Genomic DNA, 72,089 nt, shown 5'->3' on the forward strand with positions numbered 1-72,089 from the left:
GTATAAGTACAAACTCTATTCATTTATATATGCAAATTCTAATAAATATAAATGCATATTATATATTTTGTGTGTGTAAATTTTTGAAAATATAAATACAAAATATTACTAGCCAAGTATTGACTTAAATGATAATATTTATTTACTATGCAACATTAATAGCTCAATTAATACAAGAAAATGATAATATATGTTATTTAATTTATTTTTAATTTTATATTTTATAATTTAACATATATTTTATACTGATAACTAATTTGATGATATATTTGTAGATCGTAGTCTTAAAAAAGCATATATAGAGAAGAGTGTAGATACCTTAATAGTGAAAGAGTATAGCATGGTTTCATCAGAAGTGGTAATGGTGAGATGAAGAATCTCAAGAGCAAGGTGTTGAAGCGCTGATACTATCCTCATGGCTTGCCCAGGAATTCTTGGTGACACAGTTTTCACTAATACATGCGGACCGCAAAACTTAACCTCCACGTCAGCAATCTCCGACTTTGAATTCGCAACAAGCTCATTCATATTATCAGATCCAGAAGAAGAAGGAGAAGGCTCAATGGAGGAAGAGTTGTTGGAAATGTAACCGCCACTACATGCTTGTTGGTGGTGGTGCAACCATGGGCTTCCAGGTTGTGGAGTTCTTGGACTAATAGGCGGCAGGGTTAGTATTCTTGGGCTTAATTTTGGGCTTGGAATAATTAGTCTTGGGCTTAGTACGTTATCTGTGTAAAATACCTTTCTGTGTTTCTTGGCCTCTAGGCATTGTAGAACTTGTTGCAATTCGTTGATGTAATCAACTACACCTCCAATTATTGATGCTTGATCTCCCTACACATTGTAGGAAGAATAGGTTAGAATAAAATATTAATTAAAATATGAATTGAGATTATGGAGACTTACTCGTTTGACATAAAAGGAGGGCATAAGTGACCTCAAGACAGACAAATGGTGATTCATTTGCTTTCTCCGGTTGCGCTCAACAGTTATATGTGACGATAATACCCTTTCTTCTCCATCTTCGGATGCTGATGCACTAACCTTCTGTCTCTTCCTTGGAGGAGGAGGAGGAGGACTATTCAAGTCTTCAAGGCTCTCTAAAATGGAAAACAGATCCTCTCCACCAAACTCTCTTGTGTTATTCAACAAACTTTCACAAAGTAAGCTGTTATTATCCATTGCTGGAAGCTTCTCTGTTTCCATCTTCACCTCCCGGATTATTGGACTTAGCTTGCTATCTGCTGGAATATCTAGCAAAAGGTCTGCACTATTTTTCTATTTAGACAAGGACTATATATATATATATAGAGAGAGAGAGAGAGAGAGAGAGTATCTCTTTTAGTGCGTAGGTAAAAATATCATTAAAACGATCTATCTTTGGTTAATTAATTTTGAGTTAAAAAAATTAAAAAGGATGTTTTAATTAGTAAATCAATTTTTTATTACATTAACAATTAATAAATAAAAAATTTAACAAATTATGTTAAGTGTACACACAAAAAAAATCATCAAACTAATTATTTGTATGAAATATATGTTAAATATAAAATATATATTAAAAATATATAAAATAATATTTATAAACAAATAAATAATAATTAATTTAGTAATTAAGTTTTAGTTTGTAAATAATATTTATTTTACCATTAAAAAACAGAGGACAAAGAAAATAAAATAAAAAAATTAAAAATAAATGGCCAAAATTAGCCTATCATTAATTAAAGGAAAAGTTGGCGTAGGGTTTTTCCTAATTGAAAGGAGCAATGGCGGCTAAAAAATTTGCAAAGGACTATAAGGGGGTTGAAATAGAAAATATTATTTTAATTTTTAATTTTTAATATTTAAGTTAAGTTTTACTTTTGTCGTTAATGTTTGAAATGCTTTATTTTTAGCTTAAATATATTATTTTATCTTATTTTAATTTTTTTAGTAAAAATTAAATTTATTTTTTAAAATATTTTTTTATTATGATTTTTTTAAATAGTGACAAAAAAGTATAATTATAGTAGTTATCATAATTGTTATAGTAATTTGAGAGCACAAATAATAAAATAATAAAAAATATATTTAGAAAAAAAAGTTTAGTTTTATTCAAATAATTAAAATAAAAAAAACGTTTTTTAAAAAATAAAATTATAATTTAATTTAAACGATAAAGGATAAAACAGCACTTTATTTCGAAAAAGTTTTAGTATATTAAAAATGTGATGTGATATATGCATGGTAGTAGCGACAAAAGGATCAGTGGTGTCTCTGATAGTTGCATGAATTTCTACGCTGATGATGATGATGATGAAACCGCAAGATGATAGTTGCATGGAAGAGGAATTAGAAGCAGTGTTTGATATCATTTTGCACTGAATCCCACGAATGCTGAGAGCCTGAGAGGCAGCAGATCAGACAATAGTGGCAGTTTCCGACCGACACACTCTTCTGCAAACTTCAACTTAACAACTATGAACCACAGTAGCTATAATAATGACAACAGATACAACAATTTTGTTTATAATTTTAGGTCTTTTATATCATGAAATCCTAAATATTTAAAACACCAGTTAAAAGAATTATTTTAATTAAATGTGAAATCCACTCATGAACTTTAATTTTTAAGTATAAGAAAAAGAATTCTTATAAACATTATTTCTAGCTAATTAAATTAAGCAATGTTTTTTCCAATGTTTAGAAACTGAGCTAAACAAAGAAGAATGAGTACAATCTATTTCTTTAATGTATACTGAGTAATAATAAATATATAAATAGAAAAACAAAATAATATATTCTTGGATGAGTTTTTTTTTATTTTATTTGTCTTATATTATAACCAATAATCGAATTCTAAATTTTTTAGATGTAGAGTTTTGATATTATATCATGAAATTATTCATTCTAAAAATTTTAATTTATAAAAAAAAATTACATGAATGATTATACTATTATATAGTTTTATCCAATAATTTTTATAAAGTTCTAATTAAAATTTTATTTTCGAATAAAAAAATATAAAAAATTGTGAGTGAATGGAATCTATATCTCTTGTGTGATATTTATTTGGTGTAGCAGGTTGATATAGTTGGTGTGTTAATGCAATGCAGCCATGCAGGTATATTTATTTTTTTATGATGAGTTAGTTATTTTTGCCTCCTTACACAAACTGCAAGTGGAAGAGGAATTGTTTTGTAATTAGCAAAAGAACATAGAGAGGATCAATTCAGCATCTACATACATTAAAATTTCCATTCATAATAAATACATCTGCCTGCCCTTCATAATTATTACTTCACTCAAACAATATTTAAACTATTTTCAAAATATTCCTGGAATTTTAAACTTGAATTTCAACAATATTTGGCCTCATCATGAATAAAGACCAAGTTTTAGGGTGATGTTTTGTGGTTTATAAGAAATTCAATCACAGAAATTTAAGATTTAGGTTTAAACAAGTGATTAAAATTGGAAGTTAAAACTACTACTTCTAAAAGAGCCAAATTAATTTGAATATTCTCAACTCATTTCATGTTGTGTTACGTATTAAAATTTTATTAATCATATCATGTGTATATAAAAATTAATCACAGCGTAAAAAAATACGTATTTGAGGTTTCATAAAAAAAATTATTATATTATCATAAACAAGTTCAATTATTCATCTATTGGAAGTCTATTATCATTTTGACCTTTAATTAACATGTATAAATATATATATAAATATATAATAGTTAATTTAGGGATTGATTTTTAACCCTAAACCATATTTTTTGCAACAGTATCGAAATAAGTTGAAAATTTATATTGCACCTTCTTTCTAAATGATGATTTTATTGCACTAAAAATTAAGTAATACCCAAAGTCTAACATAGGCATGTTCTAGAAGTTCTGAATTATAAATAAGTAAAAATTCAAGTGCAGTCGACTTCACGTGAAGTTAATACTTGAGAGGCGTTAGATGATTTGACTGATTTGACTAAATTTTCATTTAACGACTCTTAAATATTAACTTCGCGTGAAGTTGACTTTACCCGAGTTTTCACCTTATAAATAATGTTCACACTTCATATACTATTAATTGGACTACTACTACAACTAAATGAAGTAATTAAGCATACTATTACTAATAATTAGACTATTCGGCCTAATTATTGAGATTTTAAATTCTAGAATCACAACACAAAGATGCTATATATGGTACGGTTAAATTATTACATAGATATCTGACATTAATGGTACCCTCAGATATATGGTTAGTTTAAGTCTATAAAGAACATCATCATGAATATAAATAGGTATGTAGAAGAGGGCCAGAGAGATAGAGAGAGGAAAGGACAATAATGCATTGGAACATAACAATTTTAAAGAGAAATAATAAAGAGGGTTACCGTGTTAATGGGGGCAAAAGAAACAAAAATGAAAACTTGGTGTTATTAAATGTAGAGAATGTTGTGCTTCAATTCTACATGCATCAAATGAAATAATACAGATACCTTCCCACTGAAGGAACTGCGATAATTGTCGATTTATTTTATGTCTTGTGTTAATTTAGTTTTGAAAAATATTATAGGGTGATTAGAATTTATTGTTTTTAATTATTAATTAGTCATTAATGTTTAAAAATATGGATTTAATTATAATATACATCTTTCTCAATATATAATTATAATCTTTATTCTTTACCAATTTTTTTTCTATTTTTCTTCTTTTCTATATCTTCAATGTCAATTCCAAACATTTAGTTTAATTTAGATATATTATATTTTGGGATTATTGTTAGAGCGTTGATATTTTGTTAGGAATATTATTATAAATAGATAAAAAAAATTAACTACATTTTTAACTTTTATAAAATTTGGATATTTTAGTTTTAATTTCAATAAAATTTTTATTGTAATGTTAACTTTATCATTTTCAAAAGTTTTGGGCTTTATCATTATATTTTTAGGTAATAAGGGATTAGATGAATTGAGTTGTATACAAATAACAGCCAGGTTCATAATCTCATTTGAACACATAATTCAAAATTTTTATATCTAAGTTACGAACTTGTTACATATAGATAGGGGTGATCAAAACAAGTCAAACGTGTTAATTAGGTCTATCAAACTAAGTTCAACAAAAGGCAAGTCGAGCTAAAATTTTAAATTTATTAAACGAAAAAAATTGTCAAATCTGCAAATTTTAGTGCCGTAAGGCAAGTTGGCCCGTTGGACTAGTTTTTTTTTTTTTTTTGTTTTAACACAAAAGGGTACTACAAGAATATATATAGATTTTCTTTATTTTAATTTTTTCTGCTTTCTTATTTATTTTAGTTTGAACTCTCTCCCTCACGACAAGATATATATATGCACCAAGTTTTATGGCATACCTTATTTTTTAAAATAAAAATAATTCTTTTATTTTTTTTCACAAAATTTTGTTTCTATTTTCATGTTGTACTGTATTATAAATGTTGTTATTATTTTAAAATTATTCGTTATTTAAAAATTAAGTTGAAATTGTTATATTTTTTATTGTTTATAGTAAATTAAAAATGTATATTATGATGGACTATTGTTAAGAATGTAAAAAAAACGGTGAAAAAAATATGCTATAATTTTATTTTTTTATATATTTTTAAATTATAATTAAATTTTCACCTTTTATTTTTATTATATTAATTTTAATTTATTTTACTATTAAAAAAACAAAAAAGTTAAACGGACTAATTCATGAACTATCAAAATATCATAAATTAAGATGGACTAGCATTTTAGGCTCTATGGACTTATATTTCATATCCGTACATCTTTCAACTATTTTTATAGGAAGGTTATCAGGTGTACCGAGAACACCGGTGTTCTAGTTGTTTTAACTGTTGATCTGAATTAAAAAAATATATATATAATATATATTAATTAAAATCAACGGTTAAAATAACTGAAACACCGATGTTTTCGGATACACCTGATAATTTTCCATTTTTATAATCTTATTCTCACTTGATGTTGCATTTTTCATCAAATGTTGAGACAAACTGAGCAGCCTTCGTGTTTGAGAGGAAACGTAAGAGTCAAAATAATAATTGCAAGTGAAAGATTAGTTAGTCTACCAATGTTGACTATTTTGCTAAACATGATAAGTAGTTCCAGAAGGTGTTGTAATATAAGATAAAAATTGGTGAGGAGTGACAAGTAATGCTGACGAGGAGTAATTGCCTGTTTCAGAATGCATGCGAGTGCGTTTATTTCATATTGACTAAACATACCTTTTTTTTTATGGATATAATGGTTGAAAATGGTTAGATAGATTGATATGTTTAATTAAAGTGTTTAATATAATATTTATGTATATATTAATTATTATCTTTATATAAATAAATTTTTCCGTAAGTAGTCATTTTATTTAATTTTATGCGTTTAAAAGTTACTAAATTTTTAAAAATTATATTTGTCATTACAAGAAAAATATGATTTAGCAGAAAAGGAGAAGAAGAAAGAAATAAAAAGAACTTGTGAAAATTTAAAAGAAAAAGAAAAAATATAAGAAGAAGGAAAAGAAAAAAATCAAACAAAAAAGAAAAAAAAGTGCGTGATTTAAAAATTTGGATAGATTTTATTTTTATTATTTAATCATTGTTAAAGTTTGAATCCGAATACAATACTACATATAATCGACATGTTTCAATAAGAGAATGAGAGAATAGACGGGATAAATTTTTAGAAAGGGAACACTCAAATAAAGATGCTTATATCATCTTTTGTTAAAGATGTTTTAGTGTTACATTTTAATTGATTTTTGTATAATTTATTTGGTGTTTCTCGTCACACATTATTAAATTTTTTAAAAGATTTTCTTTTCAAAAATAATAAAAAAATATTTAAATTGGACTAAAACAAAAAAGTAATAAATTAACTATTAAATTTTTTTCTGAAATTGTTCATATAAAAAAATATGCCACAATCAATATTATACACACATATATATATATATATATATATATATATATATATATATATATATATATATATATTTTTAAAATAAAATTTATCATACGAGTTATATCGATAGGTCAAATCTCTTAAAATTTTTGTAAATAAAAAAATAACTAATTTATATTCGTACGATATATAAAACAATTACTATATTATTATTATATTATAGATTAAAATTCACTAATTTAAATTTATTTTCATTTTTAATATAAGCATTAGAAATAAATAAAATTTTTATAACTAGATATAGTGTAACAAAATATATATAATATTAATTAATTTTTTAAAAATTATAAAAAAATAAATTTTTTCTAATAAAGTATTATTAGAAAATTAACATTATAAAAACTAATTTCAACCAATATGATATAATAGGTTATTAAATATATTTAATACAAAACATATTGAATATAAACTTTTGTTGAGTTTAAATTTTTAATAATTTTTAATTGAATTTCGAATATTCTTATTTTAAAGAGTTAGAATATTTTAACATCATCTTTTTTGTATCTTTTTAATTGAGTCTTTGATTTTTTAAATTATAAACCTTATTTATAATTAAGGGTAATATTTTAACACTATCAATTAGCTACACATACAAAAATACAGAAACAATTCTATAATCGTAATTATAATCTAACTTTATAAGTAATACAATGAAACTATATATAAGCCTGCCAAACAAATTGGACACATCGAACCAGTCAGATGATTACACAACAATTGATTCACTGAACAAGCTACATTCGGTACTTGTATTTTACAACATACCTGTCCTTCTTGTAGATCATCCAACAACCTCCTGTAGTGCGCAAGCGAATTATATCGGTAGGCATAATTTTTACGGTCCCAGTTACGCCACATGCCGTCGGACAACCCATTAGTTAACTTATTTTATGGAAAACAAAATACAATTTCTAGAATTTCTTTCAATGCATACTTTAATCAAAATTACCTGTTTGCAATTGGAAACACTCGGGGATTGTCGGGAATCGGCGCTAGAAATGGTAGCTGGATCCAAGCCCAAGTAAGCAACAGTGTCAGCGGACCGTCCATCTCCTTGCAGTCGACACGAGTAGCCCTACACAATGATCTATATAAGTGTGCTAGGTATGCCGAACCCCAACTAAACTGTATGATCCCACCGAAGTGACGGAGCAAAGGCAAAAATTTTCAATGCATCGCTGCACCCGACTTATCTCCAAACAGAATTGTCCCAAATAACAACATTATTTGACACTTTACATGCATCTGAATGTGAACATCATCATTCAACACTATACAATCTTTCAAACTCCTAAACCACATTAATTTTATAAAGCTCCCTCTACAGTCCGTCTTCTTCGATGCATCTCCAAATTGGTGCAAGCACTCGCCCTCCAATGCCTCAAAACTACTCATGGTTGGTCCTGTAACCGAAAGACTATTTGTCGATAGACTGAGAATTATCGCCACATCCTCCAAGGTCACGACACACTCACCAACCGAAAAATAAAATGTGTGAGTCTCAGGCCGCCATCTCTCAATCAAAGCATTAATCATTGCTGACTGACATTGGATAACTCCAATCTGAGAAACATAATAAAATTCAGTCTCGCATAAGTGTGACTCAATAATTTGGTTGTATGGATGCGGCGGCTTTAAATGATCACACATCAACATCCGTGAACCCTACAATATCACATTTTCGTTATAAGTACCAGTATAATATAACTATATTATCAAAAACACAATTATCCTTACATGTCCATTATAACTAATTTCTAGTATAATTGCATTTCAAACATACACAGTAAATCTATTATACAAAAATCCTTCAATCATATTCATTACCTTATAACAAAAATTAATTAACCTTAACTAACTAACCAGAATAATTTCACGACTGATAAATTATTTATTTGTAGAACAAATATTTTTTTTCTTTCAACCTCTATTATTATTATTATTATTATTATTATTATTATTATTATATTATTATTATTATTATTATTATTATTATTATTATTATTATTATTCATAACACAGCATACTAATTTCCTAATCTAAGTTTAGTTATTACTAATTTATTGTCTAAATTTTACTGAATTAAAATTCAATTACTAATGATCATAAATAAAATAATTTATTAAATTTTTATTATTAATTATAATAATTTATTAAACTCAATTACTAATACTAATAACAACAACAATATTAATATCTACTCTAATCTAATATGTACAGATCTCATTCTCCTTCCTCTTTCATTCTTTACATTCATCACATTCATTCATTCTTTCATTTTATTTTAACCAATAACTATAAAAAAAATCCAATTCAACGGTAGAACTTACCATATCATACATACATACATACATGATTAATTTCTATTTTAATTTCTATTTCTAACCACCTAACAATAAAATCATACACACATACTTGATTAATCTCTACTTAGCGCTATTATAATATATATTGCTAATAAAATTTAATATTATCACTATTATTATTATTAAATCAGATTATTAAAAAATAAAAACTTACATAATTTGAATGCCCAAGATAATTAACAATATAAAACTCTGGTTGATTTACTTCTTTAATTTTTTGTCTTCTTGGCATTTTCTTTAAATTTTTTTGAAGGTTTGTCGTAGTCCAACAATGGTGAATAATGAGAAAAGTGGTGGGGTTGGGAGCATGAAGAGAGGGATACGAGAGTGAAAGAGATACTGCTGAGAGGGGGAAAACAATCATCTTTTGGATATAGAGTCACGAGCCAACCAAAAAAGCCATCTGCGTGCGTGATGCGTAGACAGGGTACTCAAATCGGACCCACCAATTTGTGCATCTTCCGTGTCGTGAAATCGGTCCGTCCGATTTCCGTCCTCCTAATTGGTCCGTCCGATTTCCGTCTTCCTAATCGGTCCGTCCGATTACTTCTACACAGCCGTCACATCTCCGTCAAAATTAAAAATCTCGTATGTATAGGAGTAGTTTTTTATTTTATTTTGAATTCATAATAACTTTAACTTGAAGTAGTAAAACTGAAAAGGCAGTAAATAGAGACAAAGTTTAAAGACGAATGAATTATTAGGAAGTTCTGATATTTTGGAGAATTTGGAATTTTGGTTGCAGTATTTGTCATGATTTGTGTTCTTTAAAGAGAGTAGTAGTGTGGTAAATATGAAATAGAATAGTGCTACCCCTGTACCAAATAAAGCCATTAATATGAAGTCAGCAAAAAGCTGAGCTACTGCAAAAGTTATAATACTGTTTATGCAATATGCATATACAGTACCGTACATTACAACCACCCAAATCAAATTAATTAAACAAACGAACCAAACATGTTATTTGGTTAGGGCTAACTAGTTGGTTCCTTTATGTGTTAATTTATGTGGAAATTTTTAATATTTTTAATATTTATCAGCAGTATCAAGTAAATCAAAATTAACACACAAATAAATTAACGAGTTAAATTAACATACAAAATATTAATCCTCACATGTGGGAATTTTTAATATTTTTTACATTTAAATTCCTGAAGAGGCTTTTGTACCAATAGATATGCTAGATATAACATAATATATATGACTAGAATTTTTTTAATAAATCAAGTTTTTTTGTGTAACCTAAAATAATGGACGGAGGCTTATAAAGATAATTCTAAAATATTTTTTAAATTTCTTTTTATCCACTTCACATCTCGAAACGCACCGTTTTTATAGAAAAAGAGAGGTTCTTTCACATCTTCTTAAATTTGAATTTTTAGAAAAAAATAAAAAAAAATTATACAAAGATTTTTTTAATTATCTTAATTAGACTTTTGTCAAAATTGTAGTTTTTTAGGGTTTCAAAATGCCTGCTAAATAAAAATAATAAGATACTATTAAATTTTTTTAATAACAGATATATTATGATTGTAGAACATAAACTGATTATGAATTTGTACGGTTAAAAATGTTTAAGGGGTTTAGAGTTGTATTAGTTTGTTACTTTTTGATATGATTGTTGTGATAGTGATCCTAATTATTAATGGCATATTCTTGATGATAATGTCGAAGGAAGTGGATTAATAATTATGAGAGTCGTCTTTGTATTTTTTTTTTTTTATTGATGGATTGAATTGTAACGGAAGATCTAAAAAATGTTTAAGCGGTCATTTGCGTATTTAATTTCTAGCTATATGTAAATGTAATGAGAAACTATTTAATTTATCTCAAAAATTTTAAGTTACTAGAAAGGTATACACAAATTATAATATCTATCATGTCTTTTTACACAAGAGTTTTTTTAGTTTGTAATGTAAACTATTTGTATAGACTTTTTTATTTATTTATTTTACGCTTAAATTCTTTTATGTTAGATAACAATAATTGAACTTTAAGTCTCTTGATTATAGGCATTTTGATATATTTTTTTTGGTAACTATAAACATTTTGATAATATATCATAATTAAAAATAGAGACACAAACAATTATATATATATATATATATATATATATATATATATATATATATATATATATATAGTAAAAATATTCTATTATTAAAACCTCGTTTAAGAAAAAATCGTTCAGCTTGATATTTCAACTTTTAGGGGTTTGAGCATCTATCTTCATCCTTTAAACAAAAAAAAAAAAAAAAACTAAGCATCTTTATAGATGGTAAAAAATCTTAAAGAAAAATATATAATTATTTTATATAAGTAGAGTTAGATGTGAATTGAGTTAAGTCGAGCCAAATTAAGTTTAAATTTGGCTCACAAAAATTGAACTCGACTCACAGCTTGACTCATTAATAATAACGCCTATTTTTAAAATTTAAGTTCAAACGAAAAACTCACGAACTAATTTAAATAACTTGAATATAAACTATAATTTTATATAAAATAATTACAATTTATCTTTAAAAAAGTCAATTGTACGTATTGTTTATTTATCAAATATAATTATGTCTTTTATCATAATTATATATAAAAATTATATACGTATATATAATTATATATCATTATTATAAAGTAAAAGTATAAAATGTTTAATATATGTATTAATATTCATAATTATAATATGTATGTATGTATATAAGTGATCAACTTAACTAATGAGTTGAATTTATTTAATTTTAAATTCGACTTATTTAATATATAAGTTCAAATTCAAACTTAAACTTAGTTTACAAACTCATAAATTCAGCTTATCAAATTGTTAATAAGAATCCGTTTGAGAAGTTTTAAAAGTAATTTTTTTGAGATTTTTACTTATAAATAGTATTAATGTTTGGTATAATTTTCAAAATCAAGTTAAAGCTTTCTAAGAAGCTATTTAGGAGCTTATTATAGTAATACTATTACTTTTTATCACATTTCTATAAAATAAGCACTTTTTATAATTAAAAATTTAAATACAAAATAAATTATTTATAAACTACTTTTAATATCATCATTTATTATTTAATTTATTTTTTTAAAAGAATTTAATTAAATTATTTACCTAAATTGGCCTAAGTCAAATTCAAACTAAATTAGCGAGTTGGCTTAATTTGCTTCTAGTGCTATAGATAGGTCAAACAAAACCAAGTTCCAAATCTGTTTTGGCGTAAAGAATATAATAAAAAGTAAAGTGGGAGAAAATTTAAAAAGAAAGAAGCAATAAAGTATAAAAAAGAAAAGAAATAAATAGGGCCTCCTCATAATCTGAAAAGACATTCATTACGACCCACGAAATGTATGAGCAAAACATTACTGCTAGGCAAAGGCCATTGTTGTTGCATTGCATCGGTAATTGCGCATTCGGAAGAGAGTGATGATGATGGTGAGAAGCATAGTGAGTCCGGCCAATTCACTTGATTCTCTCTTAGATTTCTGTGGCCCCATTTCATGTCTTGTCTCCATCTTCCTCTCTTTATTTTCATCACCGTTGGATATATATTCCACACTAAATACACTGCACCTTTCCATCCATTATTATTATTATTATTATTATTATTATTATTATTATTATTAATGTTAATCCAAACATGATGTTCTCCAAACATATATGTAGCTATCCAGCCTATCCTAACCTAATCACATCCAGAAATTAATGCCCTTTAGGTCACATTGATTTCATAATCAGCAATCTGAATCTCTTTTATATCTACATGCACTACACGTATATTTCAACACTAACTTGTTCACATTAGAAACTGGAAATAATTATGGAAGTTGCATATTTGCATATATTACAATTCAAAAACCAATTTTGAGTTGGTCAAATAGTCAACTCGTCCGCTTAAGTAAATGTTGGAGATTAGAATCTTATCTTGTGCATGCAACAATTCATTGGTCAGCCATAGATTCTTTAAATAGAATTTTAATCTACGACAAATTAGTCTTTTAGCCAGTCAAGTTAAAAAATACCGTCGACAACCAAAATATATTACAATTCAAATTAATATGTATATACAAAAATTAGTTACTAAATTAATTATTAATATAAAATACTTATTAAAATATAAAATATATATTAAATTTTTTTAAATAATATGTATTTATATACAAATATAAATATAATGACTGATTGGATAATTATTTTCTATATGCATAACATTTTTATTAAAATTAGATTACAATTACATTAATTATTTCAACTACATAATCCATTTAATTTGACAGGGAGTTAATTGTTTTTTAATTAACAATCAGCCAACAAAAGATAGAATGTATAAGAGGTGATGGTTTAAACTATTATTGTAGGAAGAGAGACAAATTTTAACGAAAGAGAAATGTTAGCAATGATTGATTGTTGAATAAAAAAATTTTTTTTCAATCTTTTTTCCATCGTGATATATCTAGCCGCTATATGTATTTACTATATTTACTTTATGTAATGGGAATATTATTGAAAGGTACGGTGCACAAATTTTTGTTTCTAAATAAATATCATTCTTTATATATACCCAATCCATAAAAAATACTTTTTTTTATTTCTAAGATTTAAACTCAAGAACCTTTAATTATAGTGTATGGAGTTTAATTATATTTTACTAATCAAATATTTAATAAATAAAAAAATAGTTTAAAAAAACGCTAATAAATATAATAAGACAAACACAACAGACATGGTACAAAGTAGTATTAATATGTATAGATATTATATTTGGTAAAATTAATAGACAAGACATAACATACATATAAAGCCTAGAAAGTCTAATCAATCTAATGTTAAAAAAGAAAGAGCGAAAAAAATCATATCATCAATCCACCACTACCACTATTATCGCTACATATCAACCACCACCATAGATATTCATCACTACAAAAACAGAAATAATAAAAATCAATAATCAACATCATTAGGATTTGAGCACCTACACTCAATGAAACTACCGTCACTTATGGAGGTATAATTATTTATGTGTTTTTTTTTAGTATTAGTTGATTTTTTTTTTAATAAAAGTGTTTTTATCACATAGTATTAAAGTCTTTATACTTAAAAATCTAAAATTTATGTCTAAAAATAAAAAATATTAGACAAATAAAAAAAATTATGCAAAAAATTTACACAAATTTAAAAGAGTTCTTTATATGTAAAGACATGTTAAAAATATAATTATTTAAATACATTTTTTAGAGTTGTTTATAGACTGAGCCGGGTTAAATAACGACGAACCCGGCCTAATATAAAAAATAACCCGGTTGAATCAGAATTGACCCGATATAAAATTAATATATACAAATTTGTAAATTTTATATATTAAAGTAATAAAATTTTACTTTTAAAAATTAAATTTAAACAATTATCATATTTATACAGAAATAAATTATTTTTAAACAAAAATAATTGAAGTATAAAAATATAATACGACATTACTGATTTCATTATAATATATATATATATATATATATATTAAAAAATAACTTCAAACTCGATCTAGTGATCCGAAACATAGTTTAAATCTTACTTAAAAATAACATCAGATAAAAATAAAAAATTCAAACCCAGAAAAATATTATGTTTTTTGGGACTGATCTTAAACACCTCTACTTTCTCTTATCGATTTAAAGTTTTTGAAATAAGTTATTTTATAAATGTTCAAAAAAATACACTAGATCAACAATTTTAAAGTTAAATATATTGATAATATTTGTTAAATTTTTTATGCGCATTATTGAGTGTATATTGAAAAAACTAAAATAGAAAAGAAGAAAAGTAAAATCATAGAATTTACACAAGAAATAATTAATAATTCAACATATAGGTTATTAATCGTAAATAAGAGATTATTAGTAGTATCATAAGCATGCAGTAACATGCATAAAGAACACCGAATTGAAGAATAGAGGACCTTAAGTTGGTCCCATATTAAAAGAGAGTGTACAAAAAAGTGAAACAATTATGTAATAAATTATGTAGCAACAAAAATACACTGAACATAGGCCATGGTAGTTTATGGCTCGTCAGCAATAATGAAACTATAGCAATGGCTGCACTCAGAGTTAATTCACAATCAAATGGGTACACAGAACACCCTAGAAAGCCCAGAGAAAATGATTCATCAATATGTTCCATTTTGTCTTTATACTCGTAGATCTTAATTGCATCCCTTTAATTATTGATGGATAACTAATATATTTAGAGTGAATATGAACTCTCTGTTTTTAACTAAAATAAAATAACAATTTATTTGATCATCTACCACAAAAAATATGAGATAATCTAGTTTTTATTTTTATTTTTTATGGTTAAAGATAGTAATAATAATTTATTTTAGTTAAAGACCGAGTTGTCTATTTTTTATCCTTAATAAATTTTTATTCTTTTATAAGTCCCAAAAATTATTCTCTTTAGATAAATTGATCTTTCTATTATTTCTATTATTTTCAATCAACTTTTTAATAATTTGTGTTGAACAAGTAAATTTTCATCAAATTTTATGGTAAGGCCATTAGATCTCAAAAAATATTATTATAAAATAAATTAGTCTCTTTAATTTTAAAATAACAAAAGATTTATCCGACGAGAATAACTTTTAAAAATTTATAGAATAATAAAAATTTATTAGAGATTAATTTAAGTGTTCGCTATAAAAAAATAGTGCAACTAGTTATCTTTTAAATATTATCTTTTATTCAATTTTTAGAAAAAAATAAAAATAAAAAATAATTAACTTTCTTGATGTTTTGAATAACTAATACGTAAAAGTCAATATTTAAATTAATTAAATAATAATAAATTCTTACAAGGATCGACCAAAAACTGAATTTTAAAGGATAAGTAGTAGTATTTTTTTTTTAAATAGAGATTGGATTGTATATGTTCAGGGTTTACACTAATATTGATGCAATTACAATGTTAGTCAACAAAATTATAAGAAAATGTCAAGTCAGAATCTGTTATAATAACTATTTACGTTGATGATTTATTTTCGGCTCATTCTTAAACGCTCCTTGCTAAGTATGGAGTGCTGCACACCTTCTAAATTCGTTAAATTTAAATTCTTCATTTGTTATATTTTATTTGAATGGTCTGGATTTAAAAAGATAACCTATTAATCAGATTAATCATTTTTTATAAATTTTAGAATTTTTTTATAAGTCTCAGATATTGGGCTGAAATTCAAAATAAAAAAATAGTATATAAATATTAAAAATAGCATGTCTGTAAAAAAATTGTTGGACTTTAGAATTAAAATAAATATGTATATAATATTAAAATTTAAATAAATTTTGTTTTATGTGAAATAAAATTAAAATATATATATATAAACACAATAATAAAAATTTTTGTGTTATATATATATATATATATATATATATAATATAATATTTTATTTTGTGAGAAACAAAATTAAAACATTAAATATGAATAGAATAATAAAAAATTTTGTATTATATTAATTTAATTAAAAAAACCATATATATAACATAAAAAGCAAACAAACATATAATAATTTTATTTTGTGCGAAACAAAAATTCATATAATTTTTTATTAACAATTTTTTTATTGAAATATGTTATTTTACTATATTTATAATATATTATTTGGGATAATTATATTATTTTAGTTAATATATATTATTTAAAAAATATTTAAAATTTATTATTTTGTATTAAGAATATTATTAAAAATATATTGTTAGTTTTTCTTAAAATAATACTTTCTTTTCTTTGATTCAAATACTATGACAATAAAATTTTTTTACGTATCTACTCAATAAATATTATATTTATTTATTTCTATATAGTATGTAAAATAAATAATTAATGTTTAAAAAAGTTAATAAAAAAAAGAACTATTCTTTTTTTTTTACTAACTTTTAGGTGAATATAGAGACTATGTCATTTGAATTATAACTCGTTGACAAAGAAAGAAATACTTTTAATTATATTTAAATAGAATAATTATTTATTAGGCTCATTCTTATACAAATAAAATTTTTTCTTAGTTTTATATCTGTAATATTTTATACTAATTAGCTTCAAAATTTAATTACTTTTTGAATAAATTAATAAAAAATAATACAAATAATTGTTTAAATAAAATTATATTTTAATTTTGCATTCTATTACGTACAAGTTGAGGATAATTTGAAATAAAAGATAATGGACTTGTTATAACTATCATGTATTTTGTGCTTTGATTGTGTCATCATCTGAGAATCATGGCGCCTTCATGGAGACCGGTTCTTCTACAGAATCAGTTTGGAGTTAGCCAACTAGCAGCAGCGACAGACAGCGTCTTCCTTTTCTATGGCAATGAAAATGCTTAAAGACATCACATCAGCAATAACAGAGTAACGGAATAATTCGATTAAATTTTTCTGAGTATTTTTTAGTGTAAAGATAGTCCTTTGTTAAATGAGCGGATTAGTTTTTTTTGTTAGTGTCAGTTTGTTTGTTCACCCCATAACAAAAAAAATAATAACAATAATAAATAAATTTAATTAACCTGATCACTTTTGATAGTAGACTAATTTTTAAAGAGTACTGCACTCCCTACTTTACCTGGAGTGCACTAGCTTTCGCCTTTATTTTCAGTGTAATGGTTAGGATTTAGGAAATTATTGTCCTAATTATTCTTCTAATACTTAAAAGAGTAAAAATTAATATATATTATTTTTTAAATATCAAAAAATGAAAAAACACAAAACCTTATTTATTTGAAATTAAGAGGATAAGTTAGGACTCCTAATAAATTTTTTAATTTTATTTCGATAGACATGGTATAAAATTAGTTTACATTGTTTTTAATAACAAAAATAATAATCTCCATCTAAGAGGAACATGATGACATAGTCTTTGCGAGCTCGAGTCTTTTTATTTTTGGTAAAACAATAAAAAAAATAAAAAAATAATAATAATCTCCATCTGTATTATATATGTTGTAAAGGAACAAGAAACAATCATTCCGCCATTTCATGTTTGGAGTTAAGAAAATGGTACATGCATGGTGGCGTCGAGTGTCGACCACCTCTGCACCCTGATGAGTGATGAGATGGCACAAAAATGTGGCCTACTTAGAGTTTTCATTTTTATTTTTTTAAATAATGGTGTACCTTCCGAGCATATTAACTATGAATACTATTGTTGGCATGATATTGCCGGAGCCATCATAATAAAAAGACAAAAAAGTAAATAAATAAATAAATGTTTTTTTTTTCATATGCAATTAAATCCCTTTTTGGTGACAGTGACTAGTATATTATGATATGTGAGAGAGTATGGTTTGGTTTGGTGTTTTGCGCGTTTGAATTAGCCCCACATTCATTTTTAGGTATCCGAATGTTTGAAACCAAATGGGGACTTTCACTATCCTCATCTCCCTTCTCCTATTCTTTTCTCGATGCCCTCTTTTATACGTTTCTTGATTTTCTAGTACTAATCTATGCCTTTGAACTTCGCCAAATCAATGTCACAGGTACGAAGTTGTTCATGAATTATGTTGCATATATGACACTCCTAAAAATCAAGCCAGATTCATAATGTTTAATCAGTCCAACAATTTTACTACATGCTCTAGCTCTCAGGGTTACGAAATTTTATCGCTTATTTGGATGGATCAGCACACAGCACAAGTTTTTTTTTGGTCATTTGACAACTCTTTAACATGAAATTGTGGAGTAGTTATATATATATATGGGCTTCTATATCTTGGCCCAATGGTGCTGAGCTAGGCCTGATAACAAAAAGTTCAATTAGTACCAAATTCAATTAGAGATTTTCTTCATGACACCCCCCCCCCCCAAAAAAAAGGAATTAGAGATCTTCTTCATCATCACAGGATCGTTCAACTAATACTAGTCTGGTTTTTTCGTTCTTTACTTTCTCTATTTCATCTCTTTATGTTAAAATCTCTATTTATCTTTACGTTGATTTGTGCAAAGTCAAGTGGATAATACCTAGTAGAAAATATTAATATTTGTGCACTAAATATCATCAATAATTAACCACTTACTATATGAATAGGGACTCATTCCATGATTCAACTAATGTAGAACAAAAAGAGAAGAAAAAAACGGGACACAATACTCTGTACAGTACAGTATAAGTAACTAATTAGTTACCGAAATTGATTGTAACAACAGTTTTAGAAAAACTTTTAACCAGCAAGTTAAGATCATCTTTCTAGAGAACTCATCCACTCCAAACTATTAACCAGCAAGAGAAGTTAAGACGGAAGATACAATATGCAGAGATCCGGTAATGACAATAATGCCCTTTTGATCCCCTTTACTGGTGAGAATCTTATTTGCAGTTATCAGACTACCCTTTAAAGAGGACTCTGTAGCCAAAACGATCTTCCTGCCATCTACCAAATTTCTATCAGATCTTACTGGAAGACGATGATGATCCTTTAATCTTTCGTTGTATTCTGCCATTCCATCATGAACTACCCCAATGCCAAGCTCTTCAGAAGCTTGAATCCAAGACTGCCTCAATGACGAAGCCGGAGTAATTCGAGTCACACCTCCAGCAATAGCAGCTTCAGTCAAAATAACTGCTTCCACCTGTACCCCTGCACAATTTGAGTACCGCCGTATTAACATCTGTAGTACTCCCATCTTCTCAATAATCGTCGCTTTCACTTTTTAGATTCATTGGCAAATTAATATGAATGGACTTTTATTGATTCTAGAGACACTAAAGCAAGTAAAAAAGGCAGTTAACAAATGGGGACTTATTTCACACCAATTTTATTTTTATATACACTACATTTTGAAATTTAGAATACTATAAACACAAGACGAACATCAATAACCAGCATGTCATTAACAATGATATGCACTTAAAGAATACTAAAGCATTTTTTTTAATCGACAACACTGTAGGCATGCACAATAATTTAGAAGTCTGATGGACGCAAAATTATGCCGCCAATATGTTACAATTCAATCCAGTTTGACACTTTCATGACTAAAAGAGATTTTTCACATTCTCATGGCGCCAACTTCATGTAACTCTGACGCAACTGATATGACTTTGAACTAAATTAACATAAAATTAACAGTTTACCAGAGAGAATATATTTAGCGAAACCAATATGATCTTTGTCACTTGCCATTGCAACAATAAATGTCAATGGAGCCTCTGGAAATGCCATCTGTAATGTGCTCATCAGTGCTTCAGCAGATTCTTTTGTGTGGGCTACAGCATATGCATATACACCAAAACATCAATGACAACTGCTCTTCTTGCATGTTTGTTATAACAATAAAAAAAAATCTTACTGGTCCCACTAAACATGTTATATAGCATAAGCATTTTCTAGGAAACTCATTTATCACAACGATATGAAATATAAGGGTGAGTCCAGTCTATAAAATGCAAGAAAAGCATCCAAAATGTTTAAACTTCTTCCAGAAAATCTTACACGACTTCTACATTTTCCAGACAAAACGCACCCAATTTTTTTAACAATTCAAGTTAACAGTTAATCGCATGCTAATCAAATGAGAACTGAAGTCAGAGAAATCAACCTCCATCAAGCAGTATTGTTGCTCCAGTAAGTCCTAATGCCTCAGCTTCTTGAGATGTTAGGAATTGACTCCTTCCAAGGAGGTATGTACTTTCCAACCCCAACCTAATAGATTCATCTGAAATTCGCCACCCTAATCAACCAAGAAAAATGGAAAAAAGTGAAGGAGAAATCAAATTACCAGCACAGGTAAATAACACTAAGAAGGGGGGTGTTTCAATATGAGAAAAAATGAACTGAGGAAAACTAAAAAACAATTATATTAGACAACTGCACATATATATAATGATGTGCTCGTAAAACAAGCTAATAGCAATATTAGCACAATCAAAAAAGGGACATTGTGGCTTGGATTATTATTAAGTTAAAAAAAAGCATTTTAACTTTTGACAAAATCCTTAGAAAAGGTAACCCAAATACTAAACTCTAAATTAGAGTAGTAATATATTCTATTCAACCGATAAAAGAATGTATATGCATGTTGATAAGGACATGAAGATGGTATAGAAGTTATACCTAAATTACGAAGACACAATACCACACAAGTGGCAGTAGCTGCATTTTGAAGTTGGTGGCTTCCTAGCATTTGCAGCTTTACATCATGCAACTTACAGGACTACATGAATAGCTATACTCATAAGAAACGAGATTAAAAAAAATTACTAGACAGAAGAACCTGATAAGAAAACATACCATGATTGTAGAGTACAGATTATTTGCAACATTCTTAAGTTGCAACACAATAAGAAATGAGGTAACTGACTCGGTAAAATTGCAGACACATGAGAGCTCAAACGAAGTTATGATAAAAGGCTTGCATAGAAATAATGTAAGAAAAGAAAGCCTGAAATACAGAGTTATTTCGTAGGTTATACTGTATCCTTTCAAACTTCAATTCACAAATCAGAGTAAAAGCCTGCTATGCTAACCAGGAGCAAGGCATTATCAATATATGTCATAGATGATTGCAAAAGTCAGTCTGTTCAAAAGTACGTTAATAATTCCAAAACTGCACCCCATGTCTATAAGATGCATCCTAAGCAATCAGATACTTAATTCTTTAAATAAATAATGAATTAGTAAAAGCTAAAGAATTCAAATTCATACCAGATTCAAGTCTTTTGCAACTTCTATCACTATATCACAAATTTGGCAAGGCTTGTCATTGAGAACACTGAATTTTTTTATAGTACAGCGATTCCCACTGTCAGATGCTGACACTACAGGTGAACCCATGGACACTGCTTTATCTCGAATAATACTCTCAATATGAGGAAGAAATGGTCCACCAAGCACCAACTGAAATGCATTTCTTTGGTTAGCAAATGAGAAAGAAAAACAATGTTGTCCATAATGGTAACAAAATTGTAAAAGATAAACATCTCTGTACCAAGAATATAAAGAAAAGTTTTATTTCGCTCTGGTGTTTATGTATGAAGAATAAAATTTTAAAATTTATACATCAACACAAATCTAAGTCAATAGAAGATAGGTCCAATCCATCCGAGAAAAAGGAAATCCTATTTAGCTGTCACAGCAACATAAGATCCCTGTTTTGCCGCTTTGCAGACATTTTAGGGTATTTTTCTCTCAAAAAATGTTATTATGCTTTAAATTAAGACATAATTGAAAGGATATTTCATATCAATAACTATTTCTGGTCTATTTTAACTATAGAATGCAAGGATTAAACAAACGACAGTTCCTAAAGGCAAAGATGGAAAGCTCTCTAGCTAATTTAAATATGCTTCTTTTTAATGAGCATTGAGTAATTGGAGTAGGACAAAATAATCTCAATGCAGCTACTATTGCATTTAGTCATGTACATAAGAATTGGATTGTATCCTTGTCAATAGTCCTCAATTTAGTATCTATGCAGTTGTAGCGTGTTTTGTCTCCAAGAAAAACGTCATTTCATTTCAAGTTTAGATATCTCATTAATGAGAAAATAAGATCATGGGGAGAAACACCTAACTGGGCGGTTTTGTTTTATGATTCCTGCCTTTGCCACTGCAATAGTTTCCAATGAACCACCAAGAGCTGCTAAATGTTCCTCCCCAACGGTGGTTATAACTGAGGTAGCAAGTCCAGAGCTGGATATAACATTCGTTGCATCCCGAGCACCCCCTAAACCAGCCTGTAGAATTAAATGAAGATACAGTATTATGACTTTGGCCATCTCACAGTTTTAGGTTTAAATTTTTTGAAATAAAGACAATATTAACAATAAAACACTATCAAGAACCATCCATTATGTTGGCTTAGACAAAGCCAATATTATATCAAGACTTTTTTGGGGGGCAACATAGAAACAACAAAATCAGAACAATAACTTAATAGCAGGTTTTTGCCTGAAGCAATTGCCAGTGAAGAAAATAGATAATTTACCTCAACAACAGCAATGTCAACATTCTCTTCAGCGAACAGGATGAATGCCATAGTAGTGAACACCTGAAACAACAGAGTAAACAAGTTAGCAAATACAAAATATCCAGCTCAATTGTATTAGAATGCTATATAACATACACAGAAACATCAGCTTAAAGAATCATTAATTTGAGGCAATATTTCATTGCAAAACCAAATAATTGAACATTAAACTATTGCAATAGAAGTGATAATTTAGAAGATGCAATCCATCTTGAAAAGAACAGACAGAGGAGCAAACAATGACCAAGAGAATTGAATATACTGTTCCAAATGCCCAATTGGTCACATGGAATCTAATGGGAAAAAAACCTCTAGTTAAAGTATTGAAACGTTGATGATATTATGAATACCTCAAAATGGCTTATGCAACCATTTTCCTCTATAATTGCTTGGTCAAGATCCTGCTTGATCCTATCAAAAAGATTACTCAACAATTTTGGCGAGACAGGATCGCCAAATCTTCCTAGTAAAATCCTCTCTCTGATTGTCTTGATATGTGGACTGCTTCAGAAAAATAAAACCTGCCCGTCAATGACATACAAATTGTAAAACACTATTGTCAAAATTGGAATCGCAAGCATTTGCATATATATCGAGGTAATGTCGTTTTGAAGGATAAAGAAACATAACCTAGTATAACAACCAACAGAATAACCTTCTGCCCTCAGAATATTAGATATGAATGCGGCTGTTGACCCCTTTCCCTTTGTCCCAGCAATATGAACAGCCTATAATTGGAGTGAAATTGAAGCATATGATACATGTGAAAATGAAGAGATAACTCTACAAGAAAAAAAAAAGTATGAAAAAGTCATCCATAACTTTTCCAAACCCATATTTAAGTACTAAGTATACCTAACAAAGAGGAGAATTTCAGCATACTCAGAATATAAAATTTTCAACCAATTAAAGAAAAAAACAGGCATGACCCTTGATTACAAAATTTCCACTATCCAAAGTTGTGAAATAAGAAGTCATCCAAGAACTTCAACCTCTGAATAAATATTTCATTTCTTGCCCCATCTAATTTACATATGCGTGATTTAGTTGTTGCTAAAATATATATTTACCAATTAAAAAAGGGGAAGAAAAAAAAGGAGGAAAATTGCACCTTGAATTTGAAATGAGGGTTACCAAAACGTTCAAGCAGGCGTCTCATTCTTCCAAGATCAAACCCATCACGCGAATCAGTGCCTGCTCCTTTGGGAACCCCTGATTTCTCATAGTTTTTAAGCGAATCAATGTAATCCAGTAGGTTTTTCATTTCAGGCTCTTCTGCTTTCAAACATAAGGTTCGTATGGCACCTATTTGCCTTTTGATGCCTCTATTTATATGGCAAAGAAAGTTACTATTGCCGAGAAGTGTGAGGTTTCCAGTGGGAACTGCAAGCATAGTTCAGTCTCACCACAAACAGGCCTGCCACAGCTGAAGCCTGAAGAAAATGTATGCTAACAAAATCAATTTCAAAGTTTCACGTATTTGAGAACCAAAAAGATATCAAAAGAACATGCATATGAAATCTAGAATAAACTACTGGTCCATGTCATGAAATTACTTCTCCCAAAAACCTAAACTTATAGAAGGAGGCACATGAATAATTGTATCTCTAACCATCTGTCCATAACACTTAAAAGCAAGGTTGCAAGAACCGAACCAGTTATTGAATCGGTCAAGTGACTGGTTCAATGGTCCAACCGATTTAGTTAAATATTCAATAAAATTATTACAAATTCAATAAACAATTTCAAACATCCAAATTCAATGATTTATAAACTAATAAAATTCAAAATTTTGTAATTTCACATAATAACTTGTCCATATTTTATCATTAAAAATTCACAGAATAAAAAATTTCCAAAAGGATTAAGATCTCTCCTTGCTGGGAAATGGGGAATAATGCATAAAAAACCAATTGCATCGATCTCTTCTTTGATTCCCAGTGTAAAGCAAAATAATCCTTAAAGAACTTCACTCTACTCCCAGCTTCCCCAAACTCCTCCTCAAACTTCTTCTTCCAGAGGTCATTATTCCCAGACAGGTACCGCAGTTCTGTACACAAGCAAGCCATCCTAGCCAGAACAACACTAGGAAGACGCTCCAATCATCATCTTAAGTTCTGTGGGGACATGAAACACGGCGGAGGGTCCAATCCAGCTTTGTCACAAGGATCAATCAATAATGGCAATGCAAGCCTATCCTTAACCATCTTCCACAACTCAAAAATCTCACTTTGTTGATCAACAACAGCATCATTATCAAAATTATCCTTGGATTCAAAATTTTCCAGCATCAACTTCAAGGGCTTGGCAAATTTATCCATAGTATTCAAAGAAAACTCAGCATCCAAAGTCGAGAATCCAAAAACAGAAAAACTAAGCAAAAAATCCAAACCCAGAATCATAAAACCCAGCAACTCAGAATCACACAATCAGAATTATTGACAAATTGAATCATGGAATCAACTCAAAACAAGCAAAAATAAATTGAAGCAGAAGTGTTTACCGACGGCGAGGGAAGAAGGAAGTGACGGCGACGACGGAGAAGGGAAGTGAGCTTGGACAGAGAGAGTGAGAGAGCGCTCTAACAGGGAAGTGAGCTTGGACAGAGAGAGCGAGAGAGCGCTCGAACAGGGAAACGAGCTCGGAGAGAGACGACCGACAAACCCAGCAACCCTTCGCGAGGGCGAGGAGAAGACGAACGATGAGAAGAGGTTCGGCGACCTCCCTGACTGTTTGGGTGATGAGTTTGGGTAGTTGGGTTTTCTGTGAGCGAGAGAGAGTTAAAACTTTTTTGGCCACCCAACGCAACCGCCTAACAGGAAAAAAAAAAGCTTTAATAAATCAAATATTAATTGCACAAAAATAACAGCTAAAATTTTATACTCATGGACTCCCAAATCCAGAAGCCTTTCAAAGTATACCTAGTTTCCTCCCCCGAGTCGCCCGAGTTCACCCTCCTCACTCGATCCCTGACTCAGTCCTCGCTCGTCGGGCTCGACGCCGAATGGAAGCCTGTCCGAACACACCAGTCTTCGTTCCCCGACGTGTCGCTGCTCCAGATCGCCTGCCAACTCGGCGGCGACTCGGAACCTGACTCGGCCGTGTTCCTCCTCGACCTTCTTTCCATCCCTCTCTCCTCGCTATGGAAGCCACTCCGAGAAATGCTGGAATCCCCCGAGACCTTGAAACTTGGTTTCAGATTCAAGCAAGATTTGATATATCTGTCTTCTACTTTCTGTTCCCATGGCTGCGACCCTGGTTTCGATAAGGTTAGAGGATCACAATCGCATTGTTTCTTTGGTTGAATTTACAGTTTTCAATCTAGTTCTTGAGATTCTGAAATGAACTGTTTAGATTCTCATTTTGTAAAACATTATTTATTTGAGTTTACTTTCAATTCGTATAACATTTTATCAGTTAGGATTAGAATTTAATTTTGATTGAATTATTACGGATCAAAATTAAACTTGATGCACTAGCCATATGTATTCGTTTTATAATTGAATAAATTGAATTATATTGTATAATTAATACTCAAATTGTGTATAATTAATACTCAAATTGGTTCCAGAACTAACACGCACCTCAATTAATGGGAATCAAAACTACTAAGTTGTGTTATCAATTGAGTAAATCAAAATTTTGGACCAAATTGAGGCGCAAGTGTAACTTCAGGACCAATATGAGTATTAACTTTCACTCGGAAGACTTACTTGAATAATAATTTACAACTTCAGGTAGTAAATTAACTAAAATGGGGCTTCACTTGAGTAGAAAATTAAGCTATTTTTTAATTATGATAGGTTGTGTTGAATTGTGGATAGGTGGAGCCGTATTTGGATATCACGAGTCTGTATAATCTTCTGTATCATAAGAAGCATGGACGGAATGCACCGAAACAGACTAAAAGTTTGTCGAATATATGCATGGAAGTCCTGGGTTTTCCTCTCTCAAAGGTTTGTTTACATATGCTATTCAACTTTTATTGCATATAAATGTGTCAATTTAGAAGATTACCACTTACCAGTGGGGTTTTAGCATTTGTTTGTGTGAACTGGATGTTTAAATAAACTACATGAACCATAGTGTGAAGTTCTTCATTGTATTGTATTTTCTACATGCATTTGGGAAGTCATATTCACGTTACCATTATAGTAGCTAAACTCTTACATTGTTGCTGTTATATTTTTCCGAATTTTCCTCTAGAAAGGAAGGGGAAGAAAAGGTAACACAAAAGGGAAAATACAAATTTGCACTGCCAGAAGCTTTTATTGTTCTGTCTGATTTTTATGTGTTGATTTGAAGAGAGAATGAGATTATGAGGGCTCATTCTTTGTCATTTTGTAAGATGTATATTTAAGTTTGTTTTTAAAGTTTACGTATTGCATGCATGGCCGCCAAAAAAAATGTTTAGCTTTACCAAATAACGAGCTTTATTTTAATTATGAAGAGTGATTTAGCAAATTCCTGAGTTATTGATCACTGGGTTATAGAGATACTTGTCAAGAATGGACAAAAATGGAATAATAGAAAATAGAACTATAAATTATCCCAGAAGACTTCCTTGCCTGAAAACTTCTTGATAGAGATGTATGAATCACACTAACAAAAAACATCAAACAGTGGCACAGCGTTTATCTTATCAAAAAAAAAAAAAAAAAAAAGCAAGATTACAGAACACGGAATTGATCCAACAATGTAGCTCAATATGACCAAAATTGCGCAACGGATTGCACACATATTTGGGAAAACACGTTTGCCATTTAATAATAAAACATACTTGCTCTCCTATTTGCAGGATTATATTGATCAGAATATCTTAGCTATGCAAAGTGATTTCTGAAAAATCATTTTGTTTCATCACAAAACAAATATTACAAATTATGGATAGTAATGTTCATTGACTATTATTGCCATCTATATTTGTGTGTTTTAACGGAATTTAGATTTTCATAATATGAAAGGGAATGGGGAATCTCTTGTTTGTATAAGGATCTGGTTTGGTTATCCCCTGGAATTCCATGTTTAAGGACTTGGTCCTTGGCATTTTTCAATTACGTACGTTGTTAACCAAACTTATAACTACTTTAGGAACTCCAATGTAGTGATTGGTCATGTCGTCCTCTTACAGAAGAGCAGATAACATATGCAGCTATGGATGCTCATTGCTTGGTTGAAATATTTAACGTCTTCAATTCAAAAGTTGCCAATACAGGTTTGTATGCTTGAAAATTTTATACCACTAAATCTGCACCTGTGTATAATGTCTAGCATGTCATCGTGTTGCATTTCTTTTTGTTGTCATAGTATTTAAAATTTCTTGGTTATTGATTGAGCATTTGCTCACTAGAGTTTTGAAAATGTTTCGAAAATGTTTCTCTTATGTGTTTGTGGTTTTTTGTGTAGTGCTATTTTGAATCTATCTTCTTGCATCCTCCTTTTTTCATTTGATCCCTCTAGTTTTTTGTTACTTAATAGCTAAAGATTTATCACATGTTCAATATTAGGCTTAATATACTTGATAAAGCTTTCATGTGGGTAGTCAATTAGGAATGCTTGACTTGCCCTGGTCCCGCAAATAAGTATTATTGCATGAAATATTCAGGATTTGTATAGCATCCCTGGAATCAACGGTTCACGGTATAATCAACTTGACCATCATTTTCCACTATAGAACAAAGCAAATTCTTGCAAAGCACAATCATCTATCAAATTTTTAATTGTGAAAGAGTTGTTGAAGTTAGATGGCAGAGGAATACAAAGATATATTGAAGATTCCTTGATTTATAATGATAAATACTAATAAGAAATTGTTAGGGATAGTATGGGATGCTTGATGTTGTATTTAAAGAGAGTGGTTCTTCCACTTAGCAGCTGATTTTTAAGGTGTGAGTTCCCACTTTCCTTAAGTATTTAACAGAAATCAAATTAATATTCTAATTTGGCCACATATATTTTGCTCAAATATGGATCTTTCATATGACTGTTTTTGTTTCTTATATCCATCCACTTTATATGTATAGAAACCTTTTTCATTATATTGCTCTGGATACATTCATTTATAATATTTTTATTCTAGAAATATGAACTGTTCTCCATCCATGAGGCTTATACATATAATTTTTTTAATCACGTTTTTTAAATTGTCACTACAGGAGATTTTCTTCTCAAGACAACCACATTGTCTAATTCAAAGGAAAATGTTGGGCTGAAAGAGCTTTTTGCAAAGCATGATTCGAATGATAATGTCCTGGGAATGCAATTTTGTGAAGCCTTATCAATTGTTCGAGAGACTATTGGTTCTGATGCTGGTCAGGTGATACCTTCAGCTGAAAGAACAATTCAAAGGTTATCATGTTCGGTTAATGTACCTTCAGATGAATTTTTGAAGATTGTGAAAAAATATGGTGACAGAATTTTGTTAAAGGAGTCTGACAGAAGACCCAAAACCTCAAAAAAGAAAGCAAAAAAGCGGTCATCAACTAATGGCATTAGCAATGTAAAGCATTTGGAAAATTTTGACGACTGGCAAGGTATCCCACCTTGGGATCCATCAGTAGGAGGGGATGGATATCCAAAGTTCCTTTGTGATGTTATGGTAAGCATTTTAACTTTAAATATTTGATGCCTCCTTCAATATGGATATAATAAAATTCCAATTGCTTGTGGAATAAAGAACATATGATGAGGTTTATCTGTTGACTTGTATTATTTGTCTTTTGATGTTTTATTGTAACCTTTTACCCGAAAAAAAAAATGGGTTGCTGTTGTAATTTTAGAATTAATTATTGGTATTTATAAGTTGAACATAATTCTGGCAAGGAAAATTACTCAGGTTGAAGGCTTGGCTAAACATTTACGATGTGTTGGGATGGATGCTGCAATTCCTTATTCAAAGAAGCCTGAACAAAGGTTGTAAATACAGTATGCTTTGCTCTTTCTATTCTTTAGTTGTTGATTTTACCTTAGGAGTTCTGACAGTTGGTCTGATCCTATATCATTTTTACTGATGAAACTTTAATTATATTCAGGGAGTTGATAGAGCAAGCCCGCAGAGAGAAGAGAGTACTTTTGACTCGAGATGCGAAGTTGCTAAGATATGAATATCTAATAAATAACCAAATATATAAAGTGAAGAGTCTTCTGAAAAATGAACAGCTACTTGAGGTATGTGTATTTTAAATATGAAGTCTTAAAGATTTTGATAATATACATATTTTAATGTAGAATAAATATTAATTATTAATTTTAGTACGTGAACTTTTAGCGTTATGATATGCAAGAGTGCTCATTTTAGGATCGAGGTTATACCATATTTTGAAGTTGTATTCTTAGCTCAACATTATTGCTATCAGATAGAAACTTTTCCCATATATTCCTGGAGAAACTGATTGTATGCTGTGGAGCACGCTGAAATCGAAGTTTGTTTCAGGTCATTGAAGCCTTTCAGCTAAAAATTAGTGAGGATCAGCTGATGTCAAGATGTACAAAATGCAATGGGAGATTTATACAAAAGCCACTGTCTACTGAAGAGGCTATTGAAGCTGCAAAGGGTTTTCAAAAAATTCCAAATTGCTTATTTAACAAGAATATAGAGTTCTGGCAGTGCATGGACTGTCACCAACTTTATTGGGAGGTACTTTTTACCAGTAAAGTTTGTTTCCCATGGTGAATGGTGCTATTGAACATTGCATAACTATTCATCTTTGATTCGCATTATTACACAGCATTCCTCTCTTTGACACATGAGATATATGCTTTCCTGTCATGGAACATTGGCAACATACCTTGATTTATCATTTGCTTGTGCACTTCTTTTTGCATTGAACCCTTTTCTTATGAAATCGTAGCCTCCGTGCTTGATTTTGAGATACTGGGAATTAATTCCATGAGACCCATATAGGGTATATCATTGGAAAGCATTATGATGTGTTCTTCAATTGTTTGTTTGACAATGAAAAATAACGGAAGCAGAATTTCTTCCACACTTGCTATTGTTATGCCATTAGACTAGAACAATGTGGCACCAGCTAATTATTTATTTATTTATTTTTTAATTTAATTTTCATATACCGATAATGCAAAATAGTTTTACACAAATATTTAATCGTATATTGTCACATCATCAAAATAACTAATTTTCAAAATCACTATTTAAAAAGTCATCTTAACATATAAATTTGATTTGATGATCATGTAAAGACTGTGTATTAAAATTAAACTTTATTTTTTTTTTTTGAGTTTTTTACATATCTCCTAGTGCAGTGTTAATGTGTAAGCGTGTTTCTTCTAGATATGTGCATTTATATGATGATATAGTGAGCTACCTTCCTAAGTTGAATATTATGTGCTTTGCCCCCTATGCAGGGAACCCAATACCACAATGCAATACAGAAGTTCATTGATGTCTGCAAGCTGAGTGATTAATTTGCACTCTACTGTGAATGTGCATTTGAACGATAGTGATATCGATTCTGAGAGCTATTATCCATGATAATGAAAATGTCATTTTCTCTTGAACATGTATTGTTCTAATGCAATCTATACATGTAATGTATCTCATAATTTATACATCAAGTTTGCTACTATGCATTCTCTCTTGTAGTTTATTCTGTCCAATCAACTTCGATTTCAACATGATTGATAGAAATATAACTATTCATGTTGTCTTTTTCTATCAACTTAATTTTTTGTGATAAATGGTATCATGACAAACGTAACAACTATCTCTGATAAAATAATAAAAATTGAAAAAAAAAAATAAACTTTCTAAATTTTACTTAACTAGTTTTCCCTCAAGGATACATTTGTTGAGGTATAATATAGAACAAATATTAGTATATTATTCAATTATTGTAACTTTATTGTTTGTGTGTATATATATTATCATTTTTGCAAATTTATGTTGAATATTTAATATTTATTGCCTTGCATGATAATTTATTATGGTATTTAGATAGTAACTTTGTAATTTACTAAACAACTAAATTAATTATTAAATTAGAGAAATCATGTATAGAATATAAGAAGAATTTTGATAAGATATTTTAGATTTTTCAAATAACATAAATGAAAATTATCTGGGAAGTAAGAGCTAGGTAAGAGTTTTTTATTTTACAAACTTTGATAAAAATAAAGAGAGTATAATAATCGCGTAGCAAGATAGATGTCTTTAAATTTTGGATTTAGAAATAAAAAGAAAAACGATTGTAGACTTGTATTATTTTTTTCTATAAGACTTCAATTAATTTTAAGTATTAAAAAAATTATGTGTAATAATCTATTGTAGGGTCCAGCATTATTGTTTTAAATAATAACATGGAAAATTAAAAGCAGCAGGGTCTTTTGGTGGTTTCTTCCAATTTGGTATTTTGAAATAATCTCAGTGCCTCGGCCGGCCAGTTAGACCATCTGCGATAACTTTCATTTCTTGTAGCAACAACAGTAAACAACTTATTTACGATTACTGCAATGGAATTAGAATATACCCGTGCTTCAACTCTCATATTTCAATTATTTTTTAGTATTGAAAATAAAAAAAATCACCTAACAAGTAATGATATATTTTTTTTTGGTTTACAATAATTATAATTTTCGAAATATTTTATGCAATTTTCTTCTATATATATATATCTGTGCAAGTACATTGTATTATCATTTAAGATTTATTCATAATCATTATAGCAATGGCTTCTTCTATTCCTCGTAAAATGTTGAGCATATTTTATTTTCTCTGCATTGGGATTCTCCTTTCTTCCTCATCATGTGGTACAACAACACAAACCCACCATTACATGCATCTTTGTTCACATATATAGAATTACTGAATATTAATTTTTTTATATTTTTATTTTTGACAGTTCAATTTGCGGATGCAAACGTGTGTCCAAAGCCCAGTAAAACATGGTCAGGACCTTGTTTGAACACCGGAGGCTGCAAAGATCAGTGCATAAGGCTTGAAAGTGCCGTCTTCGGAGCCTGCCACAGCTTGACTTGTTATTGCTACTACAACTGTCCCTAACTATAACATTTCTACCTTTAATAATTACTATTTCTAATTAAAATAAATTTTGAGAGACAATAATGACATGCATGTTTAATTTGGTTCTTTTGCTTTCATTTCATTTCACTCTTATATTTATAGGTTCGTTTTAGTATTTATGTTATGGTGACTATAGTAATTATAATATTTTAAAAAATATTGCTAAAATTAAAATAATATTTTTTTATTGTTAAACACCACTTTTCAAAAAATAGCGTTGTTGCTTAAAAAAAGTACTATCAAAATATAAAAAAAATTTAATTTTAACAATTTTTATATAATTATTGTACTCACCATATAGTCATATTAAAATTTACCTATTATATATTGTCTTTTATTTTAATTTTACTGTATCTTTAATTTCTCGCAAAATATTGATTACAATAAGAACATGAAATGAAAACAAAATCCAAAACTTACTCTACAATAAGTCAATAATTTATTTGTTTCTCTCATTGTATGATCTCTTATATATCTGGAGATTTGTATTTTAGTTTGAGTTTCTAAAGGAGACCTTGAAATGGTTTCATTTCTTGTACTCATGAAAAAAAAGTTATTTAATTTGCAAGAATAATAATATTCTACCACAAATGATTGATCTTGAGTAGGAGTATTTATGTTTCAGTGTTTTTATAAATTGAATTAAAATTGCAACAAATTATTTTAAATGATTTAAAAATTGAATTATACTTTATGAAATCTGATCTCCAATACTCAAATAAAATATAATATAAGAATTTCACTGTATATGTATATGCCATATGGGTGTGGTGTATTATACCTGCTAGCCTTGTGAGAATTACCAACAGGTGATGGGATCATCATGAAATCGGAAAAAGTTACTAGAAAATCCAACAATCCTTCTTCTAAAGTAATACCAATCAGAGACGGAGTTAAATAAAATATTAGAAAAGAGCTAAAAATTAATTTTATCATAAAATAAAACTAAAAAAATAATTTAAGAGAGATTAAACTAAATTGTGTATAATTTTATAAGAAATCATCAAAATTTAGAGGGGACATTGCGAGGGATCCTTTAAGTCAATCAATTTGTTCAGCAGACACGAGTAATATCTTAAGAACTTCAAAAACGATATACAATAATCATTTGAAAAAACCATTCAAATTAGAACTCAATTTTTTTTGTTTTAATCTAAACCAAATCATAAAAAAAATATTTTTTTAATAAGCTAGTTTCTATAAAAACTATAGTTTTAGTTTAGTTATTTTATTTAAAAAATTAGTTTCCTTAAAACAATTTCAGTTTAGTTTAGTTAAACCAATTTTTTTAGCTGCCCTAATCTTGAAAGTTCGAATGTACACTCCCGAGTCTCGACCCTCGGTCCAGATCCTATAAGAAGAAGTTTTGATCAATATTTTGACAAGACGTTCTTTATATTGTATCAAGGAAGTCCTTTCTTCTCTTATTTAATTTGTCCTTAACCCTAAAAATTAATCTGAAAAACTTGGAGCTATAATTTATGGATTGTATAGGTATATATGTGTTTGATTGTTTATACTTTAATTTTCAGGTGCAACTACAATAATATAATGGTACTAATTGATCATTTAAGTTGCATTTGTTTTTAAATACTGAGATACTGAAATAAGAATATAAAGACATAAAATTATATTTAACATATAAGATATGGATTATAGACAGAAATATTGTATCTATCCTGACAAGAAGGATACAGAAACATTAATAAAAGACACATTTTATTTTTTATATTTCTTATTATTCTTGTTAATTTTTTATAGTTATATGTTTTATTATTATATTTTTCTTTTTAAGTTTTTTTAATAAAAAAATAAAAATAAATTAAATTTTTATAATTTATTTTAATTTATCACTAAATTAAATAAAAAACATTAATTTTTGTATCTTTATCCTTTAATTTCTAACTTATTTTCAGTGTTTTGTTTTGTCTTATTATAAAAACCAAACGCTACCTTACTAAATGTACAATGGGGCTTCAAGAACATGAAAATATAGATGCTTTAAATATTGACGATGAACTAATATGACTCCAGTTGTTGGAATGGAGTTTGAGTCCCTTAAAAAGGTTTGAGAATTTTATACAACACAAAGTGAAGAGTTTAGAAGCTGAAGAAAACAAGAGTCATCAAACTAGAAAAAGATGCTCATCAGTTATATTATTTGAACTGGTAGTGAATTGAAGCTGCATTTACCATTATTTCAAGAGGTCAGGATATCTAGTAATTGAATTTTTAAATTCTTTAATGATATCATATTCATGTTTTGAATAGCCTTAAAAGTGATAGATTAGAAAATGTGTAATAGGATTTGTAATGAATTTGTATAATTGGGAAGAAAGTATACTGAATTAGTGTTGTATTACTAGTGAATAGTATGAATGAAAAAGAGTACGAATACAAACGTTTCCCTGCTTCAAGTGAGGGTTATACTCCAGAGCCAACTCTCTAATGGCCAAATGATAATTCTCTACTCTCTCTTGATGCTACTTTTACCCTATATCAATCATTCTCATACTCAAATGTAACTAACTTTGCCACGTAGTCATTCTAGAAGCAATTTTTTATATCATATAATCTTGGTGCCATGTTGGGCGTTTCTTTCTTCTAGGATCCAACATCTCTGGCCCATTACTCTCTTCTTTTTCATCTTCAATTGGTTCCTCTTCAGCTGGGCCTTGTTGGTTTGGATTTGGATTCGCATCAATTATCCTCCTCTCCGTTATGACCTTGTCCTCAAGGTCCACATCTGGAAACTCCCTGCTAATTTCAACTATATCTACCCATGTGGTCTCATGGCGAGGAACTCCTTCCCAATCAACAAGGAGTTCAGTTCGAGGTCCTGTTGGAGTGGAGACAACACGACTTGCTATGATGGTGGTTGGGCGTGGCTGCAGGGAAGACGGTAATTCAGCTGCAGATGGCACTGGTGGAGGACCGTGGAAGGGTTTCAGCACTGACACATGGAAGACCGGGTGAAGGACACACGATTTCGGCAACTCCAACTGGTAAGTCACTTTCTCTACCTTCTGAATGACTTTGTAGGGACCATAATATCTCTTCTGTCGTTTATTATGTGACTCCAAGGTTAGGGAGCGCTGCCTATAGAGTTTAATCTTGAGTAAAACCCAATCCCCAAGATTAAATTCCATGTCCCTTCTATGTGAATCAGCTTGCTTCTTCATTTTATCTTGAGCCCTTTGAATAAAGTAAGTCAGTTTCTTATTCAGAACTTCCCTCACCTTTAACATCTCATCCACCTCTATAACACTCGTAGTACCTGAGGAGTACATTCATGGGAAATCCAAATAAAGCTTCGTGTGGAGTCATGTTAATAGCAGAGTGGTAGGAGCCATTATAACAGAACTCTGCCCATGATAAATAGGAGGTCCACTGTTTCGGATAGGTGTGTGTGAATACGCGTAGGTACTGCTCAAGTGTTCAATTAACCACCTCTGTTTGGCCATCACTCTAAGGGTGATATGCAGCGCTATAAAGAAACTTAGTCCCACTTAATTCAAACAAACTCTTCCAAAATCGACTCAAGAAAAATAATAGAAACAGTAAAGCCATGTAACCGTACTACTAAAGTAATGAATACCTGTGCCACATCCTTGGCTGTAAACCCAGGTTTCAGAGCACTGAAATGACCCACTTTACTGAAACGGTCCACCACGACTAAGATCCCTGTAAACCCAGCCGACTTAGGAAGTTGCACAATAAAATCCATGGAAATATCGGCCCATGGTCTAACCGGAATTGGTAATGGCTGTAGCAAACCTTGGGACTTGGCAGGAATGTACTTAGTGACTTGGCACTCTTGACAATGCTCAACAAACCTGTGGACTTGGCTTTGCATTTCAGGCCAAAAAATGACTCCCCAAGGGCCTTGTAAATCTTGAGAATTCCCCTGTGACCGCCCCTAAGTGACGAGTGAAACTCTTGCAACAATAATTCCCTCAACCCTTTGAAATCGGGAACCCAAACTCGCCCTTGATACATCAAAAGACCCTTCTTGACTGTATAATTTGGCCCCAATTCCCCTGTTTTCAACTTATCATGGAGGCGCAGCATGGCTGGATCAGTCTGATTCCCTTCCAATAAATCCTCCATCAGTGTGAGATGGATTGAGGTGAAGGCCCTGAATTCATGAGTCATAGTTGTCTCTGGATGCTTGGACAGTGCGTCTGCCACCTGGTTTTATTTTCCCAGTCGGTATTCTATGTCAAAATCATATCCCAGTAATTTGTGCAAATAAAATTGTTGTTCAGGGGTCAACACCACCTGTGTCAGCAGCTCTTTTAAACCCTGATGATAAGTTTTTATGGTGAATTTTCTGCCAAGTAGATAATGACGCCATTTGGCAACCGCCTGAGTAATGGCATACAACTCTCGAATATAGGCAGAAGACATATCCAACTTCGGATTTAGTTTCTTGCTAAATTAGGCTAAAGGGTGCCCATTCTGGGATAGGACAGCACCTATCCCAGTGTTAGATGCATCGGTCTCAACAGTAAACCTCTGAGAAAAATCCGAAAGGGATAGCACAGGTGTGTGAGTCATGGCTGTCTTCAATTTGTCGAATGCCATGTCCGCTTCAGCACCCCAATGAAAATTATTTTTCTTCAGTAATTCAGTGAGTGGATGAGCTAGCTAGGCATAGCCCAAAACAAATTTTTTATAATAGCCTGTTAACCCAAGGAGACCCCTCAATTATTGCTTAAGGGAAGTTGGCTTCGGCCGAGCTTGTATTGCCTCAATTTTAGAAGGGTCAACTTTGATTCCCATAGAGCATACAACATGTCCCAAATAATCAACCTGATTTTGACCTAAAGAACATTTAGAAGCTTTAGCATATAGATCATGAGTACGTAGGACAACAAGAGTAGTTTTGAGAAGCTCCAAATGATCCGCCCATATATGGCTGTAGATGAGAATGTCATCAAAGAAAACTGCGATGAATTTTCGTAGGTAAGGTTGAAAAATCCAATTCATGGTAGCTTGGAATGTAGAAGGGGCATTAGTAAGGCCGAATGGCATTACCACAAACTCATAGTGACCCAAATGAGTTCGAAAGGCTGTCATGTGCACTGAATTTTCATTCATTCTGATTTGGTGGTAGCCCGACCGCAGATCAATCTTAGAAAAATATTCGGCACCAAAGAGTTCATCAAGTATCTCTTCTATAGTTGGTATAGGAAATTTTTCCTTAACCGTAATTGCGTTGAGAGCCCTATAATCAACGCAAAAGCGCCATCCACCATCCTTCTTTCTTACCAAAAGCACCGGGCTAGAGAATGCACTATGGCTTTCTCTAATCACACCAGTTTCAAGCATCTCCGCAATTAAACGCTCCATCTCCTCTTTCTAAAATTGAGGATATTTGTAGGGTCGTACCTTAACCGGCTGGGCACCCGGTATGAGCTCAATTTTGTGGTCAATCTTCCTAGTGAGAGGGAGCCGTGTAGGTTCCTCAAAAACCTGTTGAAATTCTTCTAAAAGCTGCTGAATATCTACCGGGGCTGTTGGTTTGCTGTTGGTCTCTCCTTCAATCATTCTCAGGTGATAGAATGTAGTAATGACCTCATTTGTCACCAATTTCTGCAGCATTCTACTACTGAGCCCTTCTGATTGCAATAGCCTTTTCCCTTGTAACTTCACTTTCAAATCATGCACTACAAATTCCATAGTCAACAACCCATAAAGAGTAGTGACATAACCAAGACCCATAAGCCATTGGACACCTAGAACCAAATCTGCACCTTGCAAGTCCAACACATACGTGCTGATGTTAAACTTGTAGCCTTGGAGAATCAAGGCAATTTCTTCACACTATGCCTGACAGCCAATACTATCTCTATTTTCCACTAGTACTTGTAAAGGAGTCACATCACGCATAGGAATTGCAAGTCTCTGAGCCAAACTGGTTTTAACAAAATTATGGGTATTGCCCCCATCAATCAACACCATTAGGGGCTAGCCATTATATGTTCCCTTCAACTTGAAGGTAGTGGGCTGGTACTGCCCCACCATATCATTGAAGCTAATCTTAGGTTGCACCGGTTTAATAATTACCGGTTGTTCTGGTCCTTCAGTAATTACCTCCTCTGCTGGTGGTTCCCTCAACAATTCCTGCATTGCATCCTCTCCAATTAATAGATGCAGTGTGGTTTTGCAGTAATGGGAAGGTGACCATTTATCCTCACAATAATAACATAATCCTTTAGACCTCTTTAGCTTAGCCTCCTCTGCTGATAAGTGTTTGTAAGGGGTGTTTGGGATGTGCTTAGGTTGTGTTTGGGGTGTGGTTGGGCTGGGTGCTGCTAGGGTTGTTGTAGGATTGTGTGTGTGTTTTGTTGTTGGGATTCAGTTAGGTGGTCAAGTTGGGGTACTGAAGTATGTGGTGGTGTTTCGACTGTTAGGGTTTGTGTATGGTTTCAGGCTTTTAATTGAGTGTGTAGGGTTCGCAGCATGCTTTTGTTCATGCAATTTGGCTAAGGCTACTGCGATATCATACTCTTGAGGTTTAGCTATCATCAACTCGTATTTGAGATACTCCTGCTAGCCAGCAATAAACAAGGATACCAACCAATCCTCACTCAACCCAGTTACTTGGGTTGATAATTCCTCAAACTGGGTGTGATATTCTGCCACAGAATCAGTTTATTTTAGCTCCTTAAGAGTTGCTTTTGGGTCATAGAAATAATTCTGGCCAAAACGAATTAACAATGCATTCAAGAATGAGTCACAAGTATGTCGAATATCATTTTTTACTAACCAACGATACCAGAAATAGGCAGGACCAGTTAAATGGAAAGAAAGCATCCTGATTCTCATTTCCTCAGACACACTAAACCATTCAAAATATTCTTGTACCTTGAAAACCCACTCCTCAACCCTTTTACCATCAAAAATAGGTAGTTCAACACGCATACCTCTATTTCCCGAGTGGAAGTGATTAGAATGATGATGCTGCTGCTTGTTGTTGTTCTCAACGTCAGAATCAGAGTCCTCTTCTCTAATTATTTTCTTTTTCTTTTTGGAATCCGCTAACATTCCTTTGATTTCTTTCAGGAATTCCTCCATGGAATGTAAGCAATCATTAGTGTCAGAGACCTTGCTGTTAATCTCAATCTAACCCCGCTGTAAGGCTGCAATTTCCGCTTGGGATCGTCGGAGTTCATCGGTATCGACCATCTCTCAATGAAAGCACCAATGATAGATTAGAAAATATGTAATAGGATTTGTAATGAATTTGTATAATGGGAAGAAAGTATACTGAATTAGTGTTGTATTACTAGTGAATAGTATGAATGAAAAGGAGTACGAACACAAACATTTCCCTGCTTCGAGTGAGGGTTATACTCCAGAGCCAACTCTCTAATGGCCAAATGAAAATTGTCTACTCTCTCTTGATGCTACTTTTACCCTATATCAATCATTCTCATACTCAAATGTAACTAACTTTGCCACGTAGGCATTCTAGAAGCAATTTGTTACATCACATAATCTTGGTGCCAAGTTGGGCGTTTCTTTCTTCTAAGACCCAACATCTCTGGCCCATTACTCTCTTCTTTTTCATCTTCAATTGGTTCCTCTTCAGCTAGGCCTTGTTGGTTTGGATTTGGGTTCGCATCAAATATCTTGGTGCCAAGTTGGGCGTTTCTTTCTTCTAGGACCCAACATCTCTGGCCCATTACTCTCTTCTTTTTCATCTTCAATTGGTTCCTCTTCAGCTGGGCCTTGTTGGTTTGGATTTGGGTTCGCATCAAAAAGTGTGTTGTTTGATTATCAATTTGGATTATTTGAGTAAAACATAATAAATTTTTGAAAATGTCTAAATTAACAAACCAATAACAATAATTTAAAGGGAAACAACAATAAAGTAGCGACGGTCAAAGGAACTGCATCAAACAGAAGATGACCCAACATGATGAGATATTGCAGCAATTATAAAAGTGACGTGGAAACACAACTTTGAGGCGATTACAAACCGTCACTAATATAATTGACATTTTCCAGTCTACCCAATGGTGATGATTAGAAATAGCCAAAAAATACAACTGCCATAGTATTTGGTGTAGCAAGGAGTTATTCTGCCAATGGTTGGAAATCGCCACAAAATTATTTTGTTGCACCTCTTGGGAAACCAATTGTCCAAACGTCACTTTTTTTTTTCCTAGGTTATTCTCTAATTGGGCTGGTCAATTATTATTTTATTACTGACCAATAAATTGTATATGCAAAGTAAGATTTAAATTCTCAATACTCTAAAATGTTTATTAGCGAAGATTTTATGAAGATAAGAAAAGATGATAAGAAGAAAAGATATATAGTGTGTAGTTTCCTTTTAGATAGAAGTTTTTATCATCATATGAAATTGATATTTAAGAACCATTAGATAATTTGATAAATTTGACTAAATTATCCTCTAATAATTTGATCGTCTAACAATTTTTAACTATCAACTTTATATAAAGATAAAGACAAATATACGTAAACTTTTACCTTTTTGTTTTTATTTAATTTGTTTTTATTAGTGTTATGATGTGGTTGGTTTATATGAGCTTCTAAGAATGCTTTTGTTGGTTTTGCTCTCTTTTTATTTAAAAAAGATCAAAGAAAATATGAAGAAGAAAAATAAAAAAAAATAATATAAAAAAAACAACATAAAGTGTGCTTGGGAGCTATGTTGTCATCATACGTTGTAAACAATAGTTTTTTATTTCATTCCAAATTTTCGATTAATTTAAGGATTAATAATACTCATTACTTGATGTTTATATTAGAGATGGCAAAATTTTTTAAAATGCGAGAATTATTATGAATGAAAATTTGACTGTGTGAAATTTTTTTTATAGGGATAGAAGGAGATAAAATTTTTTCTAGACAAGCATGGAATTCGAACGAAAATTATCGTCTTATCTCCAATAATTCTCGAAATTCATAAATTTATTTAATTGTCTTTAATATATAATGTATTTATTTTTATATATGATTTTTAATCATTTCATATACCACATATATAGAAAGAGAAACTCTAAATTTCTAATTCTCATTTGTATAACTTTTCAATTCAAAGATCACTAGTCTATTTATATTCCATCCAATTTCTCTACAGCCACCTCCTCGCCACTCTTCCTTCTCACTGCACCATCACTCCTCACCGCGCCGTCAATCCTCAACGCGCCATTCTCTCTATTGGCGGCATTATTTCTCCCCTTTAAGGGTGCATCCATTTTTCTCTTCGCAACTTTGCCATCATATCCATTCTTTTCTTCACTGTCATGTCTTCCACCTCGTCCAGTACTCCTCTGCCTCGCCATCGCGTCTTTCCACCGCGTCAATTTAAAAAAAGTTGTCGTTTGCCGTTTAGCATTTTTATATAAAATTTTATTATTTTTATATAAGATGGATATTTACAGTTCTGCTCCTATAAAAATTAATGATCAGTCGCCATGAGAATGAGACTATGCTGATAATGAAATTATGGAAAATAGAGATAGAGACAATATTTTTCTATAACAGAAATCCAAAACGAAAAAGGAGAACAAATTTAGAGACAAAAACAAAAAGCAGAAAAACATATTCCGCCACGTTGCCATCCCTAATTCATATAAGGTCATGTAACTAATTAATAAATAATAGATATATAAGAGTCAAATAATTAATTGATGTTATTATTGTGAAAGTGTTTTCTTGATGGAATATACATACGGCTATATATATATACTGGCACTAAGTTAAATCAACTTAGACATAGATATCAGGTATCCATAAATTTTCTCGCTATCCCTATATTCTTTTCTTTTCTTTGATGTGAAAACTGTCCATATTGTTGTTGTTGGAATCATGGAACATTATCTTTTAATAATCTCATCCCATGCCATGCTATATATAAGCGTAGTGTCACTTACACTTATATTTAACCAAATATGGCTTCTTATTATTCCTCTTCTCGTAAAATAATTTTCACTATCTTTTACTTTCTCTGCATTGCGCTTCTCCTTTTTTCCTCATGGGGTACAACACAAACTCAAACTTTTAATTTCTATTCTTATTATTCTCCGCTATTTTATTTATATGATGATATACGTAAATAATCACATAATATAGTAATGGTGGTCTTTTTTAAATTTACATAAAATACTCTTATATATGCAAACCTCTTTTATTATTACTAGTAGATTATTAGTCACATTAACTGAATTAAAATTCAATTGCATTGTTATTAAGCAAAATAAAAATAAGTTAGTAGTTTTTTATATATATAAATAATAATCAAATATAGTGAAAGTTTATCGTTATATATGTAATAGATTTTATATATATTACAAAAGAGTAATGTTAAAAAAATAATAACCCAAAGTTATCTTAACAACTAGACAGAACAACTACTTAGGGGATTTTGTTTGTAGATATATTATAGGTTTTTTTTTTGGTAACTAGATATATTATAGGTTTAATGATTCGGTTGGTCTTATAATTTTACTATATTTTTAGTTAGGTGATTATATATATATTTTTTAATTGAGTTTCTATATTATTTCTAATTTTATAATTAAGTTTTTTAATATCTAAAATATTAAAATTAACAGAATATTTCTTCCAAAATACATGCGGTCAAATATCTAATTAGGTTTTTAATTATAAATATTTTTAATTTGCGAAAAAATATTCATTTAATTTTAATATTTTTTACATTTTGAAGGACCAAATTATGAAATTAAAAATAGTATAGAGACCCAATTAAAAAAATATATAAGAACCTAATTAAAAATTTAGTAAAATTATAAAAGCCAATAAAATAATTAAACCTACATTATATCATCTTAAAGAGGATTAAGTATCATTTGATTCTTGTTTTTGAATTTGTTATGTTATTTAATTTTCAGTGGAATTTGCAGTAGAAGCAGATGCATGTCCAAAGGTGAGCACAACATGGTCAGGGCCTTGTGAGTTGGAAGGTTGCATAAGACAATGCATAGTCGCTGAGAGTGCACTTTTTGGTGCCTGTGATCATTCTCAAACAACTTGCTTCTGCTTCTTCCAATGTTGATCTTCCATCTCCACCTTTTTACTCTATTTCCACCAAAATAATTAATAATAATTGGAGACAGAAAAAAAATAAATTATCTTTGCTATTAATTAAAGAAGTAGTTTGTTTGGATTCCCTCTGTTTTTTGGAATTCATAACTTATCTATCAAACGAAATACTTTCTTTGTTTCTCCAATTGGATGTATCTTTATATATAAGTTTGCGCATCTTTAATTTCAATTAATTTAAGGTGAATTTTAATATGTCTATATTTATAGTAATTATGATAATTATATAAGTATTTTAAAAATTAAAATCACATTTTTTTATTTTGATATTTTTTAAAAAATATTATTAAATAAAAAATATTATTTTAATTTTAATAATATTTTTTTAAATATTATAATCAATATAATTACCATAATATAGTAATATTAAAATCACCCTTAATTTAATAGTTTGTTTGGCATGACGTGTGAACATTTCTGACCCTTGCTATATACTTAGTATACAATAATAATAATTTTTTTATAAAAATAAGAAAAACAACAATATTATACTCCCTCACCAAATAAAAATGTCAGTAGTAATGACAATAGTTAAAAATTGGGTTAAATAAGGTGTAAGTCAAAAAAAATTTTGTCTTTAATTTTTTTTTCACACAAAATTATTTATAATGTTTAACTTAATTTTAAAATCGTTCTTTGGACTAAAATATCTTTCTTTTTTTTTGTCATTATCCAATTTTTATTATTCTTTGTTTTTCATCACAATAGCAGCATCTTTTTTTTTTTTTTTCATCACAGCACCAGCAATAACAACAATAAAATCAGAAACACAATTAATGTAATAAACATAAAAAATATAATAAAAAATAGAAACATAAACAAAATCAGAATAAAAAACATAAGAAATAGAAGTAAAAGAACAATAAGGAGCAAAAGCAAAACAAATTAAAAACAGAAGAACAATAAAATTAAAAGCATAACAACAATAAAATTAAAGAAATAGAATCAGAATCAGAATCAGAAGCACAAAATAATAAAATCAGAATCGAAAAAACAATCAGAAGCAGAATAAATAAAAAAATACTCAGTTAAAAGAACCACCTTTGGATTCAAAAAATGTAAGGCCCATAATTTTTATAAAATCTTATTATGAGCTAATTTCAATTTATTTATCCATTAAGTACTTTAATCATAGAATTTATTTTATTAAAAATAATTAAAACAAATTTTGATTAATTGAGATTTTAGAATTTAATAGTTTAATTTTTATAGACAAAGAAAATTAATTATATTATCTCTAATTTTAAATTAAAATACTTGATTGAAAATTAATTAACAAATTGGTAATTAAATAATATCTTTAAAGTAATTTTAAGAAATTAAATTAGATTTTTTATTAATATTTTATACCCCTAATTTTATTAAAATTTTTTAACTGCTCTAACCCTAACCTTCTATCCCACTGCCATCCCTTCCCCAAACCTAACACCCAGCTACTTCAGAAAACAAAAGAAGAAGGGAAAAGAAATAAACGTGAAGGGAGAGAGGGAAAGAGAGAAACGGAAAAAGAAAAGAGAGAAGAAAGGGCTGCGACGTGAACGAAGGAGGGAGACCACATCCCGCTCGTTGTCGCCGCCACGTCCTGTCACCATCGAAGCTGCGTTCCGTCGCTGTCAAGCACCGTGTCTGGTCAAGGTCGTCGCGTTCCTTCCCACTGTCGCCATTGCCACGCAGTCGCTATCTAGTCATCATCGTCGTCGCATTTACCAGAACCGAGGTAGAGAGCAGCGCCGAGAGGAAGCCCATGGTCGCCATCGCGTCTTGCACCGCCAGCTCCATCGCGCCCCTGTCGCTGAGTTGCTGTCGTGCATCGTCTCCGCCGCTGCCATGGTTGTCAGCGAGTTGCACGGTATCAATGAAGATTCATAGATTGAGATTTTCCAAAATCAAGGTTTGGAATTTGGTGAAGATTGGTTTAGTGGTTGAATTTTGGAGGTTGCTGTTGCGAGAGTCACTGCCGAAGGAGGAGAAGGCCGTGTCACCGTGATCCTGGCTGCTGGAACCACCACCGAGCTTCCGCAATTTGGTTCAGCCATTACTCTTTTGTTACGGTAAGCGTTTATATTTTGAAAAGTTTGAAAATCAGTATTCTGTTGTGTTTAGTTAGAGATTCTGAGGTTCTGGTTATTGCGAGTTGCGATTGAAGCTGTCACTGTTGCGGCTGAAAGGAAAAAGAGTTTTGTCGTGTAGTTGAGTCGTGATCGAGGTTGGAGCGTTTTCATTAAACTCATTTTTATTCTTAAAAATTGTTATAAATCGATATTGATGTAAATAAATATTTTTAGTGATTATGGAGTCTTATAAATTAAACTGAGTTGTCTTGAATGATTTGGATTTAAAACTATTGGAAAGAATTTGAGAAAATGTTGGTTGACTTTGTTGGAAAAGAATTGAAAGTTGGAAAGAATTTTAATATTGAAAATGAGTTTGATTTATTAAAAAATGAATTTAAATTGAGAATGGTTTGAGATATTGAAATTGGTCTGATTTTGGAATTGAGTTAAAAGGAGTTTGAGAAATGGTTTGGTTGGGATCCGAAAAGAATGGCAGAATCCAAATTTTAGAGATGTTATCCAAATTTTTATAAAATTGGAAATTTTGTTTGAAGTGCTTATCAGAACGCTTTGAATTTTTAAAAGAATTTTATATTTTGAAAAGGGTTATGTTTTGAGTTTTGCTTTATTTAAAAACAAATGAATTGTGGTTGATGAAATGATATTGAATATGATTCTTATTGTGATACCTGGGTAATAGTAAGGATGGTGGTTCATCCCGCTTGCTCCAGGTTAATGTATGAGATTTTGATAATGATGATGCTTGATTTAAACTGAATAAATGTATGTTTGTAACACCTGGGTAGTAGCAGCAGTAGTGGTTATTTCATTCGCTCCAGGTTGAGTTTTTAAACACCCGCCTGGGTAGTAGCCGCAGTAGTGGTTATTCCACTGGCTCTGGGTTAAGCGGGTAGTAGTAAGGGGGTTGTAGCTCAAACTCACTTGCTCTGCATGGGTGTTTCAATCCATGGTTAGCTACCAGTACGTGTCAGGTTGGCTATATAACCGACAGATGATATCATTAGCCATAGGACAGACATGTATCATATGCATTTGTATGCTTTGTTTTTATTTTGAATTTGTTTTGGTTTGCCTAATTGCTAAATTGTTATTAATTGCTATCTGATCTATTTGCTGTAAATGTTATCTATACATGTGTTTTCCTTGTCTGTTTTACCTGTGTTTGCTTCTGATGTGGTACTTTTGAGATTGAGTATTGATGATGAGATGATGATTGTGTTGATTGATTATGTGATGGGTTGAAGGCCGTGATTGGTTTCTGATTTGATTGGTTTCTGATTGAGATATTAGTAAAATATAAAAAATAAAGCTGGTTCAGCATAGACTTAATGAACCTATGCTTGGAATAGGTTGGTTATTCATACCGCCTAAAAAACTGATTAAGATTTTCTTATAAGAAAATAAAGGATTTGAATTTCTGAAAAATTAATTATTTTTTCTTTGAAAAGGTTTTGAGTGATTAGCCGTTGGTTATTAAAAGATTCATAAGACAACATTATCACTGAGTTTGAAAACAGTTTTTTTATTAAATATCTTCTTATGGCAATTCTGAAACTCCGTGGTGAGACCGTGTGGTTAGGTTTTCACCCCCTACAACTTTACCTTTTCAGGAATCAGATGAAGGAGCTTTATGAAGAGTTTTACTGCGTTTTGGTTTATATGATGTTGTATTAGTTAGATAATTTTTCTTCCCTTGTCTTTGTTATTATAATTTTGTAAGAGGGATAGGAGTTGTATGTTTTATATGTATATTACATTATAAGTTATTATGTAAGGAGTCTTGTATATGAATCTATACATAGTATTCAACAATATCAATTTTTTACTATACATAGTATTCAATTATTTTTTAATTACATCTAAATAAATTATACTTAATCACATTACTTTAATTATAAATAAATTTATTTTTTTAATAATTTTACACTTAAAGTTATAAGTTAATACAAAAAAATTTATTTAGAATGAAAGTAATGTGATTAAGTGTAATTTACTTAAATATAATTAAAAAATAATTAAATATTATGTACAGTAAAAAAATTGATCTTATTGAAGGACAAAATTAAAATTTATTTCTATGTATTATTTTTGTCCCAACATTTTCATTCTATTTAAGTCCCTAATATTTCAAAACCGTTTCAATTTTGTTCCGCCGTCAATTCTGTTAATGGATCCCTAATGGCAGGACAACATTAAGCCAATTTTAAAACGTTAGGAACTTAAATAGAAAGATTGAAACGTTGGGGACAATTTTAAAACTTACCACAAATGTTAATAACAAAAACAATACTTTTTTTTTGTTTACACCAGAATATCCATCAGGCCAGAAGTCTGATAACTAATTCCTCATATACTACAGAAGTACACAAAGTGAACGACCCTCTCAAACAAGCAAGCTCCATTCCAATTGTTATAATTATCATTATGAGTCCGAACAGTAGCTCTCATACGATAACCAACCACAACACCCTCCTTCCCATGTGCTAATGAACTTGGACTCCATTGGCCCAAAACACAATAGTTATTATAATTAGCATTTTGGGTCTAATATGAAGCTCTCATACTTTTATCATTTTTTAACCCACTTACCAGCCCATTAGGATTATAGCTATAATTCCATGAAATTGTGAGTTCAGAATCCGCTTCATAACTCTCTCCATATCCCCCAAAATTTGCCAAGCCATCAGCATGATCATTAATTGACTGACGCGTTACCAAATTTGTTTGATTGAGTCTTAAATGATCATAATTCTATTTGTTTAAAATTGATTTTGAATTTACCAATCTATCCCCATCTTTGTAATTTGTCTTCTGTTTTTGTAGTTAAGATGTCAATTTTTTTTTTGCGACTTATTTCATTTAATGTGTGAGTTATATACATTTTTTCCCCTTAGTTGGTGCTGCTAAATTTGATACATATTGTCTTGTATATTGACATGACTGCAAGATACAAGTATGTGTGATAAAATTCTTTTTTGTTATTCCAAATCAAGGATCATATAGAGCCACTAAATATCAGTTCAAACTGATTTTTCAATTTAGAACCATTGTCAAGAATGATACATCTGTTTTTATCCTAAAATTTGGTCTTTTCCTTGGTTAAACTATTGGAGACCGAAGAGAATTTCGATTTTTTAGTTGGTATGTTATGCTATTTTTTATTTTTTATTTTTTTTTGTTTTTTGAAAAATTAATCTACTAGTTTCATTTTTCCATAATTTATTCAATCTCACTTTGTTATCATATTTTTTAATACTGTTATTTTCTATAAGATGTTATGAGTCTGTTGATGTCTGTGTTTGAGAAGAAAGAATATGATAAAGATAGAAAGAAGATGAACATAGATAGCTGTGATGGAGCTTGCCCAAAGAGTTATTATTCTATCATTTTTGTCTCCTTGTCTTATGGCTCTTTTTTTAGTGCCTTTTTATAGTGCAGTTAATAAGAATATAGTTTGTAAGAATGCTGGTGATTTTTTCAAATGTTATATTAAAAATAAATTATATTTTGTGCATTCTAATAATTGTGGAGTATTCATCTAAGCATCACCTTCACAATATTTAAGAATAATGAATAGAAGTGAAATCAAAAAAAGAAAAAATAAAAAGTAAAGTAAAGTCTTCTATAGAAAACTTTTTAAGTTAGGATTTAGATTAAAAAATAATGATTAAAAGATTAGTAGAAACAAATTGAAGTTGGAAAAAAAAAATCTTGCATTTATCTCTGTATTTTTTTTTAATCTTAAAAAATAACAAATTTGGTGAGACATTTTGAACATTCATCTTTTTTTTTGTCTTTTTTTTTCGACCAATAAATAAATCAAACTAAAGGTCAAATCAGTATTTTTTTAATTCTTAAGTTTCTCATCTATTTACACATTCAACTTTCTTTTTTTCATAAATCTCTATTAACTTTAAAAAAAGACAACTTATATTTTTGTAAAATAAATTATTTTAATAAGATAATTAAAGAATATATTTTTTTGATATATATAAATTATATCAATTATGGTTCTTATTCATGTGTATTTTTTGAATTGTGTTGTTTATATTTTTAAATTATATTTATTATCGTATAATTTATAAAGTTGAACAAGATACAATATATTGAGGCTGAATCTCTTTAGCTAATTTTAAAAAATGTTCATTAAATAGTATGTTGACATTTAAAGTGAATATTTTGAAAAGTAAGAATAGAAAAAATAGTATAAACTTGATTTTAATTAAAAAAATTTTCTACAAACAAAACTTAAAAAAGATATTTATATGTATTTATATTTTGAGTAATAATAAAATAAATAAACTTTTTACTTTTAATTAAAAAATTAAATAATAAAAATACTTTTATTAACATAAAAAGTAACCATTCAAAAAGACCGAAGAAAAGAAAATTAAAATAAAGAGCATAAATTTTTAACCCGTGCGTCGGACCTAGTATTCATACAAATATATACTAGCACAGCCTTCATTGTTTAATAAAAGTAACTAACAAAGCCACAACGTGTTGAGTAGTTACGTTGTATTTATTTCATAATCTTATGGAGCGGATTTAGAGTCCAAAGGACAAGGGCATACTGGCCAACACGAACACTCAAGCAGTTTTCTTCCAACCAGTAGTGAAGCTACTCCGTTAAATTCGTTTCCAGGAGCTGAAGCTGATGCTGCTGCAATATCATGTATATAATACTTAATGACGAGCGATATCATATATATACACCTGCTAATGCATTTTTTGTTTAATATTTTAATATTACATGTAAGTCTTCTTTTAATTTTCTTATTACTACTATCCTATAGGTTACAGGATACTTATCAATAACGAATAATATGTGTGTGTATTCATTTAATTAAAGACGCAAAATCATTGCCTATATAGTTGATTTACATAATAATAATAATAATAATAATAATATGGAGCTCTACAAAATGTTTAATTTTCCATAGTCTCAATCATCAAATTTATAAGAGAGAGAGAATACCAGAGAAAAAAGGGGCACACACCAACAGAATAACCACGAAAGAGATAAACATATAATGTGCCATGTCTAGATTGTACTGAAATTTTCATACGTTAAAATCCAATGTATAGAAGCGTACTCCTATTTCAAGATTTCAAAATAATGCAACTTGCTCAATAATTGTAATTTAGAAAATCGATTTATTCATGTTGACTTTGCTACATATTAATTAGCCATTAGCTGTATAGGTACCATATACAACGCTTATATACACGTGTTTAATTAATTCATTTTGAATAACCTAGTGTAATTAATATATTAATAAGTAGCCGTTAGCTATACATATTATTCCTTAAATATTCATTATGTATATGGACACAAAAAATTATTCTTTTATAATTAAAAAAATTGAATTTAAAATCTCTTAATTAGTATGCAAAGTTCATATTCATTTGAATTTTATATATATTCAAATAAAAAGGTAGATTCATAAATATATTGGTATCTGTTAATTCCATAGTATCAATAATTCAATATAATATTATAAGAGCAATGTTAGGGACCAGCAACTTTTGTGATCGTTAGTCATCAACTAGCCATCAATGATGATTTAATGGTGTGAGATTGGTGTGAGATTTCATCCAATGGCTTACCTTTCTCTGCTGGTTACATGCTGGACAAAATTTAATAAAATTGCTGACCCCTTAGACTTTTCCATATTATAATAGGTTACAACTAACAAATAATGATGCAGCTCTAGCATCAACAATATCATCAGTAAAACAATATTCCTTCAAGTTCCCCGCAAATGCAGATAATCAGCTAAATCCCTTAAAGAATAATGGAGACAACATGGCCTTCCTCTCATAGCATGATCATTCCCTTCTATATCTCCTCAACCTTCAAAAACAAATATTTTTAGTGCAACCATTTCCATGAAATATGTACTAATATCCAAGTATTCTTTATTAATTTTTCCAAAACCTGGATCCAAAGTCTGAAATCTCACTACACAAAATGTGTTTATTGTCGTTGGAATTATCATTGAGTCTCGACAATTATTTTATTTTCCCTAATAATTATTGTCAAATTGCATACTTTGATGCTAGATTTGACGCTAAATAAGGCGTGAAATTCATGTAATCAGCGTAAAATATTATTGTCGAATTTTCTAATAATAGATCAATTAAATGAAATATTCTATTTTACTTAAAGAATTTTCCATAATAATCGGATTATTCCGATGCTAAATCCGACGCAAATTAAAATCCTAAATTTAAATTCATGACTCTCCCCTCTTATTTCTGCATAATGAGACATCCTTTCTCTTTCTTCTTTCCCACTTCAGTCACCCCATTCCCTTCAGGTGCCTCTTTGTCTTTCGAACATTATCTTTACTACCGTTGCTGTAAAACACCACATCGTGAATCTCACCCGTGCCAAATGGACGATACCGGAGCCACTGCACCACCAATCTCTTCTTTAGATTCACGCCAACTATACTCCAACCTCGGATTGTTCGTAAAGAATTATTTTGAAGAGAATAAGTTTTTATGCTAAAAAATTATCATTAAAAAATAGGGATAAGCATTGTTTTTTGGTACCTAATATTGAGGGTTAGAATTGAAACTGTCCCCAACATAATTTTTTATTTAAAATTATCCTTAACGTTTTTTCGTATTAAAATCATCTTTTTAATAAAATTTTTAATTTTATTACTAAATTACCCATATTCTAATAAAAAAAATAAAAGAACGCGAGAGGGGAGGGGAGGGAAAAAGGGGAAAGGCGCGAGGGGGGAAGAAAAGGAGAAAGGGAAAGGGAAGGAGAAGGGGGGAAGGGGGATGGCGCTGGCGAAGCTTGGAGTCGCCGTTGTCATCGCCGTCGCCGAAAGAAAGAAAAAAGGGGAGAAGGGCTGCGACGGGGGAGAAGAGAAGAGGGAAAGGATATGCACCGGCGCTGCTAGGGCTCGCCGCTGCCGTTGCGTCATCATCGGGCCTTGGAGGGAGACCACGCTGCTGAGCCGTCGTCGCCGATTCGCCCATGAGCTGCCGTCGGGGAAGCGCCAGTGGTTCTGCTTCGGCTTCTGCATCTGCATCTGCTTCTTCTTCTGCTTCGACTTCTGCATCTGCATTTTCTTTTGCTTCTGCATTTGCTTTTGCTTTGTTTCTGCTTCTCATTCTGATTTTGTGTGTTGATTTTGTTGTTGAATTTGATGTTGTTGATTCTGAATTTGATGTTGTTAAATTGGGTACTCGTTGAATCTGATGTTGTTTCTGCTTCTGAATTTGATTCTGATTCTAATTATTAGTATTCGATGGGAGTAAGGGAGGTGGTGGTGATGGAGTAAGGGAGGTGCTGGTGGTGGTAAAGGTGCTAGTAGTGGTAAAGGGTACTTTTGTCTGTAAAAAGTTAAAAGGACGATTTTATTAATACGAAAAAAAACGTTAAGGATGATTCTAAATCAAAAATTACATTAGGGACGGTTTCGATTCTAACCCTCAATGTTAGAGACCAAAAATAATACTTATCCCTTAAAAAAAATATTGGGACCCCTCTCTTTTTAAAAATGAGAATTTAATTGAATATGAAGGAGTCAAAAAATGGATTGAGTTCGCTTTAACTGTTAAAAGTAGGTTAAAATATGATCAGGCAGCAGAAGTGATGATCGAAGTGATGCAAGAGGAAGTTGAAGATGAGAGTAGACTGGTAAAATTAGAAAAATTTTTGAATGAATGGAGTTATGATAATTTAAGGCACAATCATTCAAAATTGGTAACTCATCAATCTAATAAAAGTGGTAACGAAGGGATGGTAGATTTTGTGGGATATGAAGAAGTGGATTCAGAAATGACCATTCCATGGGATTTAAACATGATGGGCCAAGCAGAAAAGAAAATAAGTGTAATGAAGCTGTATGTATACGGAAGCCCCTTTATAGTCATAGGTACTGTAATTTTGTTTTGAGCCTTGAAGGGTTATGGGCTGAAGGAAGTAAGGAATTGGGTGAAGTAGATGTCCAGCTTGGGCTGAAGTTGAGGACCTTGAATCGAGGCGATATCGGGTCAGTTCTGCAGCCAGCAGGTCGGGTAATTAAGGGAAGAAAGAGCTACGCTCTACCCGGAAAGAAATGGTCCGCGCATGGGATGCATCGAGAGACAGGGGCTGTGACTCCTAGGGGCTAAAACAGCATGACCCTGCCCCATTGAAGAACGGATGGCGGTCGCGGGGTCAAGAGCTCTGCGTTGGCCATCTCATATTGTCGGGAACGAAGGTTGGGATAACGCGATTGGAGGAGACCAGGGAAAAGGAGGCCGAGAAGGGCAGGGTAGCGTGAAGGCGTCGGCGGCGGTGGTATCCTAGTCAAAAAATGCCCAAACCTTCCCTTGTGACGTGTCGATTTCGGCGCGGGCTGGTGAGGTTCATGAGACGCGGCCGGATACACGCATGATGGAGGAGGGAGGATGCTCACGGGCAATCTATGGACGAGGGGCTCATGGGATGCCAGAAGTTGTGGACGAGGAAGTCACTGCTGAACACGGTGATGATGATGAACAAAATGGCGAAGATGACGAAGAGCTTGGAGAGACCTGGCCTGGTTTAAAGGCTATGGAAAATAGAGACTTACCAGAGCCTAATGATGAAGCTGGATATGATGTGGATGACGGTGGCTTAGAGGATGTAGCTTAGGCCATTGATGATGAAGCCAGTGACAATGAGGGTTTAACATTGGAGGAGCAGCTGTTACAAAACAAAAGAACATGGGACGTAGCAAGGGAATCAAGAGCAATGCTGTATAACGAAGAAGATGACATTATGGCGATCCTTCAGCAGCAGAACAAAGAAATTGCTCTGAGAAAAAAGCTGGCGAAACAAAGGGCAAAATCGAGGCGGAGCATACCCAAATCTCATAAAAAGGAGTGCAATAAATTATTTAAATGATTTTTAGCTCTTGGAATATTAGGGGGTTGAGGGGGGATGGAAAGCTCAAAATGATAAAGAACCTGAGAAAAATTTTTAGACTAAACATGTTAGGCATGGTAGAGACTAAGAGACAGTTAGTGACTAAATTTGATGTAAAAAATATTTGGGGGAATAGTGGTGCGGATTGGAATTCTGTTAAATCTAATGGTGCATCTGGTGGGTTGTTATTAATGTGGGATGATGAATTTTTTAAAATAAGAAATAGCCACAAAGGTGAGAAATGGTTGTGTGTTGAAGGAGAGGTATTGAAGTATAATTTTAATTGTACTTTTATTCGGTATATGGTGCGCATACTAGAGATGAGAAGGTTGTTGTTTGGGAGGAGTTAACCTACATAGCTGGCTTATGTCAGGTTCCTTGTTGCTTCATGGGGGACTTTAATGAGATTGTACAGGTAGAAGAAAGATGGGGCACAGACACATTACCTTTGTCAGTCGAAGACTTTAAGAATTGGATACATGACATGGGTGTGGTGGACTTGCCAATTACTGACTGCAAGTTTACATGGTTTAGAGGTTGATCATGCAGCCGTATTGATAGGGTTTTGGTTAGCCTGGAATGGCTTGAAAATTTTCCAGAGACTCGGATGCGAAGTGGTCCAAGGGGTTTGTCTTACCATTGTCCTATTATAGTGGAAGAAAGGAGGCGAAGCGATAGGCCGAGGCCATTCAGAAGTCTTGATTCGTAGTTTACCCATGAAGCTTTCCTGAGAATGGTCAAGGAGGAATGGAAAGGACTAGGAGAGGCACAGTTCACAGATAAATTGAAGGCTTTGACAGCTCCTCTGAAAAGATGGCATAAAAATAACTTTGGGGATATGGACAAGAAAATCATGAAGTTTGAGGAGAAGATCAAGAAGATTGATGACATGGTGGGCGATGGTGTTTATGATGGAATAATGGAGGCTAGAAGAAAGGCGCTTGTGACTTGCTGTGAGAATTGGTATGTAAGGAAGGAGCAATATTGGAAGCAGATGTCACGATCTAGACATGTGAAGGACGTTGATAAGAATACGAGGTACTTCCACAATCTAGCTTCTGCGAGAAAGAGAAACAACAAGATTGATGCGTTGCTCATTAATGGAAGATTGATAAGGAATCAAGCTCGGATTAAGATTGCGGTTAGAGACTTCTATAAGAATTTGTATCATCAGGAAGAGTATCCTTTGGTGGGGTTCATGGACGGATTGGTAGAAATGATTGGTGAGGATGATGCTTTGGCTCTAGAAGTGCAGCCGAATCCTCAAGAGATTAAAGAAGCAGTCTGGGATTGTGAATCTTGCAAGGTGCCAGGAAGTGATGGGTACAACATGAACTTTATAAAGATGTGTTGGGCTGAAATTGGATCTGAATTTACGGCGGCGGTGATGGATTTTTTCCTTACGTCCAAGCTGCCAGCGGATGCGAATCTCACTTGGGTGGCGTTGGCCCCCCAAGTTCACTGGTGCTAAGGAAATCAAAGACCTGAGACCGATCAGTATGGTAGGCTGTGTGTATAAAGTCATTTCGAAAATACTGGTTAGGAGGATGCGAGCAATCATGCCACGACTGGTAGGTGAAACACAGAGCGCTTTTGTCAATGGACGAAAGATTCATGATGGGGCACTTATCGCTTGCGAAACTGTTCAATGGATAAAAAAGAGGAAGAAGGAAGCGGTAATAATAAAGTTAGACTTCCAAAAAGCATATGATAGAGCCAAATGGAGCTTCGTAGACCTTGTGTTGCAGAAGATGGGCTTTGGACATAGATGGAGGAGATGGGTTGTGGAGTGTGTAGGTACGAGTTCAATGTCAGTGTTGATAAACGGATCGCCATCTAAGCCTTTTAAGATGGAAAGAGGTTTGAGACAGGGGGATCCGCTGTCTCCATTTTTTTGTACTTGTGGTTGACGTTCTACATAGGATGTTTGGAGAGGCGGTGAGAAATGGGAGACTATCGCCGTTACTGGTGGGTAGAGACCATGTCGAGTTGTCACACCTTCAATTTATGGATGATACTGTTCTGTTTTGCCCCCTGGAGGAAGAGACCATAAAGAATTACAGGAGGATCCTTCGCTGCTTTAAGCTTATGTCGGGACTGAGTATTAATTTTGATAAGTCAAGCTTGATTCCTATTAAATGTGATGCTCAGTGGGTACAACGTATGTGCAGTGTACTGGGCTGTAAGGAAGCATCTCTGCTAGTAAAATACTTGGGGATCCAACTAGGAGCGAATTCGAGGTTGGTGAAGACTTTGAAGCCCATTATAAAAAAAGTGGAGGAGAAGCTGAGCACCTGGAAAGCTAAGGTACTCAATAAGGCCGGTAAGTTAGTGCTTATTAAATCAGTTTTGAACAGCCTGCTTGTCTATTACTTGAGTTTGTATAAAATGCCAAAGGCTGTGGCAGAGAAACTGATTTTCCTACAGAGAAGGTTTCTATGGAGTAAGGAGGATGGAAGGCTTGGTATAGCCATGATCAGATGGGAGGTGGTACAGGCTCCCAAGAAGCTAGGTGGATTAGGTGTTGGGGATGCCATGGTGCGTAACACAGCCCTTCTAGAGGATTGTCCCTTATAGAAGAAGGTGGTGTGCTCTTGCAACAATCTGAATCCCAGTGTGATGCTGTCATCCCAAGTATTACCCACTCGGGGAGACCATGGAAGGATATCTGCCAAATACAGTTCAAGGATCAACAAGTAAGACAGAAGATGATTAATGGGTTGTCCATGGAGATTGGTGATGGGAGAGGAACTCGGTTCTGGAAAGATGTCTAGTTGCGTGGTGGGCCCCTGAAAGATATTTTTTCGAGACTCTTCTCAGTTTCAAACCAAAGAGGATCCATCATAGGGGATTGTGGGTTTTGGGACAGGTTAGAGTGGAGGTGGAATTTTCAATGAAGGCGAGAGCTATTCCAATGGGAGTTGGATTTAGTGCACCAGCTGCATGAAACATTAAGGCTGGTTAATCTTGTACATGACATAGAGGATAGAGTGGTGTGAAAATTTGATAAATAGGGTGTATTTTTTACTAACTCCTTTGTGCAGGAATTGCAGGTGGAATTACTTCTGGAGGATATAGCGAGTTTCAGCTTTACTTGGACAGTTTGGAAAAATCTAGTGCCACCAAGAGTTGAATTGTTTATTTGGTTTGTTTTGACTGGAAGGATCAGTACAAAGGAGAGATTGAGTCGATTGGGAGTGGTTAACCAAGAGGATGTGGCCTGTGTATTGTGTAATAAAGGTGTTGAATTTGGTCACCACTTGTTTTTTGCTTGTGAATTTTCTTAGCAGGTGTGGTGTGCATGGCTATCTTTTGTTGGAAGGCAATGGTCATGCCCACAGACGCTAAAGGAACATTTTCAGAGTTAGACTGAGTTATCAACTAGTAAGCAGAAACGCAAAAGGTAGATGGTATCTTTCTGTGCTATTATCTAGAATATTTGGCTTGAAAGGAATATAAGAATTTTTCAGAATAATAGAAAAGGGGTTGATGATATAATCCACCTGGATTTTATGAACTTTAATGAGTGGTTACGTGTGGATTCCTTCTGTTATTGATGGCAATGCCGAAGATGACAGGAGGTATTATATAGTTGTGTTGTTTTGTTTATGTTTTTGGTCTGCTAATTTTTCTATTTGTTTGTTCTCTTTGCTCCATTTGTTGTGTTAAACTCTTTCATTCAAAAAAAAAATTAATTTTTTTTTTACGAACCATATATACATATAAAATTTAATCTAGCTAATGATTTAGATCCTACTGTCCACCGTCATGGGCGTCCATCATCACCACTTGAAATGTACGTTTGTAGACCAAATTAGATTAGATGTGTGTAAAATTTCAATCAAATTCATACTAAAACATTGGAATCAAATCTTATATTTATATTTTTTTTATTTGGATCCGATCTAATATACAAATTTACAAATTAAATATCAGATATTAGTCATATTATTAATTAAAAACCAAAAATTTAAAAATATTCTTAAAAAAATTGAAAATAAAAAAAATAAAAAATTATTTATTTACACATATTCACTTTTAAAATATTATTAAATATTATTTAATAATAAAATAAAACAATAAAAAATATGCTTTTTGATTATAATAATCTGTAAATTGGATTTGCTCCGATAAATTTGTGAATTACATCATATTCACACATTTCAAATCAAATATGAATAAATACCATAGATTTTGCGGATTAAATTTAGATTTATACACCTCTATCCATCCACCTTTGTCGCTATCTTTCACTGCCACTATTCTCGTCTTTCCCTGCGTTTGTCATAATTCATCCCTAATAATAATAATAATAATAATAATAATAATAATAAACAAGATAAGCTTAATTATTTTGCAAGTATAGTGGTCAACTAGTCACATAACTTACAACATTTATATTCATACAAATACACTGGCATACACCCTTCTTTATTTAGGAAATGCATACTGTAGTAGCAAATTAATTAACGAAGGCAACGTCATCAGTTAGGTTGTGTTTATTTCATATGAAAAACACCATGCACAGGATTTGAATATTTTAAATTTTAAATTTTTATTTTAGAAAATAAGGTGTGACTTTTTATTTTTGAATAATTTTTCTCTCATATTTATTCTTAACTCCACCTATAAAATAAACAATAAAAAATTATACTTTATTCTCTAAAATAAAATTCAAACTTTAAAAAATTCAAATTTCGATAAACAGATATTATGGGCTGAGCTTATTGGCACAAACGCAGAGCACCGGTAAACACGCTGGATCGCAAACTTGAAGCACTTTTCTTCCGAGTGACATCATCACATCATTAAATTCGTTCCCTGAAGATGCTACTGCACCTGCAATACCTCATTAACAACCACTAGATTATAGGCTAATTTTTTTAATATGAAAAAAAAAATGGTGTAATTTATGATAATAATTAATTGATATATTTTTTATATTAATTTTAATTTTTTAATTTTAAATCATAAATTAAAACGGAGGGTTTGATTTATATTAAAATATTTTTTATAGTAAAATAAATTGAAGAGATTGATTTACACGTTTGAATTTTTAAATTCTAAAATATAAATCTAAAAGTCAGATTTATATGTTTACAAAAATAAAATAAAATAAATAAATATAATCTTCAGATTTGTATATTAAAAAAATTTATAAGTCACAAATTTAAGTATTCTCCACATAAAAAAAATAAATCAAGTATTTACATTCTTTAAAAATAGTATTAGACGTCTAATACCAAAATTAAAAAGCACAGGTTATAGTTTTATGGAGTACTTTTTAACTATTTGATATATGTTATCTTAATTTTTTATCTGAATAAATTACTGTTTTAGTCTATAACATTTTAGATAAGTCTTAATTTTATTTTTAACGTTTAAAACATATTATTTATCTTTAATAATTTGTTTCATCTTATTTTAGTAGCCATTTGATTAAAATTCTTTTTTTAAAAATATCCCTTTTTATTATAATTTCTTTTAAATAACAATAAAAATCGTAATTATAATAGCAGATAATAGTTGTTATAATAATTTGAGAGTAAAAATAACATAACAATAAAAAATATAACAAATAGAGTAAACAATGATATTTTTTAAAGAAATTTTTAATTTTGTCTAAAAGATTAAAATAGATGAAACAAAATATTTAGAATAAATATAAGACATTTCAAATTTTAGAAATAATATTAAAATTTAGTCTAAATATTAGGAATTAAAATAATATTATACTCTTTTTAAAAATAAAAAATGTACTTAAAAATATTAATAAGCAGTTGGAACGCACCAGATAAACTATAGTATATAACTCTATAGTATAAATTTCACTTGAGACTAACATTTAATATGCAAATTAGACACCAAAAATTTAATATACAAATTATTACATTGCACTTTATATCGTCCCATCTTTCTTTATTATTGCATGTAACCTTTCAAATTCAATTTTTTTTTCAATGAAATACTGGAGATAGTATTCGTTATTATTTAATGCATTTGAAGGCTTATCTTTAATTAATATGAAAGGTTTCTTTTAATTCATTACCTTCTTAGTATTAATATCCCGGATACTTATCAATATTAGTTGTAGTTCATAATTTATTTTCAAGATATAATTATAAAATCTTTGTTTAATCTTCCCCTAAGCTATCTGTACGTTTAGGGCTATTCTTTTTGTTCAAGTGTATGTTTAAGCCTATTTGAAAATCAGAAATGATTTATGAACAAGTGTATGTGTTTTATTTTTTTTTGTATTGGTAAAAAAAAAAAAAAAACTTTTAAGACTTCAAGTTATGGATTCTACACATAAAGATCTGTAAATGACTAAATTCCACATTTCAGCTATCAATTGTTAAGAGCTCATCACCAATTGTTCATATAGTTAAAAGTTTAAGCATTTAAATATTTTTTTATTTACTAAATAAGAAATATTTGACTTATTTTTTTACCATGCATGAGTATTGATCTATGCACAAATTTAAAGAGAATATTTTTAAAAAAATTTCAAATATTTTTGGAATACTAATATTCTAGTAATCTTAACGGTTGATTTCAATTAATATATATTAAATATATTTTTTATAATTAAAATTGACGATCAAAATTAGTGAAATATTTGTATTCTAAGAACATTTAAAATTCTTCAACTATTTTAACCGATATTCTTAGAAATGGATCACAAACAAATAAAAGACGAACCAAATAAAAATAATGAATTATGTGGTGAATTCTTTAACAGCTAAAAAGGGAATGAACTTTAGTTGTATACTTAACAAGATTATGAATTTGGGAGAGGTTATGGCTTCTTTTTGAATGTACATAGTTTCACCCCGGAAAAAAAGAGAATAGAAGAAAAGAGAAAAAAAAATAGAGAAAAAAATGTAGAAGTGCCTCTATTTTTCGAAAATTTGATTGGGACTAGATTAAACATTAAAATATGTAATTTTTTTTTAAAAAAAAAAGGAAAGATGATTTAAGGGAGAAAGAGATGAGAGATACCAGATAGATAAGGCGCACACACAAGCAGAATAAGCATGAAAGTGATTAACCTGTAATGTGCCATGTTTATTGGATGATTACAAGTTGCACATGTTCAACTTCAATTTATAGAGTAGCATGTTCCAATTTCAAGGTTAAAAAATAGGAAGCTTTTCACCTGTTCCAGTGTACTTTTTGGAATATCACTATTCTATTGTTTGTAACCAATCAGATTTAATATAAAAAAATACAAATGGTCTAGATTTAAGAAAAGAAAATTTTGTGGACATTCACAAAGAAACTATATGGTAGACATGCAACCGTTACATCCTTTGGACAGTTTAATTGATTTAAAAATGTCTTTTTTGTCCAAATTAGCTTCAAACTAGTTTGAGTAGATGTATTTAAAACTGCATCATTGGACGAGTTAGGCTTTGTAAGATTTCTATTCTTTTATAAAAAATGAACTTACATATTTGCTTAATAAAAAAAAAGTTGCTTAATAGAAAATAATACTTTACTAGTAAGGTAAGTTTATTAATTTGTTTTATTAAAAAAAATGATATATTAACTGTAATTGTCACTAAATATATTTTTAATTTAATTAATTGAAAGTAAAATAAGTTAAAAAAATATATTTTTTAAATGACTAGAATAATAAATAGGACAATTTTAAGACTACTATAAGCTAAATTTAATTGCTCAAGTAAGCACCATTATAATAGTATTAATAAAAAATTGTACAAAAAAAATATTACTTATATTTTAATTTTATCAACTAAACTCATTTCAAAGTATAAGTATTAAATTTAATGTGCTAAATTTTTAACAATAAAATAGAATTTCACAATAAATTAATTTTATCTGATATTTATTAATTAAAGAAATAAATTTATTAAAATCTTTTTTAATAATTAATTAATGATAAATCTTAGGAAAAAAGCTAATTTCATCATTCTTGTTAACTAAATTACGATATAGGATAGTTTCATGAGCAGGACTTATCAAGAATAACTTAGAAATTGACAATAGATAAATAATAAGGGTTGATAGAAAAAATAAATAATAAATTTTGTGCATTATTAATAGTATTGGTGAAAAATATTTATTAAAAAAATAAATTATTAAGTCATTAATTAACATCTTTAAGTGAAAGATATATGGAGGCTTAATTTGGTAAAAGGGGAGTAAATCCCCATAGTGGTCCCCGAGATTGACGCCGCGCACTAAAATTGTCCCTGAAATTTCAATTGCACCAATTACGTCTCTAAGATTGGAAAAACTGCACCAAAATAGTTCCTGACCCATTTTCTGTTAACGGCGCGCTGATGTGACTTGAATGTGGACCTTTGGTGACACGTGTCGCCTCATGGTTTGGCCACGTATAACGGTATGATGACGTGTCGGTCAATGACACGTGGCATGCTGACGTGGATGAGTATGCCACGTGTCACAATGCTATTTTTCAAATAGCATTGTGACACGTGGCAAAATAGCATTGTGACATGTGGCATACCCTTCCACGTCAGCATGACACGTGTCGTTGACTGACACGTCATCATACCACTACACGTGGCCAAACCATGAGGCGACACGTGTCACCAAAGGTCCACGTCATCAAGCCACGTCAGCGCGCTGTTAACGGAAAACGGATTAGGGACTACTATGGTGCAGTTTTTCCAATCTCAGGGACGTAATTGGTGTAATTGGAATCTCAAGGACAATTTTGGTGCACGGCGTCAATCTCGGAGACCACTATAGAGATTTACTCGGTAAAAAGGTTTACGATTTTGGTATCTAAGGTAGAAACTGAAAATTTATTTTATCTCTGACATTTTTTTGCTACAAAATGGTCTCAAACGTTTATCTTAATTTTAAAATCGTCATTTTTACCAAAACTTTAATTTTTATTACTAAATTATCCTTAATTAAAAAATATATAAAAAGAAAAAAAGAAAAATAGGTTAAAGGTTAGGGAACAGGGGAAGAGTTAATCATGCTCGGGAGGTGGGTTTTTAATGGAATAAGATGGGAGAGGGAATGTGGGAAAGAAAAGGGGAAGGGAATCCGCTGCTGCTGTTCCTCGCCATCGCCGCAGCTCTTTGTCGTTCGGTCGCTAGATCTCATCGTTGCTCCTCGTCGTTCGGTCCTCGCTGCTGCTTTTCGACGTCGGCGCCAGTAGATCCGTTCGGTTCTACTTTTTAAAAGTGTATCATTTATGTTTGCTAAATTAAATTAAAAATTATTTTTAATAAACACAAACAAAAATAATTATGTTAGGCAAAATTGCTTTTAAAATTTAAAAATATTATAAAAGACATAAATTTAAACGGTAAATTCAAACACAAAATGAAGTGTTTGTACTTTTAAAAAGCACAAACACCTCTTCAAAAAATTTTACTAAACCAAACCGTATTCAAATTAAAAAAAAAAACTAAAATTATAGACTCACAAATTTTATAAAGGCATAATGAATTAATTTTTTTTGTATTTAAAAAACTATTTTAATAAATAAATTTAAAATTAATAATAAATCTATTTTCGTTAAGTTTTATTAACTAATTGCTTACACTTGTAAGTTAATGATAATTATTTATGCTATTTATAATTGATTAAATGAAAAATTTTAGAACCATAATTGTCCTAAATTAATATTCTTTTGTTTGACTCTTTTTTCTATTTTATTTTATGATAAAATTTAGTTTAATATTTTAAAAAATAATGACAATTCTTATCAAAAAATAAATGAGCACATATGAACTTTTTTGTTGTGATTTTTTTAGAATCTATTTAGAATAATCATCTTTTAATTTAGATTTTAATAAGTATTGTTGTTAATATTTTTTTCATACCCTATGATAATTAAGAAAAGTAAACGAAGAGAAAAGATCTTAATATTAGTAAATTAAAGATGGACGAAAAAATATATCAATTTTATTATTAAGATGTATGTGCAATATTTTTTACTTATATTATATGTTAGTTTTTCAAGATAACAATATTTAATTTTACCTTTAATATATTATAAATAAGTAGATAAACAAAAGTAAAGAAATAGAAAATTTGAAAAGAATGAAAAAAAATTATTTTTAATTATAAAGATCTATTTAATATTTATCACCAATTTTTTTTCTATTTATCTTTGTTTTTCTTGTTTAAAATAATATAGTAAAAAGACACATTTCAAATAATATATTATAAAAATATTTTTAAATCGATATATTTATACTATATTTAAATACTATTATATAAGAAAAAAGTCATTATATGCAAGGCAAATATGATTGTCTTTTTAGTTCATCTATACTTATTAAAGAGAAATAATATTAATATTAAATACATTGAATAACTTAAAGAAAAAAATAATGCTATACATCTAAATATTTTTGTTAACCAAGTATAATTAAATTAGTTTAAAATAACAAAAATCAGTTATAACTAGTATTATTCCAAATCTTATTATTTAACTTAGTTTGACTTGATTCATAAAAAAACTTGAATATGTACGATTACTCAAAAAATATTCTATTTGGATTAGAATTTTTTGGTGAAAAAACACTTTTTAAAATAATAAAGTATTTTTATTAAATTTTAAACGTATTTAATACATTTGAAAGAAAAATTTTTACCAAAAAATATTATTTGATTGTTCTAAAAACCAATAATAATTTGATTTTAAAAACAAATCAATACGTTCTAAGAAGAAATATTGGAATCTCTTCGATCTCATAAGTATCATACCAAATCCCATCAATCGAATCGCTTTTTCGAGAAATACGAGACATCTAAGTCATACAAGTAAAGCGATCTATTCCTTGATAAGAAAAAGAAAAAACGTGAATGGTGATTGGATTGATGATAAAATAGAATCCTGGTTCTCGAACAGTGATTCGATTGATGATAAAGAAAGAGAATTCTTGGTTCAGTTCTCTACCTTAACGACAGAAAAAAGGATTGATCAAATTCTATTGAGTCTGACTCATAGTGATCAAAAATAAAAGTAAAATAAGTTTTAATTATTTTTTTTACTAGGCATATCATTTATCAAAATTAATAATTACAATTTATACTTTTAAAAATAAAAAATAAATTACTCAAATTGAATAATTTTATTTGAACAATGAAGAAGTAAATTATAGCAACATAATGTTATCATATTTGCAAATATTAAATTTAAGTCTTTATTAATTTAATAATTTGTCATGTATCATGTATAAAATAAGATTAAAATTTATTATTTTAATTTTTTTTCAATTAAAATCAATGTGTCAATTATATAAATTATAATTTTTCAAATTAAGAAATAATATATAAAATAGATACATAATTATTTAATCAATATATAATAACATGATATATATAATTTTTGGAATATAAAAAAGTATTGTTTCTTTTAATAAATTTTTTATTTTTATACATTTAGCTCAAATTAATGCAACTAATTTTACTTTTAAACATCTTGTAAACAAAATTCTTTTTTTATATGAGATTTCACAAATAATATAACTCATAATAAATAAAGAAATAAAATTTCTGCACATGACTTCCCTGTACAGCAGTGTAAACATGACTTCCCTGTACAGCAGTGTAAATTTCTTTAAGTTTTTTTTTTCTTTTTAGTTTTTATTTTATGATTGAAGGGTTATTTTCGTCTTTTTATGAATAACTATAAGACAAAAATTCAACCTGCAACTTAATCGTACATGGAACATTAGAGTTCCAATAAAGTAAGTGGAACACCTGAAAACTTTCCAACTTGTTACTACAGTACTTGGCCAATAAACACGCGCGAATAAAATATATATTAGCCAGTTGACTTTTCTATTAGCCATGTCCCCACTTATATATTATGTATTTGTTTGAATGTAATTAAATTGTAAGAAATTTTTTTTAAATAATTTTTTTTTATTTTTTTATATATTTAATAAAATTTTAATAATAAAAATAAAAAGATTAGAAAAATAAAAAATATATTTTATATATAATAAATAAATAAATAGTTATTTTTATATTGTTATACCAAAATATAATTAAGGGTAAAAAACACAAATAAACCATAGGAAGAAACTTGTTACATGAATAAGCCAAATGGAAAAGTGACTCACGAATCAGCCAAAGCCTATTTCTATATAATTCGAACCTAATAGGTTCGAACTCTATTTGTACATAAATCGAACCTAATTGGTTCGAACTTCATAGGTATAATTCGAACCTAATTGGTTCGAATTACTATTTATTAGGGTGACTACTAATTCGAACCTAATTGGTTCAAATTACATGCAATTGTGGTATAAAAGGAGTTCGAATCAAGCAAATTCGAACCACTTCTCATTTCTCATACCCCACCAAATCCCAGAGAAAACGACCCAGATTCGATCCAAGAAATAGTTGAACCGAAGACTCAGCTTATGGGGGACGATCCTGAAAGGCTGTACCGGTTGGACGGGGTTGCTCATATAGCCGGGATGATCAAGAACGAGGTTAGTACATAGAAAACTTTGTGCACACGGTTTATTTGAGTTAGTGGTTTTGCCTGTGGTTTTAGTGGTGGTGGTATTGCAAATGGTTTATGTTAGAGGTTTTGCATGCGGTTTAGTTTGTGGTTTATGCTAAGTGGTTTTTCGTAAGTGGTTTTATATATGGTTGTGTTAATTGTTTATGTAAGTGGTATATGTTAGTGGTTTATGTTAGGTGGTATTGTTAGTGGTTTATTGTAGTGGTATTGCAAATGATTTATTTTAGTGGTTTTGCATGCGGTTTGGTTGGTGGTTTATGCTAAGTGGTTTTTTGTAAGTAGTTTATGTAAGTGGTTTATTGTGTTAGTTTTTTTTTTTTTTTTGCTTACCAGTATTGTATGTGGTTCTAATAATGCGGTCCATTTAATGCGCAGCCACAGTGATGCATCAGGAGCATGCGGTGGCAACAAGGCATGCCACTCGATGAGCGTTATGTTCCATACTTGCAGATGGCCGGGTTATACCATCTGGCTAGGCTCAACGATAGATGGTATCGGTTAGATGAGCCCCTTGTCAGCGCCTTTGTCGAGCGGTGGCGTCCTGAGACGCACACCTTCCATATGCCCTTCGGAGAATGCACCATCACGCTTTAGGACGTGGCGTACCAGTTAGGGTTGGCAGTGGACGGGCGTTATGTGAGCGGTTGCCTTACAGATTTTCATACGTATATCGAGGGCGGACGTCCAGCTTGGGTGTGGTTCGAGGAGTTGCTTGGAGTGATTCCTCCTCCGAGCCAGGTTCAGAAGTTCGCAGTTAACTGCACCTGGTTCCAGGAGACTTTCGGAGAGTGCCCCGAGGGAGCCGATGAGGAGACTGTGTGCCGATTTGCTCGTGCCTATATCATGATGTTGTTAGGCACTCAGCTGTTTGGAGACAAGTCCGGCAACCGCATTCACATCAGATGGCTTCCCTACGTTGCTAGGTTTGAGGAGATGGGTTCCTACAGTTGGGGGTCTGCTGCATTGGCTTGGTTGTACCGGTGCATGTGCCGAGTGGCAAACAGACATGTGGTGAAGTTAGCGGGCCCACTACAGCTACTTCAGTCCTGGATCTTCTCACGCTTTCCCAGGTTTAGGCCTGCTGGATATGACACGTGCAGCTGGCCTTTGGCATCGAGGTATGCTACTCACACTTTTATATTTCAAGTTAACATAGATATTCTTCATGTACGCTTGTAGTGTGTTACAAAAATGTGATAGTCCTGATTAACCATCACACCCATGTGCGCTGCAGGTGGTCAGGTTACAGCCATTCCTACAGCGAGAAGGGTCCTAGAGTACAGAGCACGCGACTGAAGATAGACATGTTGCAGCCTAGGGATGTGAGTGTTGTTCCTGTCATACTTTTATTTGAATACCTAGACATCAGATGTTTCTGTATTTTTCTGTGCAGTTTATCTGGATGTTGTATAGCTCCCCCGATGTACTTCAGGCTGTGCATCCAGAGGCGTTGGAGCCTCGCCACACGGTGCTTTGGCGGTCTGTCACGTCGCTTATATACTTTGCCGTTGTAGAGTGGCATCAGGTAGATAGGGTTCTACCTCAGTTCGGTGGTGTGCAGCCCCTCCCGCGTCCCGCCCTTAACATCGACTTTCTGATGTCGAAGGACAGGAGAGGCCGTGATCGTTGGTTCCCGTCTGTATTACGGCATTGGCATACTCTTTGGGAGACCCGTGCGGACCACGTCCTCCGGTTCGATGTTGTTGCCAACCCTGTACCTTCGCACGCCTTCCTAGACTGGTGGAGTCGGCATGGAAAGAGGTTCTTATCACCCGAGTTTGATCTGGGGGATCCGAGGGGCATTTCTATTCCTGTCGAGGCATCACAGAGGGGTCCTGGGTGAGTTTCGAACATGGATCGAGTCGACGACGTCCCTGATAGGCGACAGGTTGAGAGGAGAGCTCGTGTCGGGACACGACGGAGCCAGCGTGAGTGGAGGTGGGTAGAGCAGGCTATCGACGAGGCTGATGAGGCAGGTAGGGGTGGTTGTCGAGGACGAGGGCGTGGAGGCAGACGGAGGGCACCCGTTGCAGGCCAGGACCATGGTGAGGCTGGTGGCCTTGGTGGACAGGGGCACGCCACCAGAGATCCCGCTGCCCATGCTGAGGCTGGACTTGGGGAGGTGCCACTGGGAGATTACTTCGTCGGAGTTCCCCCTTACGACCACACACCTCAGGAGAGTAGGCCATGGGTGAGTCCAGGCAGCACGTTTTCAGACTTACTTGCCAGTGTTGGGTTTGATGGGGATCTTGGATCCCCCTTCTTTGATGATGAGGCTGTCCCTAGACGGAGTCAGACGACGGGGACACAGGCAGCGTTAGATGTTGATCTGAATGAGCCGCCCTCCGTGCCTCCTCCTCAGTATTTCGCTTTGGGTGGTACCCCAGCGTCGACACATACTGCTGGGTCACATTCAGTTGCCGGGTCATCCTCATCCCGACCGGTACATGTCCATCCTAGGACACCTGTACAGCCAGCCCCGCAGGACGAGGACGAGGACGACGAGATCGAGGATGAGGAGCCGCTTATCCAGAGAGGTCAGAGGACACGGGTTCCACGTCGTTGCTTCACGGGGTCGCACCTTTTTAGATGATTTATGTGCCGAGTTGTATGTTACCCATGTTGGTCTATGTATTTTGTTACCAGTGTTACTTCGTATCCACCTTTACATGTATGTCTGTGTTGCTCTGAAAACATCTGTACTTAGTATTTTGATGTTATTTAATTGCCGCATCATGTTTTGATTAATGTAACTCGTACACTAATTTATTCCCATGCACGTAACATATTCAGCTCTGTTCCTTACTAATTCGAACCATCTTGGTTCAATTTGCATTTAAAGTAATTTGAACCAATTAGGTTCGAATTATTTGAGCCACAAAATGAATAGTAATTCGAACCAATTAGGTTCGAATTATAGCTATGAAGTTCGAACCAATTAGGTTCGATTTATGTTCAAGTAGAGTTCGAACCTATTAGGTTCGAATTATATAGAAATAGGCTTTGGCTGATTCGTGAGTCACTTTTCCATTTGGCTTATTCATGTAACAAGTTTCCTTTCATGGCTTATTTGTGTTTTTTACCCTATAATTAATGGATAAAAAAATATTTTTATATAAAATATTTAAACATAAAATTATTTTTATTTTTTCATAAAATTTAAAAAAAAAACTCAAAAATGTATCTTTTAAAAAACTCACCCAACCAAACCTTATATATGACTTCATTAAGAATCTAGTTTAATTAAGGATGTAATATCAAGGAAAAACTATCATTTGTACCCATGAACTTTGCGAACGCTAACAAAAGTACCCATAGAAAAAGAAAAGTGACTTTGTACCATGAAAGGCTGAATCCGTCTGTCGATAGTACCCGAACATCATTAAAATGTTAGCTCCGTTAACTTAAAGGCCAACATGGCACGTTAAGTGCTTACCTGGCTTTGAATCAGCAGTCTGATGTGTCCAAGCATGTTGTTACCGTTATAACATCACTCATTTCCCTAATTTATCCTCAACTGTTTCCTCAATTTCAATTTGAAAATCCTAGAATGTCTAGGAGAAGCAGAGGTAACCAATGTTCTTCAAATGGAAGCATCAACGAAGAAGGGACTTCGTCTTCCAAGAGGGGTGAAGAGAAGACTTTGTCTGGGAGATACTTTTGTGGACAGGGTGTGGTGTTGCTACAATCTGGAACCTTAACAAATCCTGGGAGATGGTTCGTAAGGTGTCCTCTATGGAAGGTAAGTCTTTTTGTTTTTGTGCTTCTGTTCAAATTAACTTATTGTGAACGATTCTTATTCCTCCCTTTCACGCTACAGACGATGGATTGCAAGTATTTTGTATGGGTGGATGAGATTGACGGAGGATGGAAGGGACTGGCAAGAGCCCTTGTTAGAAAAAATCAAGATTGCTCCTGTGGTAACCATGAGGTCAATGTCACTGGGCAAAGAAGAGATATTCAAGAGAATAGCATGAATATCTTGTTAAAGATAGGGAAGCTCCAAGGTGAAATTAGAACTATTAGCTCATGGATTATAACAATTTTTTTGAGTTTATTGATTTGTGTAGGCCTGAATCTACTCCAATTAATCAATATGTAACTGTGCGTATGGTG

At 31.2% G+C, this 72,089-nt stretch overlaps 5 protein-coding genes across 5 annotated transcripts in view; 3 read left to right on the top strand and 2 right to left on the bottom strand.

The window, feature by feature from the left end:
* The window catches only part of LOC130934729 (transcription factor SPEECHLESS-like), a 3,431-nt gene extending 2,225 nt beyond the window's left edge, over positions 1-1,206 (bottom strand). Inside the window, exons 1-2 of the mRNA XM_057864270.1 lie at positions 907-1,206; positions 319-834 (exon numbers count right to left, since the gene is read on the bottom strand). Coding sequence (XP_057720253.1) covers positions 319-834; positions 907-1,206 — 816 coding nt within the window. The remainder of the gene's footprint in view (positions 1-318; positions 835-906) is intronic.
* Positions 1,207-19,364: 18,158 nt separating this feature from the next.
* LOC130934056 (dihydrofolate synthetase) lies at positions 19,365-26,080 on the bottom strand. Its single transcript, XM_057863647.1, has 11 exons — positions 25,841-26,080; positions 24,449-24,770; positions 23,968-24,065; positions 23,688-23,838; positions 23,296-23,358; positions 22,883-23,044; positions 22,015-22,206; positions 21,424-21,523; positions 20,909-21,040; positions 20,445-20,576; positions 19,365-19,947 (listed from the first exon to the last, which is right to left on the bottom strand). Exons 2-11 carry the CDS (start codon positions 24,728-24,730, stop codon positions 19,583-19,585), a joined length of 1,677 nt encoding a protein of 558 aa, XP_057719630.1. The 5' UTR covers positions 24,731-24,770; positions 25,841-26,080; the 3' UTR covers positions 19,365-19,582.
* Positions 26,081-26,123: 43 nt separating this feature from the next.
* On the top strand, positions 26,124-31,967 carry LOC130934057 (uncharacterized). Its single transcript, XM_057863648.1, has 8 exons — positions 26,124-26,606; positions 27,162-27,293; positions 28,429-28,552; positions 29,493-29,935; positions 30,173-30,249; positions 30,369-30,504; positions 30,770-30,973; positions 31,705-31,967. The coding sequence occupies exons 1-8, from the start codon at positions 26,223-26,225 to the stop codon at positions 31,762-31,764; spliced, it is 1,560 nt and encodes a 519-aa protein (XP_057719631.1). The 5' UTR covers positions 26,124-26,222; the 3' UTR covers positions 31,765-31,967.
* A 24,243-nt stretch (positions 31,968-56,210) lies between these two features.
* Positions 56,211-56,948, top strand: LOC130934730 (uncharacterized). The gene has a single exon (XM_057864271.1). It carries the CDS (start codon positions 56,211-56,213, stop codon positions 56,946-56,948), a length of 738 nt encoding a protein of 245 aa, XP_057720254.1.
* An 88-nt stretch (positions 56,949-57,036) lies between these two features.
* LOC130934731 (uncharacterized) lies at positions 57,037-58,054 on the top strand. Its single transcript, XM_057864272.1, has 2 exons — positions 57,037-57,287; positions 57,400-58,054. The coding sequence occupies exons 1-2, from the start codon at positions 57,037-57,039 to the stop codon at positions 58,052-58,054; spliced, it is 906 nt and encodes a 301-aa protein (XP_057720255.1).
* The last annotated feature ends 14,035 nt before the right edge of the window (positions 58,055-72,089 follow it).

The sequence above is a fragment of the Arachis stenosperma genome, chromosome 6 (assembly GCF_014773155.1).
Source record: "Arachis stenosperma cultivar V10309 chromosome 6, arast.V10309.gnm1.PFL2, whole genome shotgun sequence".
NCBI classification, from domain to species: Eukaryota; Viridiplantae; Streptophyta; class Magnoliopsida; order Fabales; family Fabaceae; genus Arachis; species Arachis stenosperma.

Bases quoted from the DNA above. Each gene is read 5' to 3' on its own strand.
- LOC130934056 (XM_057863647.1), bottom strand. From the start codon at position 24,730: ATGCTTGCAGTTCCCACTGGAAACCTCACACTTCTCGGCAATAGTAAC. The intron at 23,045-23,295 runs GTAAATTATCTA...TTAATTCTACAG, and splicing joins TTGACATTGCTGTTGTTGAG to GCTGGTTTAGGGGGTGCTCG. The intron at 20,577-20,908 runs GTTGATTTCTCT...CATATGCTGTAG, and splicing joins AACAATACTGCTTGATGGAG to CCCACACAAAAGAATCTGCT.
- LOC130934057 (XM_057863648.1), top strand. From the start codon at position 26,223: ATGGACTCCCAAATCCAGAAGCCTTTCAAAGTATACCTAGTTTCCTCC. The intron at 26,607-27,161 runs GTTAGAGGATCA...AATTGTGGATAG, and splicing joins GCGACCCTGGTTTCGATAAG to GTGGAGCCGTATTTGGATAT. The intron at 29,936-30,172 runs GTAAGCATTTTA...AAAATTACTCAG, and splicing joins AGTTCCTTTGTGATGTTATG to GTTGAAGGCTTGGCTAAACA.
- LOC130934730 (XM_057864271.1), top strand. From the start codon at position 56,211: ATGGTCAAGGAGGAATGGAAAGGACTAGGAGAGGCACAGTTCACAGAT.
- LOC130934731 (XM_057864272.1), top strand. From the start codon at position 57,037: ATGCCACGACTGGTAGGTGAAACACAGAGCGCTTTTGTCAATGGACGA. The intron at 57,288-57,399 runs GTCAGTGTTGAT...CGTTCTACATAG, and splicing joins TGTGTAGGTACGAGTTCAAT to GATGTTTGGAGAGGCGGTGA.